The 72,089-nt window shown below is 29.5% G+C and overlaps 8 protein-coding genes and 1 long non-coding RNA gene across 10 annotated transcripts; 3 read left to right on the plus strand and 6 right to left on the minus strand.

Moving 5' to 3' along the window:
- Nucleotides 1-2,249: 2,249 nt before the first annotated feature.
- LOC109802426 (heat shock 70 kDa protein 4) lies at nt 2,250-4,930 on the minus strand. The gene is given in 3 exon segments (XM_020363796.3): nt 2,250-3,438; nt 3,440-4,110; nt 4,202-4,930. Coding segments are annotated over 3 exon segments (1,878 nt in total). The 5' UTR covers nt 4,419-4,930; the 3' UTR covers nt 2,250-2,448.
- Nucleotides 4,931-9,528: 4,598 nt separating this feature from the next.
- On the plus strand, nt 9,529-11,969 carry LOC109802437 (uncharacterized). The gene is made up of 3 exons (XR_002240098.3): nt 9,529-9,725; nt 10,134-10,398; nt 11,638-11,969. It is a non-coding gene; the product is annotated as an uncharacterized LOC109802437 (long non-coding RNA).
- Nucleotides 11,970-14,584: 2,615 nt separating this feature from the next.
- LOC109802430 (actin-11) lies at nt 14,585-18,139 on the plus strand. Its single transcript, XM_020363806.3, has 5 exons — nt 14,585-14,742; nt 16,173-16,242; nt 16,388-16,781; nt 17,076-17,689; nt 17,790-18,139. The coding sequence occupies exons 2-5, from the start codon at nt 16,183-16,185 to the stop codon at nt 17,853-17,855; spliced, it is 1,134 nt and encodes a 377-aa protein (XP_020219395.1). The 5' UTR covers nt 14,585-14,742; nt 16,173-16,182; the 3' UTR covers nt 17,856-18,139.
- Nucleotides 18,140-19,589: 1,450 nt separating this feature from the next.
- LOC109802427 (heat shock 70 kDa protein 4) lies at nt 19,590-21,952 on the minus strand. Its single transcript, XM_020363799.3, has 2 exons — nt 21,576-21,952; nt 19,590-21,479 (listed from the first exon to the last, which is right to left on the minus strand). Exons 1-2 carry the CDS (start codon nt 21,790-21,792, stop codon nt 19,888-19,890), a joined length of 1,809 nt encoding a protein of 602 aa, XP_020219388.1. The 5' UTR covers nt 21,793-21,952; the 3' UTR covers nt 19,590-19,887.
- Nucleotides 21,953-24,661: 2,709 nt separating this feature from the next.
- LOC109802433 (epsin-3) lies at nt 24,662-27,496 on the minus strand. Its single transcript, XM_020363809.3, has 4 exons — nt 26,309-27,496; nt 25,714-25,836; nt 25,342-25,503; nt 24,662-25,249 (listed from the first exon to the last, which is right to left on the minus strand). Exons 1-4 carry the CDS (start codon nt 26,413-26,415, stop codon nt 24,823-24,825), a joined length of 819 nt encoding a protein of 272 aa, XP_020219398.1. The 5' UTR covers nt 26,416-27,496; the 3' UTR covers nt 24,662-24,822.
- A 685-nt stretch (nt 27,497-28,181) lies between these two features.
- Nucleotides 28,182-33,443, minus strand: LOC109802432 (Nucleotide-diphospho-sugar transferases superfamily protein). 2 transcript variants are annotated; one of them, XM_020363808.3, is made up of 11 exons: nt 33,298-33,443; nt 32,765-32,904; nt 32,616-32,664; nt 31,626-31,732; nt 30,389-30,434; nt 29,920-30,054; nt 29,709-29,798; nt 29,467-29,598; nt 29,294-29,377; nt 28,985-29,049; nt 28,182-28,702 (listed from the first exon to the last, which is right to left on the minus strand). In XM_020363808.3, exons 2-11 carry the CDS (start codon nt 32,863-32,865, stop codon nt 28,510-28,512), a joined length of 1,002 nt encoding a protein of 333 aa, XP_020219397.1. In that variant the 5' UTR covers nt 32,866-32,904; nt 33,298-33,443; the 3' UTR covers nt 28,182-28,509. The 2 variants fall into 2 exon arrangements, with proteins under 2 accessions (XP_020219397.1, XP_020219396.1); XM_020363807.3 differs by lacking the exon at nt 33,298-33,443 and adding an exon at nt 33,078-33,232.
- Nucleotides 33,444-36,296: 2,853 nt separating this feature from the next.
- Nucleotides 36,297-37,871, minus strand: LOC109802434 (uncharacterized). The gene has a single exon (XM_020363811.3). It carries the CDS (start codon nt 37,701-37,703, stop codon nt 37,023-37,025), a length of 681 nt encoding a protein of 226 aa, XP_020219400.1. The 5' UTR covers nt 37,704-37,871; the 3' UTR covers nt 36,297-37,022.
- Nucleotides 37,872-46,093: 8,222 nt separating this feature from the next.
- Nucleotides 46,094-48,983, minus strand: LOC109802429 (glucan endo-1,3-beta-glucosidase). The gene is made up of 4 exons (XM_020363805.3): nt 48,469-48,983; nt 47,724-48,302; nt 46,517-46,826; nt 46,094-46,309 (listed from the first exon to the last, which is right to left on the minus strand). The coding sequence occupies exons 1-4, from the start codon at nt 48,910-48,912 to the stop codon at nt 46,287-46,289; spliced, it is 1,356 nt and encodes a 451-aa protein (XP_020219394.1). The 5' UTR covers nt 48,913-48,983; the 3' UTR covers nt 46,094-46,286.
- A 17,771-nt stretch (nt 48,984-66,754) lies between these two features.
- Nucleotides 66,755-68,233, plus strand: LOC109802439 (uncharacterized). Its single transcript, XM_083073324.1, has 3 exons — nt 66,755-67,633; nt 67,764-67,864; nt 67,966-68,233. The coding sequence occupies exons 1-2, from the start codon at nt 67,412-67,414 to the stop codon at nt 67,854-67,856; spliced, it is 315 nt and encodes a 104-aa protein (XP_082929450.1). The 5' UTR covers nt 66,755-67,411; the 3' UTR covers nt 67,857-67,864; nt 67,966-68,233.
- The last annotated feature ends 3,856 nt before the right edge of the window (nt 68,234-72,089 follow it).

Here is a 72,089-nt window from a genome sequence, read left to right on the forward strand (position 1 = left end):
TAAAACATGCTGAAATTCCATTTTATACGCCTAAGCGATGTGAATAATTATTAATCACAATTACCATAATAAAAATCTTGAAATTAATTTTTTTAAGAGTTATTATTTTAAATTCTTTCAAATAATTTTTAAATAATAAGTCAATAATTTACGTTTCTGATTCATTTTTATTTTATCATAATTTAAAAAATAAAACACATGATATGAATATTTATAATATTAAGTATACGGCATATAATGAATAATTTTAAAATAATTTTGTTTATATTAATTGTAACTTAATTGAAAAATGAAAAGTTGTCTAAAATATAAATTATAAATTATTACTTTTACTATAAAATTAATATTTTAATTATTTGCGATATTTTTTCACTGTTATGATTAGTAATTTTTTACAATATAGATTATGCATTTAAAGTATTTTGTTAGCTTTTTATAATTAGTTAGTGTCAAATTACTTTATTATTTATTTAATTTGATATAGTATTTTCTTTCTATTTATTATTTATTGAATTTGGTATAGTATTATAATTTTTTATTTTTATCAATCGTATTCCCTTGTCTTGTAATATTATTTTATTCTATTATTATTTCAGATATTACGCACAATAGTATTATTTGTTAATAATTTAGGAGCCTTTACTTATTAATTATTATTTTATAATATATTTTTATAGTTAAAATTGTGTTTTTTATTAGAAAAATTTGCATTCATCTTTAGTTGAAGTCATAAAGTGAAAGAAAAATAAAAAAAAAATAAAAGTTAATTCATATTCTATCAATTATTACATGTGTATCCTTTTTGAATTATGTATAATATTTCGTCTTTTTGTGAAAATTTTCCTTATTCTTCAAATTTAAAATTGTTGTTTTTTATTCCTATCATTTTTAAAAATCTTGTTTTAGTCCTTCAAGTCATCAATAATATATTTAAAAGTGACAAATAAGACAGTTATTTAGTATCAATTGATTTTAATATGATATTTTCACTAACAGAGATACTATTTGATAAATTTTGTAGGACAATATTTTGACATATTTTCTAACAAAATTTAAGTATAAAGACTAAAATAAATTTTTTGAAATTATAGAAATTAAAAAGACCAATTTTAAATTTTAGAAACTAAAAATAAATTTATCTTAAATTTGAGAGACTAAAAACATTTTTTTTTTGTTCGTCTCTGGAGTATCCACCGCCGATAACAGTGATTAATCTCCTCGCTACGTTGGAGGCACCTCAAAAGGTGAGATAACTGGCCCCAAGATTTAACGTGGTTGCATACACAAGGCTAAAAACATATTTAAGTCTATTTTTTAAAATTACAACATATATAATATTTAGGATATAATTTGAAAGTTAAAGTATAGTGAAATATCAAGTCTGATTCAATTGTTAACACTTAAAAATGAGAAGTGTGTCATTTAAAAAGATCTTAGAGAAGGTCGGTACAATTTTCTTTTTTATTATACATTCAAATATAATTAATATTTTATTAATAATTTAGGAGTACTAAAAAATTAAATATAAAAGATAATGTATATTTAAGTAAGATTATTGCAAATATAGCGTTATTTTTTATTTTATCAATGTTTGTTTATTATATTTATAATGTAAAATTAAATAGAAATTAATTGTATAGGTAAAGAATTGGAAAATTAATTTTTTATTACTCTAATATATTTTAATTAAATAAAAAGATGACATGGATAACGTTAGGTTGAGGGTATGTTTATTTTTGTTTCTATTTTCTATTTTTATTTTTCAATTACAATTTACAAGTTGCCATCTTTTTAATTTGTTTTATGCTTTTAAATATTTGTACAAAACTTTTGTTTTCACTAGTTATTTCATTTACAAATCTTTAGAAACCAAAAAAAAAAACACAAGATAACAAATTTAAAATTTAAAATAAAAATATTTTTATCACAAAAAAACATATAATTTCAAAATATGAATATTTTTTCATGGACAAAACTTATATGCGATTAGTTGGTTTTTTCTTAAAAAAAATTAAAGTTATATTTATATGATAAAGGTTTTCATAAAATAAAAAATAAAAACAAAACCCACATAAATTGTTAAGAAAAAGCTCTAATATTAATTGGAAATCCACATAAAAAACAACTCTAAATTTATATTTGCACATCTATGATCTATCTCTGTAGTCCTGCAAAGCGGAACACTATAAAAATCAACAGACAAAAATGGAAGGTACTCAAGCTGGCAGCACATGTATACTTAAAAACGGGCAAGCAGTAAGCATTCAACGATTCGAAGGATACATCACATGTAAATCGAGATCTCTTCTCAGTAACATTTTACACAAAATACCCATTACAATGTTACCAAAACTTAAGCTATTTTTAAGATAAAACAGATATCATAATAGTTTGAACTTAAAACACATAAAATGGCAAGTCAGCAACACTATCACAATTGAAAAACAACTACCCAACAATGCCCATTTCCGTAAGGCGTTCAAAGATGTTCATAAGCTCTTTTAGAGAATACTCAAAATCAACTATTTCATCTTGCTGGATATTACCATCAACATCAAGCAAATCTCTAGCCCTAGAAATTGTGGAACTGATGTCCTCCTTTTCTTGGGAGCAAAGCTTTGACATGATATCTTCATTCTTTAATGCGTTCCCAATCTTGTAAATATAATAATCCAAATCATTCATTGTTTTGGCCTTCCTCAGGAACTTTTCATCTTCAGCCTTGTAATATTCTGCTTCTTGAATCATTCTATTAATTTCTACCGTTGACAGTCTTTCTCTGTCATTGGTTATGATAATCTCATTCTTGCTACCAGTTGTTTTATCCTCAGCAGCAGAAACAGAAAGGATGCTATTTTCATCTAATGCAAAAGTCACATAAAAAGCATGGCCACGAGGAACCCGAGGAAGTCCAGAAAGAAAAAAAGAACCCAACAAATTATTATCACTGGCTCTTGTTCTCTCACCCTCATAAACTTCAATCGAGGCGGAGGGTTGGTTATCTTCATTTGTACTGTATTCTTCTGTCCTCTTTACAGGAATAGTAGTATTCCTAGGAATCACAACACTTATGATATCTTCAACTACATCCGTACCAAGTGAGAGTGGTGTAACATCCAACAGAACTAAGTTTGGAACATTCTTAATGCCTTCACTAAACAAAGCAGCCTGCACAGCTGCACCATAAGCAACAGCCTCGTCAGGGTTGATACTCTTGCAAAGATCCTTCCCTTTGAAGTAGTCTTGCAATAGTTGTTGCACTTTGGGAATCCTAGAAGAACCACCAACAAGCACAACATCATCTACACTGCTTTTGTCCATCTTAGCATCACTAAGACATCTTTCTACTGTATTCATACACTTTTCAAACAGCTTCATATTGATTTCCTCAAACTTTGCACGAGTGATGGAAGAACACAAGTCAATGCCTTGAAATATATATAGCATCCACCTCAATGTTGGTAGTAACAGCATACGAGAGTGTCCTTTTTGCCCTCTCACATGCAGTTCTCAACCTCCTTAGGGCTCTTGGGTTGCCACTAATGTCCACTTTGTTTTTCCTTTTCATCTCCTCTACAAAGTGATTCACCATTCTGTTATCAATGTCCTCTCCCCCGAGGTGAGTTTTTCCAGCAGTGGCCTTAACTTGGAACACCTTATCCTTAATTGTGAGTAGAGACACGTCAAAAGTACCACCGCCAAAGTCAAATATGAAAATGTTTCGGTCTCCAACACAATTAGTTCTCTTGTCAAGGCCATATGCAATAGCTGCAGCTGTAGGTTCATTGATTATTCGCACAACATTGAGACCGGCAATGGCACCAGCATCTATGGTGGCTTTACGCTGAGAGTTATTGAAATATGCAGGCACAGTAACAACAGCATTCTTAACCGGTGACTCCAAATAGTTCTCAGCAATCTCCCTCATCTTTGTGAGGATCATCGATGATACTTCCTCAGCCGAAAGGTATTTCTCTTGATTCTTGTAGTTAATGACGATCATGGGTTTGTCATTAGTACCAGCAATGACCTTGAATGACCACAACAATATATCTTTTTGAACAACATGATCGCTATATTTCCTACCATTACCAATTAACCTCTTGGCATCTGCATAAGTTACAAAAGTTCTATTTGCTGTTAAAAGTTTATAGAGAAGTCGTAAAAAAAGAAGGCAGTAATTAAAGAGTATAAAATAGACCGAAGATGGTGTTCTCTGGATTGGTGGCAGCCTGATTTTTAGCAGAATCACCAATCAATCTTTCATGAGTCGTGAAAGCAACACAAGAAGGAGTGGTGTTGTTGCCTTGATCATTGTGGATGATCTCCACTCGACAGTGCTGTTCCTTCCATACTGCAACACACGAGTAAGTTGTGCCAAGGTCGATTCCAATGACAAATCCATGATCTTTGGCCATTATCTTTCAAGTGAATGAAGAGTGAGATACAGAATCTGAAATCAGGCTTTGGAAGACTTTTAAGTGTTTTGAATATTGCAGGTTAATTTTATATTCTTGAAATATGAAAATTCCCTGAAAGTATTATATTATATACTCTACATGTGTCAATCACTGCATCTTGATGAAATCGCAACTTAATTAATAATTATTCCCACTAACACAGTCTCTTCGTGCATCCACCAGGAAATTGAAAAGCTAAAAAGACTCGCGAACATTCAATTGATAGTGTATTAGTGTGATAGTAGCATAAGTTATCATTCATTAATTTCCCTTCTTTATGGTCATCGTTATCTTTTTTGGAAAACTGAAAGACTTGCGAAATGAATTAAGATAAGAAAGGTTGTAGTCAGGACCCGGATAAATAGTGATTCCTGAGTACTAGAATAGGATTTCAGGTAAAGAAATTTGTTATGATACACATGTAAATTCTTAAATTGTGGATCACATTTTTTTAAACTATATATGAAAATTAGACGAGGCTAACAGTTAAAGTAGTTTAGATTTACTTTATAAGAGATGAACTAATTGTTTTTTCTATCAGAAGACAGAAGTCACGAATCACCCACCTCCCATGAACTGAGTCTTGCTAATTCGATACGATGAATAATAAGCAAAATTATATTTATATATCTATATTTATCTATATTTATATTTATATCCATAATTATATACTTTTATATATTATTAAAGGTAGAATAATTTTTTCAAAAAGACTTCACTCAAAACAATATAATTTGGACTCATTTTTTTCAAGAGGAGGGTTCAAACGACACCGGTGTAACTTTAACTAAGTGTTACACCGCTCAATAACTTTATATTAAATGTGAATTTTGTAAATCCAACCGTTAGATTGAAAGTTCATATCTCTTAGATCATATATATCAAATTTTATATTAATTTAAGATGATTTGATACTTCATTCTCATAAAACAAAATTGACGTAATATGTACATTTCAAAATATACTAAAATATGAACACTTTGATTACCTTCAAGTTGTTGTTCAATTTTAACAAAATTTGACATATATGATCTAAGAGATATGAACTTTCCATCTAACGGTTGGATTTACAAAATTCACATTTAATATAAAGTTATTGAGTGGTGTAACACTTAGTAAAAGTTACACCGGTGTCGTTTGAACCCTCCTCTTTTTTCAAAATTTTTTTGTCTTTTAAAATTCAAACCCTTCCGTTCATTAAAAAAATCAAATCTTTTTTATTAATTAAAAATAAATTTATTAATATTTAATAAATTTAATTACATCAATTAAAATCATAAATAATCATGACTATTTGCAATAGAATGGTCTTCTATTATGGACATTCAAATTCATTTCTATTAATTAATAATATAAAGGGAAGAAGTTATCTGATAACTTCCTTCCCTCCAAAATTCTTAACTTCTTTTTCTTTCTTCCAATAAAATCAAATATAAATGTAATTATATACATATTTTTTATATAAAAATAAAATAAACTAATACAAAAAAAATCAATTTACTAAAAAAGATATAAAATCAATAATAATAACTACAATATTTTGCACATATTATACCAAATACAATTTTCGATATTAAGTTTATATAATTAAGCCATCTTTTAAAATGATATAAAACATAAATATATATATATATATATATATATATATATATATATATATTACTAGATAAATATTAATTTATTATTGATAAAAAAAAATCTACAATATATAAGGGGAAATAACTTCTTCCCTCCTAAATATAGAAAAAAATGGATAAATTATAGATTTATAAAACAAAATATCAAATTTACTATTTTTAATATGAAAATTATTATAAATTTATATCACAAATTAGTGTATTTACTATATTTAATATCATTTTCTTTTAACATTTGATGAGTAGAATATGTGAACAAACTTCAAAAAAAATTTTATACATGAAGAAGATATCGATAAATTTGAAATAATTAATAACTAAAAAAAAAACTTTTGAATGTGGCATAAGAATAAGAAATGTTATTTTTTTTTTGTATGTGATGATGAGATAATTAATTAAAATTATTTAAATGTGTATTTATTTAGTCCACAATATAGTTATTTTTATAAGTGTATATATCATTTGGTTCAACTTTAATCTATTGGAATGATTTTACCAAAACTCCAATTAATTTGGTTTAGGAAATATTTGATTTATTAAATATATTTTTAATGATTATCAATGAAATTAGTTGTTAATAAAGTTTTGAATAAGTTTTAAATCGTAATGTTTCATATTGTGATCCTTAATAATCTTTTTCATGTGATTAATTTATAAGAAGTTTTCAATAAAATTTTCTCAAGGAATATAAATGCTAAATTAAAAGAAGAAAGTAATATGATAATATCACACTATCAAAATTTTTTTTTTTAAGTAAACACACTAGCAAGTATATACTCACTTTAAGAGAAAAATATTGAAAGGTTTAGTTAACAAATTAAATAAGCAAAGTATAAATAAATTAAAATAAGTATTGAGTTAATTGCATTAATTTTATTTAAAAAATTTACAATAGTTGTATTATTTAATAAAAAAATAATGAGATTAATTTATGTTTATGAAATTAATAAAATTAACTTTTAAATTATAATATAATTTTTTTGGGTAGAAAATCCATAATATTACTTTAACTATAATTCTTTAGACATATATAATATAAATATTTCAACAAGACATTTATCATGATAAAAAAAGGTAGATATTATATTATACGAATTATCTAAATACTTTATGCATCACACGTGTATCTATCTAGTTATTATAATTATAATATGCAAAAATTGGCTAACATCTATTTCCACCTTTTAACATTTCATTAAATAACAATTTTTATTGACACTAAAAATTGTGAAATCACATGATACAAACATTTTAAAGAAATCGGAAAATCAAAGATTTCAAATATGCAAATTCTTTACTTTTCTACCTTTTTCTCCTTTTCATTAAATGTTAATTTTTTTTTCTTTTATGACATGTATTTATTTTTTGTAAGTGAAAAAGTATAAAATCGCAAAATGTATATAGAAGTGTGAGACTTCTTTTGTCTCGTCCTAATAGCCCCTTTAATTGTTATTTTCATTTGCAATTAGAAATAGTGAAATTGCATAACACAAATAATTCATGTAAATATATTACTGACTTCTCTCTAATTTTCTTCTCCTTTTCATTTTGTACCTTTTGATATTCCATTTAATATCAATTTTCATTAACAAATTGCAAAATTACTGTAAAATATGACTTAGAAGGGAAAGGATCTCTGTGAACCTAAATGTTTCTTCTTCTTCTTCTCAAATTCTTAAGGAAAGATTCATGCTTGGAGACTTTATAGTTGGTGGTGATTCAAAGCAATTAGGAGCCGAGAATCCTATAGAATAGGTACGGAGCTCGGATTGTTGAAGCTCGAAGCTCATTTCCTTCTTCGTTCTCTTCTCTTATTCTACCTTAGAGTTGCTCAGAGTTTTCCTTGGTTTCACTTCGTTACAAGGTAAGGAAAGCTGGAAATCTTGGGTTTTATTGAAATGTTGGGTTGTTAAATGAATTGATAACTTAACATTAATAGAACTTTTGAAAAATTGTAGTTGTGGGAATGAATTTGAAGTTGGTTGCATGTTGAAACTGAGATATTGACGTTCTTGATGATGTCTTTGAGTTTTGGTGCATGCATGTTGCAATTGTTGTGATTTTATGGGTTGCATGAACGAATCTAGTAGAGATAATGAGTGGTAGATAGTGTTTAAGAGGAATATTGGTGGAGTAAAGGTGAGGAATGAAGGTGAAAACTATGAAAATGCATAAAATTTCTACATTCAGTGCTACAACCATAGTTGAGCGTTGTAGTCTTAGGAGGAAACTAAGTTGGTAGAGATCTAGAGCTTAAGTGTTGAGTTGAGTGTTGCAGTCCTAGGAAGAAATTGAGCTGGTAGAAATCCAACGTTGAGGCACTGAGTTGAGCACTACAACGTTGAGGGTAGAGGATCGAATTTGGTATTGAAATCTCACAAAAGTTGTAGCTTTGAATTTTAACTTTCTAATGGCTTTGAAATCACCTAAAAAAAAGTCTAAAATGTCAGTTATGACCTTCTTAGTAAATAAAGGTCAAACTATCGACATTTATGTAAATTGTTGTAATTTTTACAATTTTTAACATGGTAGATGACGAAATAAGAACTTGAGTTTTTCAAGAAAGTTGTAGAAAATACTATTGTCTTTCATGTGAGATAAGAATGATCATGATAGGAGTAATATAACTTCATATGTATTGTTTTATATGAAGATTGTCATTGGACAATAAGTGATTTGGTTAAGTTGTATAAATTGTTGAAAGATAATTAAGTTGTAAGTCATTATAGTTGCTTAAATTGATTTATGATGTTATTTTCTCAAGATGTGAATGTTGTAAAGATGTATGTTGTTTACATTGTTTAAATTGACATGATGTGAAGTTGAAAGTTGAGTCAAGTAGTATGTTGTGAAGTTGTATAACTATGTTAGGATTCTATATGAACAATGTTGATGTATTGTTAAGATGCATATTGATTATAATGTTGTAAATAAGTTGTGATGATGGTAATATGAGTTGAAAAATTGTGTGTTGATTGAGTTGTTATATTGAAAATTATAATGAGTTCTTTGTACCATTATCATCAAAGATGCAAGTATCACACTCTTTCTTCATAGTATTAAAAAATATTCCCTTTTCATTTAATAAATCAAAATATATTACAAAATGTTTATATTAATATATATATATATATATATATATATATATATATATATATTAATCGTTAAAAAACTAGTTATAAAATTTATTTTAAACATTTTATTCAATTGTACTATATATTTTATTATATATATAATGATTTATGTCTTAATTTATATATTTAAATACTATTCAAAAATATTTATTTTTAACAAAACATATTTTTTAAAATAAAAAATTGAAAAAAAACATATTTTACAGAATTTAACGAAGAGAATGGAGACGTACGTAAACTGTAAATTATGCAGATGCTTAACCTAACAATGCTTATTTTAAAATTTAGATGAAGTAATTAAGCAAGAATGAGAGAAGCGTTTATATGTGGGAGAGTAATGATGAGCACTTTTGGCACAGAATAAAATATATAATGAATGATGCGTGGCGTGATAAGAAGTGTCGGGTAAATCCAACGGTGAGCAGATTTGATTACAGTAGCCACTGCCCACTAGACTAAACAGAGAGGAGTCTCGGGGCGTCTTGGAAGAAACGGTAAGTACACTTCCCTCCTATGCTCATGGGAAGCATCTTTAGAGGATCACGCAACTCTCATCATGAACAAAATATAATTGCCAATCACATAAACATATATTACTTTCTAAATCGCATAAATTAGATACTTGTGCTGTGTTGTGCACCATCTGTTTGCTGAAATTCCCACCTTGGTTACTAGCACCATCACATGCCATTCCACCTTCAGAAACAGTGCTCATAACATGTTTGTTATAATGTCTGAACCACGACATGCTTGCGTTGATTCCTGGCGCACTTGTTATTGGCCATCCCCGCTCTCTATTTGCCTTTTGGCGTTTATTCACTTAACATGGAATTGTGTGTGCATTTAATTTGGTTTTTGTGAGCCAATTTCCTGACTGTTTGATTTTGTGTTGATATTTTCAGAATTGCTTAAAGGTTGGTGTTGCCATTGGCCAATTTATCTGCACATTTTGTGTCTCTGGATATTCGAAGGTCTTGGTGGTCCAAGTTTTGATTTAAGTCATTTTGGGTGACACGCACTCGGAAATATTTTGTGAGAATGAATAGAAAATTTGGAGGTGGGAAGAAGCCAACAGGGACTCCTTCACTGGCTTGGTCCTGTGTGGTTGTTGTCTTCTCTCTTCTTGCTGGAGCCTCCGTTGTTCACAACATCTATAAGCCTAATCTTGTAAGCTTTTCTCTCTAACTTCTTTTTTCATGGCCATTATTTCTATGTGGTACCTTTTTCTTATTCAGTGTTATATTTAAAATGGTAATAGGCACAAGGTATATGTTTTTTATTTATTTATTTGTTGAGGTTGGACTTTATAATGCTTCGTATTTGTTAACACATAGGGAGCTAATGTGCTTGATTGAAACCTATGCCATTTAAAATGTCTTTTCTTCTTTTCAATTTGTCAAAATAAACGCACAGTTGAGAACATTGCTAATTGTTGTGTTTTTGAGGAGCAATGATACATCCTCCGGAATTTTTTTAACTATAAAATATAAATTTAATTAAAAAGAAAAAAGCTTTTTAATCAAAATATACATTATGAGGATTTAGCATTTTTCTTTTTTGAGATATAACCCATCTCTCTACTTGAAATTGCACTGATCAATGCAGTGTACTGTTAATAAAACTGTCAAAAGATCAGCGTTGTCTGGCCTGACCCGGCCCAGCCCGTTGGGCCAAGCTTGAGAAACGGGTTGGCTGGCATGGCCTGACTTTTACACGGGTTGAGTTTTATCTGACTTGGCCTGGCTTGTCGGACTGCGGGCAAATTAAACTATTTTATTTACTTTTAATAACTTTACATATAACTTCAAAGGAAAATTTTTAAAATATCGAACCAAATTTTTACTAGTACAACCGTCGAGCTTTGGACCTAAAAATAAAGAGCCTAACCTAATGAGTCAATCTATTGAGCTGGGCCAAATTTAGCAGCTCTAACTGTGACTCTGTGAGTGTGCAACCAGTAACTTAAGTTCAACGTGTATGATTTCTTATAAATGTTTGATCCATTTGACCAACTAGACAAATTGTCTCACGATTTAGTTCATGCTGCTATAAATTTCAAGCCACTCTTTGCAAACATTGCAATGAAGATACTATAGTTGTAGTAGTGTACAGTAATAACAGGTTCAAATTCCTTATCGTTTCCTCTATTTGCACTGTGAATTTAATATTTCCCTAGATTGCATCATAGACAGTGAATTGCATAACAGCTGTAGAAATAATAAAGTTTATTATATAAAATACAAACTGTTGAAACAAAAGTCATGGATGTGTAACCGTTATCCTCCCTTGATTTTCTAATCATTTGTTATCGCTTACACTATGCTATCTAAAGTGTCTGGAGTACAATCTAGAGGATCGATATATATTTGCTGTAATTTTGCTTACTCGTTTATTTCTACTATGTAGACATTGCCTCCAGTTGATGAAGTTGATAGGACCAAGCAGAAACATGACAAGCAAGAATGATCATCTCCTGTTGAATTCCTTTTTAGTATCGACAAGATGACCAAGTTTTGGGGGCATAAATCACTGCAAGTAAGTCTAATATACAAACTACAACGGATTAATTTTGGATGATAATAAATATTTTGGAATTTCATTTGTATGGTATGTTTTAAATTGTTGGTGGATGTATGGTTGCAAAATTTTTGAAGGACCACTAGTGATGTTTTAAATTTTTGAGAGACTAATTTGGGGATCAAAATATTTGGAAAATTGATACAGTGATGTTTGTTTTATAGTAATGTTTTAATTTGGTAACTTTGGTCTTTGAAGGACCAATTTAAGAATTTATTCCATTTATTAAATATAAATTGGCTTTTCTGTTTAAGGTTATAAAAACTAATGTTGCACCAATAAACCGATTAGATAATGTTCTATTTTATAACCATCCACAATAAGATCTAACTAATGTGCAAAATGAACCTTAGGCGTTTATCAATTTTATTCTATAACCTGATAGCATTCTTATTTTATCTACAGCACAAAACAAGTTCTAATTCAATGTATGAAAACAAAAAATATAGACATTAAAGAACAGCTCGAATCAGCCAGTTGTATTTATCCTCCATGTCTTATAAGATCTTATTATGTCCTGAATAACAATAAAAAAAATGATTTGACTAAGTTCGGTACGTGTATATATATCCTCAGAGCAAAACATGTGAATTAACTCATATAAACACTATTTGTACCAATTTAATTAGTGCATTTTTTTTGTGGCGCGTAATTAAGGTTTGATGCCTTTTTGATTATATGCCTATATATGGCACTTCAATTTCTTAACCTTCTATAAATCGTCCAATAAATCCTTTTGTCTATGCATAATTAAAGTCTGAACCCCAACTTGTTATATAAAGGCAACTGAGTTCATGTTTGAGTCACCGTTTGTAAGATGATCCAACTACTAATACTGTTCATTAGCCATTTATTTTCTCTTTTTATTTTATTATATTTTAAACAGAATGCTCTGCTGGCAATTAGTGCTTGTATAAGATCTTTCTTTCTTTCAAATATTTGCTGGCAGTCTTACATTACAAGGACTTGACAGAGCATATTCAGTTAGGATTGAAGATGTTTAGTGCTGGACAACTATTTGTAGTTGGTTGATTGCATAATCGGGCCCCAAGAAACATTAGGCCTTATTTTATTGTAAAGTGGATCCTAAATTGAAAGTTAATATTCGAAAAAGGTTGAATATCCTAATGAAATGGTATCCCTAGAAGCTTTCATAGTTGCCACTCCATAATTAGAGGAAAGGGGTGTTTTATCTTTTTGTTGTCCATTCCCTTTTATACGTGGAGAGAAAGAATAGGCTATTTTCAGATTAATATAATCGGTTAAATATGTATAAATTCTGCTTTACCTGCATCAATTTCTCTTCCTCGATCCACTACAGGTTTTTTCAAGTATGGCATACACAAATTGATATTGCTATTATTTTTGTCAAATGATACTTCCCCCAATGTTATTTTTTACTAATTTAATTTGACTTTAACCGCGCAATTAATTTTGAATGAAGAAAAAAAAACTATGATGCTGATTGAGAGGAAAAAAAAAACTAAAATAGTAAGAAATATTAAACAGCACGCCCAAGTTAAACAAGATAAACAAAGGAAAAACAAGACGAACTATCATATTGTTGGTAATATTTCAAATCACTAACCAAAATTGTACAAATTTTATTCGAAGAAAAAGAGTCACCGTGTTACATTTAATGTACAAAAATACCTTTAGTAAAATCAATAATCATTCAATAATAAAAAAACTGTTTTATGTACAAAAATACCATAGTATCATCGGGAGTTGTTTATAAGGATCTTAACTTCAAGAACTGTTTTTCTTTTCTTCTTTCTTTTAAGTAATTTCATTATTAGAGTAATAACGTAACAATTTTATATAAGAACTGTTATATTATCAATTCATTCTTAACCGTTCTTAAAATTACGAGACAATTATAAAATTCATTTTAAGTTCTAAAGAATTGTACCATTCGAAAGAAAATTCCGTATTATAAGATCTACAAAAAAATAAGTTAAACAACTTCACCATAGTTACACTATTGAAGATGCTATATGCAAACCAATATTTTATGAATATCATTTTAACTTTTGTTTTTCTCATTTAGATTCTCAAAAGTGCCGATGCACTTTTGTCCGATTGTTTACACAAAGCAACGATCATTGCTCGCGAGAAAAGAAAAAAAAAAGAGCTTAATTGAAATACCACTCAACTGCAATCACATTATCAACAAACATTATTTCTGCCGAGAAAGAGATTGTTTTATCTAAAAGGAAGGCCACTTCATTACAATCTTCGTTGTTTTTTTTTTTTACAATTCATAATCAATATAAAATATTTTTTGCACTCTGTGTTAACAGGCTACAAAATGATCCATGAATAAAAAAATGGCGAAATGAATAAAAAAACGTTGCAAAATAATCTCTCAAACAATTATTATCATAAGCAAACTTTAAAAATGTAAGGTATGCGTGGCAGTAGTTAAACAAAAAATTATGTAAGAATTCCAAATAAAACGAGCTTCACTGTTAATATTGCGTATTTAGTTAAAATAAATAAATACTAGTCAAGAAAGGATAGTTCTAATAACGACAAATTTTATTTTTTGAATAACACATTATAAAGAGAACCATCTTAAATAAGAATTAGTCACTTGCCTGGCTAAGATTTAAAAAGTAGGTACAAACTAAAATTAACATTTTACCCGGTAAATCGCATGAGATAAAAAAGGAGAGGACAGGAATGATGGAAGAAAAACAAATTGGAAAAGAGAGAAGGAGAAAAAAAAAAAAAAATGGTGAAATCGTAGTTTGATTTAAAACCAGAAATCAACGGTCCACATTGCATCTCGTGCTTGTTATATAGAATTCCAATTTTCCATTTAGACTTGGTCCCTCACACCCTCATTTCCTCCCTCATCACTAGCTTCGTGCATTTTTTTTTATCTCTCGCTCATTGCCTTCCATCACCCTCGCCATTTCCCTTCCCAAGGTCCGTTTCTATCCCTCGATCCGTTACTCTCTCTTGTGGATCTGTTTCCCTTTTCAATTTTCACCTTTCAATTTTTGTTTCTTTTCTCTATTAGAATGGGGGCGTTCTTCGTTTTCTTATAATTGGTTCTTGGGTAGCTGGATTTCAATCGGGTCGTTCTTGGATTTCGATTTGCTCCATTGGGTGTGAGAAAAATTTGTTTTTTGTTTCTTTTTTAAACTTTTTAGTTGGTGGGTTGGATTGTTGTTAGGTTTTTGGTTCTGTTGATGTTTCATTATGTTTCTTGCAGTTTTTTTTAATCTGGGTCGTTTTTAATTGGTCGATCTGGGTGTTGTTTATGGGAAGGGGATTTCTTTTGAAGAAAAGAACAATTTTGGTTGGTTTAATGTTTACGTCATGCGCCTTTGTTTTGTGTTTTTGAGATTTGTGGCGGATGAAGATGGATCTGTCGTTGTTGAGCACGGTTCTTGTGAAAAGTTGTTTTAGGATGGGTTGGTAACGAATCTGAATTGTTGTTTGACGTTGGGAGGACAAAATGTTTTGTAGGAGTATACCTTTTGCCTTGATGCAATTAATTAGCGATGTTTAAATGTTGGTTAAGTGTGGTGAACCTCCCTCTCTCTCAAAATTGAAAGAAGAGATACCGAAAAGGAAATGTAATAATGCTTTGCTTGTGGACCCTTTCTTTGGATATTTACAACGTTTTGAGTGTTCCCTACCCTTCTAACAAGTAACAACCAACTATTATGGCTCACGGTGCTTGTCTAATCAACTTATTCTGTTGTCAACGTCTTTGCTTGTCTGAGGAATGTAGGATTTATGTGTGAATGTAAGATGTAGAAGTGGGTATGTGTATAGTATGTACTGTTATTTGGTTGTTACCATGTTGGAATACAATTATGCGTATCTTGCAATTCCAGATACAAGCTTCTTTTCTACGTTAAATATCTGTCTGTGATAGTTATTATGCCACGTTCCTTATTGTATATTGATCTGTTAAATTATATCATTATACCATTAATTGGTTTGCTACCTGATGCTTGTACAGAATATTCCCACCCCAGGATTACAAAAATTAAAACAAAATGAAGAACAAGGGAATGCATGAGACTTGAGCTTATATGTTTCTCCATTTTGTTTTGCATGTTTGTAATTGGTTAGCTTGCAGTTTGTCTGTCCTTGGACATCATTTCTGTTATAAGCTATAAGAAAGTAATTGTTTTGGCTAAATTATGATTAAACTATGATATCCTATCAATTTCTTGGTTTTGCAATATTTCTTTGTCACTTATTCATAGTATGCTATGGAAGTGGAGAAAAACAAGATTAGAGTAGGGATTTGCTCATTCAAGATTTCCCTTCCAATGTTTTGTTGGCTGTATTTACAGTAATAGTTCACTTCTACTGAGTATTCATCATGTTTCGTACAGTTAGTAGAAGATGGCAGACGCCGAGGATATTCAACCTCTTGTTTGTGACAATGGAACAGGAATGGTTAAGGTACATGGTTGGTCTTATTTTTGGGTATTAAATTTGTTTAATAATATAACTTACTGTCATGCTTTTGTTGGTTTTATGGGAATATCATTTTACATTTATGTTACTTCCGTGAATATGAGAAATTAATTGCAATCACTCTTTGTAGGCCGGATTTGCTGGAGATGATGCCCCACGTGCTGTGTTTCCCAGCATTGTTGGTCGTCCTCGTCACACAGGTGTGATGGTTGGCATGGGCCAAAAAGATGCATATGTTGGTGATGAGGCACAATCAAAGAGGGGTATTTTGACTCTCAAGTACCCTATTGAACATGGAATTGTGAGCAATTGGGATGATATGGAAAAGATTTGGCATCATACCTTCTATAATGAGCTTCGTGTTGCCCCAGAAGAGCATCCAGTTCTGTTAACAGAGGCTCCTCTTAACCCTAAGGCTAACCGTGAGAAAATGACCCAAATCATGTTTGAGACTTTTAACACCCCGGCCATGTATGTCGCCATCCAGGCCGTGCTTTCCCTGTATGCAAGTGGTCGTACAACTGGTAAGCTATTGTTGAATTGTTTGATTTCGTTCAGGTTGTATAGTTTGAACTTATCTGGGCCTTTGAAATTGAGATTAACAAATGTCAACATCCATGAGCATCTAGAAAGTGTGTATGTTCAATATTCCATTTGCAGATGCATTAGGGTAAACTGAAAATGATTCATTTGATAATGATTTCACTTGACATATCACTAAATGGGGAAATAACAAATTCTGTGAACTGGGATGCATTTGGAAATTGTGTTATATATCATGTGATTGCCTTTAAAATTTTATTGCCTTCTCTTTGCAGGTATTGTGTTGGATTCTGGTGATGGTGTCAGCCACACTGTCCCCATCTACGAGGGTTATGCTCTCCCACATGCCATCCTTCGTCTTGATCTTGCCGGTCGTGACCTCACTGATTTCTTGATGAAAATTTTGACTGAACGTGGGTATTCTTTCACCACCTCAGCCGAGCGGGAAATTGTAAGGGATGTGAAAGAAAAGCTGGCATACATTGCCCTTGACTATGAGCAAGAGCTGGAGACAGCCAGGACCAGCTCGTCTGTGGAGAAGAGCTACGAGTTGCCTGATGGGCAGGTCATCACTATCGGCGACGAGCGTTTCAGATGTCCCGAGGTTCTGTTCCAACCATCGATGATAGGAATGGAAGCTGCAGGCATTCACGAGACAACATACAACTCCATAATGAAGTGCGATGTTGATATCAGGAAGGATCTTTATGGTAACATTGTCCTTTCAGGAGGAACAACCATGTTCCCTGGCATTGCTGATAGAATGAGCAAGGAAATTTCTGCATTGGCACCAAGCAGCATGAAGATAAAGGTTGTTGCACCACCCGAGAGAAAGTACAGTGTCTGGATTGGTGGTTCTATCTTGGCATCTCTCAGCACCTTCCAGCAGGTTTGTTCTCTTCCTTCATTCTTCTGTTTCTTGGAATGTTAACTTATTGTGAGATGCATTGTTGTATGCTAACGACATAAACTGTTGTGTTTGAGGGCAGATGTGGATCGCAAAGGCAGAATATGATGAGTCCGGGCCATCAATTGTGCACAGAAAGTGCTTCTGAAGTGTTTTGAGAAATAGGTTTATGAAGGGAAAGACTACCATCATTATGATTTGTCTGAAGCAAAGCAATGTCAGATTGCAGATTATAAAGCAATGTCAGATTGCAGATTATAACCCTTTCGTTCTAGCTTTTGTTATCCGTTCTTGTTTTTCTCTTGTTGGAGTGATCATTTATTTGCAGGAAGTGAGGAGAGTTGTTTTTTCAAAATGGTCCAGTTCTTTTCATTGTACTCTGATAAGTTTTTGACTGGTTCATTCTGCCTATGAATTAGCTGGATTATCAAACTACGCGTGTACCCTTGGTAATTGGTATGCTTAATTTGATAGTTACTATAATCTTTCTTCCATTTAACTATCTTCAAACTAAAGACAATCGCACACTACTCGTACAACACAAGGAAACTAAGGTTTTTAGTCCCCTTAAAGCCAACTCCCAAAGTCACTCCATCCTTGGTAAGAGTGGGGAGGATGAAACCCACCATATCCTATTACCCTTAATTAACATTAAGCAATTTTAAAATTCTTGAAGTATATTTTCAGTATAAGTAGCATTATGATGTCCTTGAATTATCATCTGCACAAGAGATTTAATGAATCAAGTATCAATTTCATGATGTATTGTATTGGATGTACACTTGAAACAAAAGCTACTGGATGCTCTCTCAAACTAGTAATCATTCAACAATTTCTCCCTTTAAATATGAGAAGCAGACCCAAATTGTCCCAGTTGAGCGAATGGTTACAGCTTAATAAAGGGTTAAACATGGCCGCGTAGTTTAAAAGAAGTTTATGATGGGCATACATGGCTTCTTCGTTATAGCATCAACAATCTAACTGAGGACATGGATATCAACCAACTAGCAAATAGCAAGCCTAATTGCAAATAAGGGGAAATAATAAAACCTCCCAAACAGGCCCCTAATACACTGAAATCAGAATGGAACAAGCTGTATATGATATTAACGACGTGGAAAGCTGCATATGGAAATTGATTTCACATTTAACAAACTGAAATTTAAACCCAACACTTTGCATACAATAATACAGCTAAAATATTCGTACAGCTACCGCATATAATTGTACTTCATGTGAGAAATCAATTAGATGACGCTAGAATATTAGTGCAACCACTGCATAACGGGCCATTCATTGCAAAGCTAATATAACAATAACCAATTATTGGTTGTCACCCTCTAAGTCATGAAGTTGCGATCTAAAAGGCAAAATTTAGAAACAATTCAATAGAGACTTATGGGGATCTTTTCAATTCAAATTAGAGTTATATCTTAATAGTCTATATTGATACAATGATACTTAATACAAGTCTTTTATTACGTGAATTATAGAGATACGTAAAACACCAATTTTTTTTTTGAAAAATAACAAAAGCTTAAAGACTTATATATAAATTTTGTCTGAAATTCAACCATACTTAAAAACAACTCAAGTCACTAACATGTTAATTTCCACTTTACAGTATATTTAGAAAAGTGTATCTAAGAGTATGTCTTAACACTCCTCTGGACTCAAATACAAATCATATAATAAGAGAGGTATGGTCATTTATTTATAAGCTTGATCTTCCCTAAATATTTTTAAATTCATCTAGCAATTACATCTAGATATCTCTTCATTTAGCAGATGACTTAATTTTACAATTTACTCACTTTTTAGGAATGGTACACAGTGCATTAGGAATATATTATAATACTAAGAAATCTGTGGCTCACAAATCACTTGTTTCATATGTAGAGAGGTAGGACATATTTATAAGCTCAATCTTACTTCTTTCCGTAGTTTAAGATTCTTCTAGCAATTACATCTAGATATTTTTTAACTTGGGAGATAACCTAGTTTTACAAATTACTTATTTTTTAAGGCATTCTACATAAAACAGTATGCTTGAATTCGGAATGTATCTTCTGGTACAAGGTCCAAATATGTATGTCAATTCCTTCTTTAAATTGGCATTAGAACAGAACTACAAAGCAGTGAATTAAAGATGTGACATAAAACGCCAACCTCCTAAACAACTAACCAATCTTGTCAATGGGCTTGACCTTTTCAAAGATGCTCTTAAGCTCTTTCATACAATCCTCTAACACAACTATATCATCCTCTTGGTTATTACCCTCAAGCAAATTTGTGGCCCTAGTAATTGCAGAACTGATATGGCCCTTCAAAGCATTATTGATCAAGTAAACATAATCTTCCAAAGCGTTCATTATGTTGGCCTTCTTATCTTCAGCCTCGTATTTCTCTGCTTCATGAATAATTCTCTTGATTTCTTTTGCTGATAGTCTTCCTTGATCATTGGTTATGGTAATCTGGTTCTTATTGCCAGTGGTTCTTTCCTCAGCAGAAACAGATAAGATACCATTTGCATCTATAGCAAAGCACACATCAAAAGGATGGTAACGAGGAGCTGGAAGGCCACAAAGATTAAAGGAACCAAGAAAATTGTTATCACTGACTCTTGTTCTCTCACCCTCATAAACTCTAATCGTGACATATGATGCATGATTTACTGGTGTGCAGTATACCCGTGTCTTCTTTACAGGAATGCTAGTGTTCCTAGGAATCACCACACTCATGATTTTATCTACATTTGCGGATATACCAAGGGACAGTGGTGTAACATCCAATAGCACAAAATCTGGAACATTCTTAATGCCTTCACTCAACAAAGCAGCATGTACAGCTGCACCACAAGCAACAGCTTCATCAGGGTTGATGCTCTTGCACAAATCCTTCCCATTGAAAAAGTTCTGCAATAGCTGCTGAACTTTGGGAATCCTAGAAGAGCCACCAACAAGAACAACATTATCTACACTGCTCTTGTCCATATTAGCATCACTAAGACACTTTTCTACTATCTTCATACACTCTTCAAAGAGCTCCGTATTCAGTGTGTCAAATCTTGCTCGAGTGATTGAAGAAGAGAAGTCAATGCCCTGAACCAAAGCATCTACCTCAATGGTGGTAGTCACTCCATACGAGAGTGTCCTTTTCGCCCTTTCACACGCAGTTCTCAATCTCCTTAGGGCTCTTAGGTTTCTACTAATGTCCACTTTGTTCTTCCTTTTGATCTCCTCTACAAAGTAATTCACCATTCTGTTGTCAAAGTCCTCTCCCCCAAGATGAGTGTTTCCAGCAGTGGCCTTAACTTGGAACACCTTACCCTTAATTGTGAGGAGAGACACATCCAAAGTACCACCACCGAGGTCAAAGATGAAAACGTTTCGCTCTGCAACACAATAAGTTATCTTGTCCATGCCAAATGCAACAGCTGCAGCGGTAGGTTCATTGATTATCCGCATAACATTGAGGCCAGCGATGGTTCCAGCATCAATAGTTGCTTTACGCTGAGAGTCATTGAAATAAGCAGGCACAGTAACAACTGCATTCTTCACAGGTTTTTCCAAATACGCTTCTGCAATCTCCCGCATCTTCACAAGGACCATGGATGATACTTCCTCGGCACAAAGCTGTTTCTCCTCACCCTTGTAATTAACTACGATCATAGGTTTATCATCAGTACCAGCAACTACCTTGAATGGCCACAACATTTTATCTTTTTGAACAATGTCATCACTATATTTCCTACCAATCAACCTCTTAGCATCTGCAAAAATCATAAAAACACTAGTCCTTCATTAATTTGTCCTACTAGAAGTCATAAAAAGAAAGACATTAGTAGTTCAGAGAGTAGAAAGTATACCAAAAATAGTGTTATTTGGGTTGTTGACAACCTGATTCTTAGCAGCATCACCAATCAACCTCTGATTGTCTGTGAAAGCGACAACAGAAGGTGTGGTTCTGTTACCTTGTTCGTTGTTCATTATTTCTACTCTATTATGTTGCTGCTGCCACACTGCAACACACGAGTAGGTTGTGCCAAGGTCGATTCCTATGGCAATTCCCTCATCTTTTGCCATTCACTTTCAAGTTAATGAAGTCTACGATTCACAGAAATTGAATTCAGGCTTTGAAAGACTTCAACAACTTGATTGAAAATAACTTGACGCACTAAACTACTCCATCAAATTAAATTAGTACTCATGCCTAGTCATCGGAAATCACAATTTAATTATTCCCATTATAACAGTGTCTCTTCCTTCATCTCGAAGAATGCTAAAAGATTTAAAGCCTTCAAGTGATAGTGTGATACGGAGTATAAGTTACTTTACAGGGAGTATAAAGTAATCTTAGGGGGTATTGGATTAGGATTTTAAAGGACTTTTTTAGTTAAAAAAAATCCTGTGGATTTTAAAAGACTTTGCAGGATTTTCATGACTTTTAAGATTTTGCAGGATTTTATAAGACTTAAAATCAGGATTTTAATGGATTCTGCAAGACTTTTAAATCAAGATTTTAATGGATTTTGTGGGATTTTGTAGAATTTTCGTGGATTTTTTATATTTGATAAGATTTCAAAAAAAATTTCATACATTCAAATTTAAAAAGAGACAAAGACAAAAATAATAAAAAAATAATAATATCTAGATAAATAATAATAATAATAATAATTCTCCATAATATTCTATCCTCTTAAATAACATTCACCCACATATTCATAGTTATACTAGTCCTTCAAACATTAGTGTCTTTTTGCTCTTGCTCCTGGGTTTGAATAATAGGCTCAAAAATATGATCTTCATTAACTGGTAACATTGAAGATGAAGGTTCATCCACCGCTTCAATTAGAAATTCATCGGAACGACATTCTTTACGTAGAAAGTTATGTAGTGCTGCACATACTAACACAAGTTCTACTTGTGTCTTAAATAAAAATGAAGGTGCTGACTTAAAAATTGTGAACCTTGATTTAAAAATACCAAATATTCTCTCGATCACATTCATTAAAGACGCATGACGAAGATTGAACAATTCTTTCTCATTTTCAGGGTCATTACCCTAACCTGCAAAATCTTGTAGATAATATCTTACACCTCGAAATGGAGCTAAAAATTGGCGTTGATTAGGAAATCCACAATCCACCAAAAAATATTTACCTAATTACATATGCAATATATATAATATTATTATAATAATAATTATCATTATAATAATTATTATTATTTAAATAATAAGAATTTAGATATAGAGAATATATATATATATATATATATATATATATATATATATTATTTTAGTTATATATTTTTAACGATATTTATAAATGTAAATTATTCTAACAAATATTTTAACAATATTTCTTTTTTTTTTAAAATAAGCTAATGAAGGCATAAATCCTAAACCTTAAAAAATTAGATACTACAATGTCTTATGTTAATTTTCTTTTTTTAAAATATAAAAAAGTCCTAATTTCACAATATAAAAAAATCATAGTAAAAAAAATAAAATAATTGTTGAGTTATAAAAGGAGGAGGGATAAGAGTAACAAACTTAAGAGAAGGAGAGAGATCGCAGTTTTTATGCTGAGAGGGTTCTTTTCCCAACTAAGATCCATTTTCATCTCATTCTATTCACAGAAACCCTAACAAAATCATCTTATATATATATATATATTGTAGAAATTATGATATCAATTTCACATTTCACTTTTTTTCTTTTCTTAACGTTTGTTATAAAAAAAATTACCACTCAAAGTTGAAATTTCAAGCATTTTTTGTGTTATATACAGGAACAAATTCAACTACATAGAATAAAATAAAGCATGTCAATTAAAGAGAACGAACAGAAAAATAGAGCAAGTCAATGACACTATCATTTACATATCAGTGTTTCACAAAATAGGAAAATAGGATGAGAACAGTATTACAATATTATATATGAGCAATGAACAATAATGCAGTATTATTAGCAGAGAAAAAATGGAGAAGACAAAAGCATAGGAAAAAAAAAGATGAAAAACTCACTTGAAAATTCTTGAAAAGTCACTTCAAACAATCCTTCAAAATCCGATGGGTTTGGATGAGATTGTTTTATGAATTTAGTATTTATAGATAACACTAGAAAGTCCTTCAAAATCCCTCTCACATAACAATCTTTTAAAATCCTTATATTTTTGAATACCAATGGATTATTTTTAAGTTGTAAAAAATCTCAAATGAATACCAATAGATTTTAATGGACTCTTTAAAAAATCTTGAAAATCCAGATTGAATACCACGAGATTGTTTTTAAGTGACATAAAATCCTGATTGAATACCAATGTACTTTTTTACTCAAAAAAAATCTTTTAAAATCTTACGAAATCCTAAACCAATACACCCCCTTAATTACACCGACTTGGGAAAATGATGACCCAATTACTAATCAAATGAGGAAATGGATTTAGAATAGAATCGTCAATCGTCATCCACAGTTTGTTACTGTATTGTTAAATGCGAAATAAGGTCAATACATAATACTAGTATTAGCCATAAAACTTAAGTGGGATTAATTTAGAAAGGATGGTGATTGTCATTTTATGAAATTAATAAGGATATATTGAGGAGAAAATTAAAATAATCATAAAAGATTTGATATTCAAATAAAAATGAATAAAGTCATCATGTCTTGTAGAAAAAGAAAAAAAAAATAGTAAGTTATACTTTAGTCTATTTTAGTCTATGAAAGAGATGTTTAAACAACAATTATATTTTATGTGTTAGTGATAAACTAGTCTTTTGAAGTGCTGAAATTTATTTAAAAAATTGATTTTTTCGAATAAATATTCTTTCATATATACAAATCAAACTCATGTATATATGCTTAAGAAACAATATTATGTATCAAGTATGTTACCCTTTGTTAGGGTAGTAAAATGTGAATTATAGGTTTTGTTAGCATATTACAATGTTACACAATGGATCACAAATCATATTATAACATAACTGGTATTATTTGTACATATTTATACACCCTTGCTTTGATTCTACGTTGTCCATAAGCCCCCTCATCCCAAAACCTACACGCAGTTCAATCAAGTGCTATATTATGTAAATTATTGTTACTTCTAATTACACAGTAAGCAGGGATGCTGTTGTCAGTTTCTCTTGATCAATAAACGGGTGATTTTCTTCTGTGTCTTCTTCCGAATTTGAATAATATTTATGCTTTAGGAGCTTTGAATTGTCCACGTCTTCAAGAATTTGTTGCTCTCTTTCATTTCCATTCGCAGTACTGAGTTTCTTTCCCAAGCTTGTGAAATCATATTCTTCACATTGGCGATGATCATAGTAAGAATTACATCTCCCATAAATCTTAGAAGGTAAGTCACTTAACCTTTCATCTATTGCTGAGCTTCGTTGGTGAAAACTTCCAAAACCTTTGATTGCATGAGAAAGATTACGTGCTTTTGCCCTTTCTTCTCTGAGAAAATCCTTGTTTCTTAAGAGCTTTAATATTCTCTCTGATAATTTTCTAACACTCAAACCCCAGTTGAACCTGTAAAATCAAATGATGTAACAATGGTCATCACTTGATTCATGCAACAAAGTTTTGGTGACAAAAAATATGAGAGTTGAAAAATCACCAACCCTTTCTCATCAATGTGCTGAAATTGTCCAGTCTCTTCAATAACATCTATATCACATTGAAACTCCTCGGATACTCTTTTAGGTCCATGAGTTAGAAGATGTTCCAGTAAAATAAGAGCCTTGTATGAGGCTCTCCAATACCCTTTATCAAATTTCGACAACCTGTTTTCTCCACAAAAGTAGAACACAATTATTTCACTTCATGAAAAGAGTTTTTGGGATCAGAACATTATAACCAAATTAGGACAGAAGATGGGTCTAGTGGTAGAGATTCAGATAATATCTATCAGGTACTAGGTTTGAACTTTATTATGTCATTTTGATTCCTATTGATAAAAAAAAATCAGGACATAAAAAAAAAAAAACCGAAACCTGTGATGCAAAATCTCCACGATTCTCTCATATTCATCCACTTCAAAGGCAGCTCGTGATATTATACTCGTGGTACGTGTGTCTGGTGGCCATGGATTCTCATTTGTGGCTTCTTCTGTCATTCTTAAGCACCAGTCACACAAAGAAAAAAGCATTGTCAAACATGTAAAAAAATCTAAGTATTTGATTATACCAAAAACGAATAAAATGATTACACAAAATAGATTATAAATTATTAAATGTATGACATTTCTACCAAATAGTTTCACATGTTTTAACCAATGATATTGTGGTAATAAAAGGTTTCTTAAGAATTAACTACAGCAAAGTGAGTTATATCATTCCTTGTCAAAAGAATTTCATACTATTCTTGTTATCCTGTGAGAAGGATTTTATACTATTTTTATTTTTTTTTTAAAATAAACCATATAACTTAAAACATGCGTGATTTAGTTCCATGACAAAAGAACTTCATAGTTTTACAGCTATCCTCTTGGGGGAAGGATTTCTTTTTTATTTTCAAATAATCAATAACATAAAGCATGATTGAATTGATATATGAGAGGTTAAAAAGAAAAAAAGAAACAAGACTTACAATTGAACTGGTGTAACATCTGTGAGCACAAGCCTTGCAGTTTTAATCTTCTCCTTCAAGAACCGAAATGCTTGCCCTTTGATTTCATGGATGAGAGGAGAGCTCATATTTGCAGTCTTCTTTGGAAGAATTGAGGATAGTGGTAAGGAAGACTTTGAAGACTAGTTTTATTATATAATCTATAATTTCCGTAACTGTGTACGTAACATATGCAACTGCTCCATTACCAAAAGCACTAATATTTTTCATAAAGTGGAGTTGCATATGTAATGAGAGGTAGAATAACTGAATAAGCCTAACTTGTGAGTAGGAAAGGATCAGAATAATGTAAGCATGATAATTCAAAGGCAAGTTTTGCTGAAGCGTCTTTGTCTTTAAGTTCATGTCGTTTAGAAGAGTGCCTTAAAATACTCATTGATGGATGGACAAAGAATTTTTTGACCCGGTGAACTTATAAAATACTGTTGATCAAGTCCTCAATCTATGGTTGACAAGCATAGTTGAAAATCTGCTTGATCTATACATAAAACTAGTGTGTACGGTTGAGTGTAGAAACTTCTGATTATGTGGAATTTCTAAAATTATTGCTGTTTACTTTCTTTTTTGAGATTTTTTTTTTGTTTTTCATAAAATGTCCCAACATTCTATTATTAGGTGAAATTTATTTCAGTGTCATCATGTGCCTGTTTGAATGAAAGAAACTCAGATCCTTTAAATACTTGGTCTTGAATTAGATCTAGATTCATGTTTACCCAAGACTTATTGAGAATTTTTAATTATCACGAAAGAAATAAGATTAATAAGTTAAAGGTCATACGATCATTTTAAAAAAAGTTATATTTATCTATTTTATTTTAATTATTTAAATATAATTGAATGTTCTATATTTATTTATTTTATTCCTCACAAGAGTTATTTGATAAACTTATATGTAAAAAAAATACTATTAGAAAGAATATATACTCTAAGTCTCTAACACCTAACCGTATCTCACAAGATAAATCTCTCACTAGGTAGAAAAAGTATTCCAGAAATTTTTTTTTTACCTCATTTAACAAATTTTCGATAAATTTCATCCCATAATTAAAAATTGTACTTCCCCTTGTAGGGTATATTACTTTAACTCTTACTACTATACTGATTCTGATTCTAGTAGTTTATATAATAAAACTTTAAATTAAATAATAAAAATTACTACTATATTTATTATATCTTTCACTTCTCTCCTGGTATCTCTCACTAGGTATATATGATTTTTTCTCTCTATTGTATATTTATTTTTACGCAAATTTTATAGATATTATTGTCAAGTGATAAGTGTAAGAGGAGTCAGAATTGGGCGAAAAGAATGGGTGAAATGTAAGTTTAAGTAATACGGGATTACACAACAAAGTCAAGCTATCAAACAATGTTGTGGATGTTTATGGAAAAAGCTAAGTACACCCTACTACTTTTGGGGGCATATGGATGGAACTAAGAGAGATAAATGGAAAGCAATAAATGTGATAAATAATATAATGAAAAACAGAGACGTAAGAAAAATATGAAGTAACAGCAAGAACAAATATATATAATTATGACTCCATGTTTATTTCCACGTTTGATTGGCAAAGGATGTGAAAGCTATATTTTGTTAGATTGGCAATGCCAATGGATGTGGAAACTGCAACTTGTAGCATCAGGTTAAACGCATGTATAGTGCCCCTACAACGTGAAACAACACAGCAGTCATCGTATTATACAGTGCGCAACCCAAAAAATGAACAAGGGTTTCAGCTTCTCGTTTTATGGGAACAATACACAGCTTGCAAACACAATCTACAGCAGCCATCAACAAAATGCCAATATTTGATAACGTCTTGCAAATGGGACGAGAGGAATAAAAATTATCTATAGAAAATTTTGATCAAGAAAAATACAAAGCAAAGTGATTGATTAGAAACTATTCCCAGCCAAGAGTAACAACATAATTTGTTGAATATATTTTTACCTATAAATAGCAATACTAAAAAAAAGACAAAAGCCTCCATGATCCCAAACTGAATGGCGTAATCCGGAAGGTTATGGTTAGTCCTACAAACTTTAAATATTGCATTATTGTCCCTTAAGCCTGGCATGAGAGTATATGTTCTCGTATAAGAGGTGAATCTTTTGATAGGGAAAATGCCCCTCTTCTTCCCAGCTAAGTTGATCATCAAAGCTCAGGTAGAATTAGAAACTCTCCACATACCAGTCCTGTACCCCACGGACATGAGCACAAGCTCCCAAAGCATGTTAGGTATACTCAGAAGATTCACCTTAGATCCAGGAATCTCAGACCAATTCACAGAAATTTCTGAAACGGGGATCCTAAACCATTTGCACAGAAAGACTAATTCAACATCAAAGCACCACCTGCAGAGAATGGCAAAGGCTATTACAGAATTTTTTTCACCATATATATGTGGGCCATAAAATATCTTTAGTCTCGTAGTTTATTAATACAAGTATAACTATATATTTTGACCCCTTTCCTACAAGTTTTTGGAATCCGTTCCTGAAAATTATATCAAAGATGTAAAGATTGTACAAAAAATTTATTAATAAAAATTAAGAACTTTTTTTCAATTATTTCTGAATAATGAAGTAATTCGCTTCCAAAATTTAAGAAATTATTGCATTCTATAAGAGCATAACCTTTTTAATCGCACATTTGAAAAAAGCTTCCTGGCTGCAGCCCTAGTAAACATCTTGAAACCACACTGTAAAAGTACAAGGTCAATATCAGACAGAAATAAAACCAACATAAAAAATACATGCTCAAGCACAAGCATTGCAGAAGCAGAGAAGTACTGAAAAGTGAAAAGACAATCATGCTAATGTTAACAGGCTTTCATGACACAACTACCACATCTAGTGAACTTAAGTCACTATGTACACATAAGCTGTATACCGGTCATGAGAGTAACAATCAAAATGCTGAAAATAAATGAACTAGGAGATTGCCTGTGTATCACGAATTCCCGGCCCAGCAGCCATGAGAACCACAAGATGGAAGCCCTTCATCAAAAAATTGCGGTACCACTTCCTCTGAAAGCATTAATCCATGTTATTCAACCAAGATGATCTACACATAAATGGCAACAATAAAACAAAGCATGAAGAAGATCACACTTAACTGTAGCTAAAGCTTTCTCCTCTAGATGAGCTCTTGAACCAAATACAGCAACAGGAATATCAGATATTCTAAATCTGGGATCACTATCACCAGAATCTCCTTGGTGATATTCCCTTTTGGCAACAGCTTGAATCTAACAGCAGAACATAGGCAATGCATGTCACATTTAGCACCAGAAATTTAAACTAAGATAAGATTTAATCATAAGATCTACAAAAACTGCCACCAAAGCATTCTATTAACCTGATTTTCAAGCTTTTCTAGGTCAGTGACCTTAGTAGCTCCATCAGCATCAAGCATAAGAAGTAGTTCACCACGTGAATGCAACATTCCCTGTAATACAATGCTTTCAAGGAAAGAAGAAAGCCTTAATTAATTATCAACAAGCATAGTATGATACAGGGGCATTCAACATGAGTAGATTTGAACACATTATAGTTTAAATTAGACTCACTTTTCTGATTGCTTCTCCTTTGCCATGATTTCTTCCTAGAAGGATGACCCTTACCTTGTCTACTGTGTATTTCCTTACAAATTCAAAAGCTACTTTTTTTGTCTCATCAGCACTTCCATCATCAATAATTAAAACCTGCACAAGTTCCATTGATAAGAGAATGAAGAAGTGTAGCCACAGAAAGTTACAAATGCATATGGAAGAAAGTTGAGCAAAGAGATTCAGATATGCTATGTTAGACCAAACTGACTTCACATTAGTAAAGCTCATGAGTGAAATAATGCCTTTTCTATATATGTCTACCAAAAACTGTCAGAGTAAAATAGAATTTTTCTTTACAATTCTAAATCAATATTAATATTCTCATGACGATAAGCTAGAATCTAAAACAGAGTCCCAAGAGAATGGAAGTAAAATTGGGTTATATAGATAAAAATCACATGCATCAAATAAAAGGAACTAGAAGTACCTCATATGAAAATGAAGGATCCTTTGAAGAGCGTTGTTGAAGATAACTACAAATTAAGGCATAAATTAAATTATGCTCATAATACCAACCTTAAACAATAAACGCTACACTAATTTACAAGAGCAACGGTTAAGTAACTAGTTTTACTACCACTACTCTTCTACACATATGAAGTCCTACTATTCAAAATTTCAAATAAATGGTACCATGAACAAAGTGTGTACAAAATAAGGGTTTTTTGACTTTTTCTTTAGATTTTAAAATCTATTTTATAAAACTTTAAAAACTAATTCTTAAAGGAAGAAAATCAGAACAACTAAAAAATGTTCTAGATTTTTATTTTAAAAACTAAAGAAGAGTTATTACTTTTAAAAACAGTTTTCAAAATCTACTTAATCAAACAAGTTTTCTTTTAATAGAAAACAGTTTAAGTTTACAAGAACAGGAAACAAACAGGCCCTAAATGCTTCTAATACATAGAAGTTTGGATTCTTAATGTGATTTTTTCTTCTCTCTTTGGGAAAGTTGAGGTTAAATATGTTAATATATCAAATGGCATCTGTCATGTATACAAAGACCTAACAAAACTAATCAATACACACACATACAGAGAGTTGGTTGGTGATTCTGACAATGGGCAAAATGAGAAGTGGATCAACCCATGAACCAGGTGCTGGACCCAAGTCCTAGGACACCCACTGTATGGAAAGTATATTTCAGAAGAAAGAAGCCAAGGGCTGTTAGGAGTTAGTTGGGCGATGGCAGTTAGTCACTGCAAGTGAGGGGGTGATTTAGCAGGAGGATAGACTGTGCATGGAGATTGGAGGCATGTTTTCGGTGAGTGTCAGTTAGGCAGTGCATGGATCCTTCCCTGAGGAGTGATGGAACCTGGTCCTCCATCAAGGAGCCAGAGAATCCAGAGTGTGGCAATGTGCTCATCATTGATCATTCTGTAAAAGAACTTTTAGTTTTCTATGATTGAATAATACAGTAATACCAGCATAGTTTTCCAGGTGCTTTGATCATCCTCTAGTGCTCTAACAGATGCAAACACAGAATATAAAATTCTGAAGAAAGTAGTCAAGTACACTCATTGCAATTGATGATAGACACAACAAAAACTACATAACAGAAAAAACCAAAGTAGGCTGATTCAGTTGTAACCGAACCCAAATCCTTTTATTAATATAAACATTGAAAGCCTAACTACATAATAAAAGAGTGCACTTTCACTTACTTCATTGTTTCCTCAAGAGCTCCCGGAAGCCTGTGCTCCTCATTGAATGCAGGAATAATCAAAGAAATATACTTTGTGGCTGGATCAACAATATGTGGGCAAGGAACCTAAATATGCAAGAGTATCAACCAAAACAAATTAATTTAATAATAAGGAGCAACCTTCATAAGCTACATGTTAACTTGAAACCTCTTAAAACAAATTAAAAACGTGTGTGCATGAGACAAATATAAGTAACTGAAATTGAATTTCTATTTAGTTTATTCAAGAACTCATCAATATACACAATGAAGGTCAAATAAAAGAATATCAGAGCATTATATGCTGAAAATTCGGCACAAGGTATCCAATGATGTATATCAAATCCACTTGTGATGACAAATGCTTCCTCTTGAAATTGGCATGAAGATGCATATCAAGTTAATAAGTACAAATTAATCATTGCCTCTAAGTTTCAAACATGGTCACCCATTCCATCATATATCATTCTCATGAAGCATAACTTTTTACTGTTTTATGAGACTTTTTCTTTTATATCTTAGGATTCTGAGTCCATCTACTATGAACTTGTACAAATAGGAAAACACTACAAAATGGCCAAACTTATATTTCCATTAAATTTCTCTCACTTCATGGTCTTATCATTAGTTTCTACAATATATGTTTAATTCTGTGGTTATCTTACAGAAAGAAACATACGCTAAAAATTGTTTCCTCCATATCTGCTATCTTCAAGTTGTAAAATTTTCCTAAACCCTTGCAGCAACAAAGTCACAATTTTGCATCACCAAATTCACTTGCCAATCCTTTGGAAGAAAAAGAAAATAAAAAAAGGTTGAAAAGTGGACTCCAAAAGTCAGTCAATCCAGACTTATTTCACTAAATTAGACTTCTTAAAGAATGCCCCAAACTGAGTAATTAAATAAAGAGTGCTCACAAAATCTTGCATGTCTACAGAAGCTCCAACACAATGCAAAGGGAAAATTTTACCTGTTTCAATGAGCTAGGATCCTCGAAAATAGCCGGAACTTCAATATGCCTTTTGAAATTCAAAAATGGAAATATCAAACTAATAACCCCACTCCATATAAATATAACATTTCAAAGCATATATCAGATGAGTAAAAATAAGGACATACTCATGGTTGTTTCTTCTCTTATATGCTTCAAAGAAGACTACAAAAGCAAGCCCTAAGACCGCAATCGCAGTGAAGGTGACAAAAAGACACACAAACTCCATTCTTATTCAGATGCCGCAGCTATTGCCAGTTCCTTGCCCCTGTCATGAAGGACATAGAATTTGCATACATTGTTCACATCAAACAACACATAGAAGAAATTGAATCGTGCAATTCAAAATACACACAAAATTCAAAACAAGTGATTTTTTTTTTTTGGACAAATTCAAAACATTGATTTCATCATCATCGAGGACTACAGAAAATTCCTCACCATTGATTGATTTTGCATAAGGAAAGGCATTATGACTGGAAGCAAAAACTAAATTTGAAGAAGCAGCGGTGGTCATAACAGAGTCAAAGCATATCGATTATTAATTTTCGAAATATATTTATTAAAAGTATAGTAAAGGAAGAAATGGAGAATACTGAATCGAAGATTCAAAGAAAAAGAACATAAGGATGAGATGCGAAAGATGGTTTCGAAGAATTACCAGATTGACCTGAATGAAGAGAGAGACAGAGACAGAGAAGAGAACGCTCAACGTCGTCGATCGAGACTTCAACCCGACCAAACGCACCGTAACTCAGTTCTCGTTTACCCGATTTGTTTTATTTTTTGCTTTATATTCGGGCCTGAGATACAAAGCCGCAAATGAGAACAAGGCCCAAACCAATAAGCCTAACTTGGGCTGTAATATTAATGGGCTTTTATGACAAGTCCAACTTAGCCACCAATAAGCTTTAATGGGTCTATTTAGTTTATAGAATGGATTGGATTTTGATTAAAGTTATTGTTCCACTAAAAAAGTTAGACTATTTTTCTAAATAAATAATATAAAAAAATTATTTCAGCGAAATTAAACCTCGTTTCATTGTACTTGTCCCACGTAAGTACCACCCACTCACATCCATAGAGAAGCCAACATGGTCGTATATTCGGTGGCCGACAAAGACTAGACTTAAATGATCAACTTTTGAAAAGTGAATAAATAAGTTTATCTGCATTCTGTTTAAATTTATATAAAGACAATGCAATAATATGATTTGGAGTTCGTTTAGGTGTAATCAGCCCAATTTAATACCTTATGTAGATATAATTATTGAAATATAATTCCTAAACTCACATTTTCTTATTTCTACATTAAATGATTATTTTATTTTTAAATTTAATTATAATTCATATTTTAACATGTGTAAGTGCAATCTACATAAATATAAATAAATACAAAGTTTAAATATATAACACCTTTATTGAATATGATTTTTATTATATTTTTGTGAATTATTTAATAGAATTTTAAGGAAAGAATTTTGATTTGAATAATTAAAAACCATGATTATTAAATGTGAAGAATTAAATTAAAAATAATAAAGTTGCATGTAAACTAAGTTATGCAATTGGGTGTACAACTGTGTTATGTACTCATAGATAATTTTGTTGTCTAAAGTGGTCTTATTTGATTTGAATAATATTATATCCAGTAAAAGAATATCAATGATCTAGAAAAAAAAGCTAAAATACAAGAATTAAAAATATAAATAAGCCTTTTTACCAGCACTCTGGCCACAATTGTGTCAATAGTTCTTTTTTTCCTGCTATGTATTTGAATACTTATTATTATTGAAAAATGCTAACAAATTAATAATAACAAACTTTCTTAAACATTTTTTTTATCTACATATATGATTAATATATTATGATACAAGAATTAATTTCAACTTATAAAATTTAATTTTGGTCAATTAAACATTATTTTAACATTAATAAAAATTCATCTTAAAAATATTATATCGAACTTTTGAGTCTTAAAACAAATCTTACAATTACTAGATTAAAAGATTTAGTTCCAACACATTATTTTTAATTAACATGTTATTTTTTATCGATTAAAATTTATTAAAAATATAAATTAAGAAAAAATCATCAAATAAATTGTGAAGACGCATATAATTTTTGTAATTTATAATAAAAATGAATCAATAAAAAAGTGTGTTAAAAAGAATGTAATAAACAAGTGTATTCTCCGTATTTATCCGTTAGCACAAACTAAGTGGTCATACTACACTCATGCATGATACACCATGTCTAGCGTGGAACACATATCATGAGTTCCAAAGCTGAAAATGTTTCCATTTCCACGAAGCACCTACAACAAAACAAAGGGGAAAAAACCATCTCCTCTCTTATCAAATTGGACCTTCCAACATGTGACACTCGATAATGCGTACTAGCTACTGCTGGCACCACCTACAGGCCTACACATTTATTGACTCAATAGTCAATACTGCTTCAATCTCAAAGGATTCATGACCCCCCAACCCCATTAAAAATTTTATGAACACACATAACATGAATCATTAAAGGTAAAGGATTTGTGCTTGCATCTGCAATCTTCAACCATGACAGACACAAATGTCCATTATTCTTGTGAAGATTAAAGTAAGGTGGCCTGGACATGGGTCCTTCCATGCCATGATTAAAGCCACAGGTGGGCACAGGAGAAAAATAAATGTGCTCTCTTTCCTTTTTTTTCCCCCTTCACTTTTCTAAACTTTACGGAGAGGGAAAGGTTGCCCTATTGTTCCTTCTCCAAGGATCCTATCTTCACTATTCTACTCAACTAGACATTAATATTTTACCATATTCACATCTCTTATTTTTTAAAAAGAAAATTATTCTTTACCTAATATTTTAAATTATTAAAATTTATTTAAAGAGTTAATCTCAATTAATTAATGTTTTTTATTCATATGGATCAAGAATTGAACTCTTATACTTAAAAAAAATGTTATTTACCAACCGTATAAATAAAGTAAATATATTCAAATCCACTTATTGACGAAGGATAATTTAATCCCCATAATTCATAGACCTAGCCACATTTATTCTTCCAATATTTTTCCAAAAGTATATATTATATGCAGGGTTCTGTTAAAAATTTCAGGATTATTTGGCATTTTTCTACTTACGGAATATTTTTGTAATATTAAGGCGGTTCATGGATCACGGGTTAGATGATGGCACAATTTACCAGAACAGTTTGCAGGGGGAAAACATGAATTGAGCAGATTTTGTCTCTAGATTATTCAGAGGTTGCAAACTCTTGGTTCCATTAATTACATTGATACCTTGCATGCATTATTAAAATTTAGTACAGATCGCTGTAAACATTTTAATAAGTACATGTACCATCATACAAGGTTAATAACTTTTTTCCAGGAAATATTGGGTTTGAATGTACTCTATATTTAGATAGAAAACAATGTTGAAAATTTCTTACCTTAATTTTCAACTACTAAACTTCTAACGTGATGAAAGCGAGTTCTTCTCAGATTACAATATGCAGAGATAAATTTACAGTATCACATTCATTTCCAAAGTTCTAGTAGAGAATAATTTAAGGACATATTTCCTCTATGAACAATTCAAGTGGAAAATATGTCTGCCCGGAGTAGCATAAGATTATATCTAGTAATAAGAACAAAAGAGTAAGCATAATCTGCGACCCCTTGACAAATTTCTATTAGCAGTTGTCAACAAAAAGGACAAATGCAACCTGGACTCAGTCATCCGCTGTATAACCTTCAATTTAGTACCCCATTATTCATGCTACATTACACTTTCCTTTTCCCCAAATTCAAAAAGAAAATACAGATCAAACAAGATCATTAACAAATAAACCAATAATAAGCCTCCCAAAATTCCGAAGACTAGGAAACCAAGTTAACAAATTAAGCCAAAATATTTCTCTAGACCCCAAAATGATGACGATGTCAATGTGAAGAGGTAACACTTGGACACACATATGTATAAACTCTCATGATGATTGATTCACACTTCACAGCTTAACGTGCGTCTGAATTGGTGGCGAGCTAAACTGACCATGATTTTTGAAAGCAACAAATATTTACTTTTTGATGAAGTCACCATGGTTTTGTACCAGTAACACCGGATCAAACACACTTTTAAAGTATCTGTTTGAATAAATTTTCCGGAGACACTCTTAAAAGAGAAAAATAAAAAAAAGAAAATAAATTTCTCCATGAATTAAAACTAGTTTAAGTACAAGTTAAAAATAAAATTGTGGAGAAGTGATAAGAAAAAGTTTCTATAAATTAACTTATACTTAAACTAATTTTAATTTATGGAGAAATTTATTTCATAATTTTTCTCTTAAGAGTCTTTCAGAGAAATTTATGGAGACATGATTTTAGTTTAGTGAGCCATGGCTACCTGGGGCTGTGACTGTGAGTAACTGATGCTTCTTTGGTGTGGCATGGAAAGCATGGCAGTGTGATCCAAGAAATCCTTAAGCTCCACCACAGACTGCAGAATAGTCCTCAGATCCTCAGCACATGAAAAGCCAAAGCTTCCAACTTGCCTAACAGCATAGACATAGAAAGTAATGCAGCCTTTTCTGAACTTGAACCTTGCCATCTCACAGCCACTGAGGCCCCTTATGAGCCTCTTGTTGACATCACCAAGTGCAATCTCTGGCGGCCAAATTCTATCCACTGCAGCCTTCATGGCCTCAGTCTCAAACACAAAGAGGACCACCTTGGACTTCTTGGTGCCAAGACCAAGGGTGAGGGTGTGCCAAGCATGGTGTGCCAAGATGGTGAAGTTTGTGGGCAGGAATGCCGTGGTGGAAGGGAAAGGAAGCTTGTCCTTTGGTTTGGTATTGTTGGTTGGTGGAAAAGATAGAACCTTGAGAAGCTCCAAGGGCCTTGCCCTTCTGATTGTGAAGGACTTCACTATGAACTGACCTCCGAATCTGATACCCTTTACGTCTGAACTTGGCTTGAAGGAGAAATCGGAGTTGTTCTTGGTGGTTTGGTCATTGGGGTGTTGGTGCTTTGGCTTCTTGTTCTTGTTTCTCTTCTCTTTCTCAACCATGATGGCTAGTGGGTGAGGAATTCAAGGGGTTTCGTTTGGTGGACACTAACGAGTTGGTTGTCTATCTTGATTGGTATCATAGCAAGACCAATGTTCAATGCTTTCAATGGGATGTACTATGTAGGAACCAGTAGTGTGGTGCTCAGATTTTTCTTGCTGGGGTTTTTACTTTTTTTTTTTATATAATAGAATAAATTGGTTGCAGTCAAAAAGGTGGAAAAACACAACATAAATTTCAACCATTTTAGAAGAAACAGGGCATTAACTAACTATTCTGATTCTATTCTGTTGTACATACTTTTTTTAAACACATCCTCTGTTAATTTAATAGAAGTCCCATAATTTTACCAGTTTCACTTATTTAATACAGTAAGTCTTACTCATAAAACGTTCAATAAATTTTAAGTAGCAGTGAACAGAGTATTAATAAAAGTGTGTTAGAAAATGTAATCTTAGTATTTTAACAAAGAAATATATTTTTTATTTACTTTTTTAAAGAAAATCAATTGAGTACTGATAGATGTTACAATAAGAACATCTGTCAATACTATTTTTCTCTAAAGCGTAATTTACTATTAAATTAAAGAGTGGAGAAGTTTTAATTTATGTTTTAACTGGATTTGACTGAGATAATCAGTGACGCAACTTGACCCCTATTTTTTAGGAGGAAAACACTGGATACAAGTTTTTCTGTTGAGTTTTATTAATTAATGATTTAAAAATTTGTTCTATATTGAATTCATGTGTAAGATTTTAGGTGGAAATTGTTCGGTTTTTAAAGCTTGAAAACAGGCCAATACTGAGGCAAGCCAAGCAGAGAATCTCTGCCACTCGTGCGTGCCCTACCAAGTATTGCCCCTAGAGAGTTGAGTTAATGAAGATATATTAAAATTTATATATTGTACTATAATTTTGTTAAAGTCTTTCCTCCTTATTGCACCATAACTAATTAAAAATGTTTTATAAACTTAAGCTAATCCTAGTAATCTATTGCATTGATGTGAGTAAAGTTTAAGATAAAAAAAAATGTGTTGTCTTCGTTATTGTCACTTGTGATCTTCGCATCAAACAAAGAGTTATCATTGCACCCAAAAAAAAAAAAAAAATTGGTACACGCAAAATACAAAAACAAATAACTATCGGTTGTTCTTATCATCTAACCTAACCAATCCATCCACCAGTTAAAGATAATTCGCCACTAGTGTATGTCACGATAAATAAATTAAATAGATATTTTATTCCTAAACTTAAACACTTAATTTTTAATGTGCTAATTCTTGCTTAAAAACATTTATCATTTTTTTCCTCAAAATACCTTCCCATCACAAGTAGAGGAGGATTAATATATTAAACTACATTCATGCATCATCCTTAGTTTTCAATAATATTGTTTCACTATATAATTGAGTGGAAATGCATATTGGAATTGTTGGTGTACTTTTCTTGTTAAAAAAACATAAAATGGATAACTTTTGTTCATCTGCCAATGCGTGAATATATGCAATAAAATATGTGGACGATGTGTTGCATAGCAGAAGGGGAAGCACCGACACATGTAACATGTAAGAAATCTTGGGTGTCCAAATGAACTAGATTAATTTAGAAGAAGATCATGTGCAGCCATGGGATTGTACTCATTAATCATAATTACACTGCTAATGAGTTCACTAATTAATAGAGATTGGGACCGCATAATGATGGTCACATAGAGAGAAAGAGAGAGGAGGTTACGCTGCCCTCAACAACCATGATAGCACCCATTGGTTTAAAGGTCTTCGATTTTCATAGAATTTCTAAAGATGAGGGCATCCATATTATATCAAGGAGAACCATCGGTATAATACAATTTTTTTAACGGTATTAGTAAGAAGAATTTATAGTAAAAAAATAGTGATTCATCTAAGCCGAAAACTTTAAAGATATACAAATATTTCTCTCATAATATAGTATATTTTATATTTAAGGTTGATATTTGAATCCTGAATAATTTATTTAAGGAATAAAAGTTGTTATCACTAGTATCAATTAATATCAGTACAATATCCAAATTCAACATGTTTAATTCAATTGAGCATCAACTTCATAACTTAAAACTAAATAAGTTTGAAGCCTTTTACGTTTAATTTTAACCAATTTAACCTAATTCATTAGATTAAGCCAAATTATACTATTCTTTTTGTGAACGTAAAATAAGGAGTACGACCTTACTAATCGAACAAAGACTAGAAAATGTTAATATAATTTTATTGTCTACCAAGAGGGGGAAAAATCATGTCACATATAAGACATTGTAGGTAATAATTTATTAATTTTTAAAGTTGAGTAAGAGGTGAAAACATGTAATTTCGAAAGAAAAAAAAAAAACAAAAAGCTTAATATATGTTTAATTTAAATGTCACCATTTGAACATAAATGCATCATGCGACAGTATGCAGTTTGGGATCTGATATATAACTGTGACATTAATACCACAAAGCATTCTTCTGATTTACGCATGCATGATAAAAGATAGTGGTTGATATATATGCATTTGATACTTTTTTTGAGAGAGGAATGAGGAGGTAGGCTTACCTCATTTGACAACTTGAAAGTTCTCTTACTAAAGTGTTTCCTTCTAAAGGCGTCATTGCCTTCAACAATAATTAAAACAGAGAGAACATGAAGAGAGACAACTTGCAACAACAACTTTATCTTTGGTCCTAGCTAGCTAATAATAATTAATCATGTTTCAAGCCCATAAGATACCTAAGCTTTTATGTTATTCATCTTTCTTTAGAAGGGTTTGCAATAATTTATTGCCAGCAGTATTAACTAATAAGGATATATATAAATTGAATTCTCTCTATGTATCTATTAAATTTGAAATTAATTAGTAATTCTATCAAAAAGGAACATGTAAAAAAAAAAAAGAAGAAGAAGAAGAAGAAACTTCCTCTTTTTTATTTTTATTTTTATGTTTTTGCTATAAATTATATGTAGATCATTCATAAATTTTGTTGAAAGGTCTATCAATTTCAAACACCAGAATTGATAGGTACTTTGACATAAGGTTTCAACAAAAAGTTAGCTCTTATTAATCAACAGGCTAATGCGTAAAGATCATGTCTACATCTTCCTAATTGGCACGAAAACTACTAATTATGATAAATAATCTAACATGCATAATTTTCTGTACATCTAACACAATCAAACAACTGATGTTGACCTATATTTTAAATGCCACAACATACAGGTAAGGAACAATCATGGATATATGCTTGAGTGTTTGGCATTCAAAGGACAGTTTCCTTTTCAAATTACAAGGAAGAAGTTCTGTTCAAAAAAATATATATAAAGAAAGTTGAAAGATTTTTTTGGTGAACAAAGGAAAGTTGAAAGATTAATTTCCCAAAAGAATACACTAAATAGATTGTGATCGAGAATATAGTGTTGGGTTGGATATCATTGTTAATTATGTGTTTATAATCAACATTGAAATGCTCCGATTAAATTAAATTGTTAAATGAAGATCTAAAATCGAGTGGAATTATTTGTGAATGATTTGAATTTAATTTGTTAAATTTTGATCAAAGTTATTTGTTTTACAAAAACTTGAACTTAGGTTATAATAAGAGTTTAATATATAATAATTATATTTTTTTATAAAGAATATTATAAAATTGATAAGATTGATATTAAAAGCTTTTAAATATATAACTTAAATTTGTGTCAGTAATGAAAAAGAGACATGCTTGGTAAATTAAGCCTTTTATCTATAATAAAATAGTATGGATGGATGGATGGTATGGAGACAATCATATAGTTTTACAGCTCAATTTTCTCTCTATATATCATTATTGTGCGTTTCCAATCATATTTAGACCAAACAAATTAGGTAATGACAACTTTAATCAAGCTAAATAGCTTATATTTTCTCTAAAAAAAGTATATTTAAATAAAAAACATATTTAGTAAACTGTAATTATATCTATGAAATTGTCATAATCCAATTTTCATGTTAAAAATATTGTTTTATTTTCTCATTTATCCATGAAATTGTTTATTAGGTACTAAATTATTATTAAGATTTCTTAAATTTCATGTTAATGGCTTCACTCAAATTATGACTTGACCCAACACAACATTTTAGAGCTCTATTTTAGGAGGACGGTGTTGTCTTGTGATATTATAGTTAATTATGAGACTTCCAGATTAGGAGAAGAAATATAAAAGATTGATTTATACTATAAAATCATAAGACACCGTAGTTGTTTATCTATTTTAGAACCGTAGAATCTTTTGGTTACTAAGTTACAATGAACAAAGTATGTAAATTCTCTTTATTTCTTCTCTTTCTATTCATTAATTTTTTTTTTCTCTTTCATAATAATTGGCATTAGAGCTTTAAGCTACGTCTTCATATAAATTTGATATTGAGAAATTTAATAAATTGAATTATTTCACTCAATAAAAACTAAAATTGAGAGTGATTGTAATTCATCAAACATGTGTGACGGCGTTATATAGGGAAGATAAATTACTTGAGTATAAAGAAAACAAAGAAGAAAGATTTTAAATAAGATACACAATGCAATTCTATTACATGAAGTTGTCGAGATGAAACAGATATTGCAGATTTATGGGAAGAAAATGAGGAGCAAATTCTAGAAAGAAAAAAAAAATCTAACCAATTAGTTGCAGAAGAAACAACATTTGATGATGGAGATCATGCAAGTAAAGAGCGATGGTCAATAATTTTTTTAAACACAGTGCAAATGTAGGTCTGATTGTTATAATGTGACACCCTTTATCCTAAAAATATTTATTAATTTATATATAATATATATACTTGTATGAAAATTGATGTATGTGTTCATACTAGGGAAATTTTGGCTCATGTTACGATGGAGATCTTGATTGTAAAGAGACGATCATTAACTTGTTATATATTTACTTCTTTTATGGATTTTCTAATAACCGGAAGGCAACACTTCAATCTACAACTTCAATTACTTAGGGATAAGCTCACCTATTCATTCGAACACTCTAAAGAGATTTTGTCAATAAGTCTTCTTCCCTTCTTCTTCTTCTCTAAACATTGACCTAAGTACATTAATGACTCCAACTTTCAATTAGTTTCTCTTCTCATGTTTTAATTAATGAAAAAAAAATTCTTTATGCGGAAATTAATACGATATAATTATTTATTTTTACAATTCTTAATATTTAAATAAAAACATAAATAACTCCACGCAAGTTGATCTAGGCACTAAAGTTATAAAATATTATATATCATACAGCGTAATAAAAGTGAGTTTTAAGTTGAGCATATTTAGTTATGATGCCTGGGTTGAAGAGATGGTACGTAATGAACAGATAAGAGTAGACTAAAACTGTTAAACATAAAGCAGGATATTGAATTTTATGTGGATGGCTTTCGTCTGTACTCTGTAACCTAAAACTTTAAAATTTATTAGTCCTCCGTTTAATTAGTTCGAGGTTGAACAAAAATTGTTCAGTTTTTCAAACATGTTCAACGGTTGAGATCGTTTATGTGCACTTTGTCTTTTTAGCAAGTTGAGTTGAATGGCTTGAGAAAATCTCCATATGAGTTTACCTTTTATCAATAAAAATTTAAATATTCGTGCATTTACAAATACTGATGCAAATTCTAGTGATAAAACTAAACATAAAATGCATCAATAGTTACATGTAGTTCATTTTAATTTCCAAAGAATAGGTCGAGTAAAGTCAAGCAAACACAAATCTTTATTCCTATAATTTTATTTTGTTGACAAGATGGATGTTTCTATTAAGCTTTTAAAAGCATCCGACTTCACAGTGAAGGCTATTAAAAGAAAATAAAAATTGGGTTGATTCCAAATGTTCCCTTTTCCAATTTTTGGAGTAAATTCAATATATTCAGACTTCTTTATAGAGTCTGTCTGTTGTTCAGGAAGCGAAAGAATCAATAAAAGTGCTTTACCAAACAGGCAACAAAAATTACTACTACGAAGGATCGATCATAGGAAATAGACAGCATTGTTAAAGATGTTTCGTGGTTGGCTTTGGAATGTTGATGAGAAACATGTTATGTGAATAGTACCGGCATAAATAGGAAAAGAAAATATCAACGGCTATTTAATAAGGACATATAACTTCTTCTTTTTTTTCCTTCATGAGATCGGTTCTTATAAAGGGAAAGTAATATCTCTATAAGACAATATGCTAAGTATATTAGCAGTTTCTTGATTAAAAATAAATTTTAAAAAAATAGAGAAAGCAAAAGATCATCTTCGTTTGTAATCCACATATAATGCTTTCAAAATTAACATTAGTGATTCTTTTTCTTTTCAAATTGTAGCATCCAAGGTAACAATCGGAGCACTTGTTGTCTCGATCGGAGGAAGACTTCAGCATGAGAATTTCTATAGTTGAGATGACAAATTACATTCTTAAATGTTTTAGATTATGACAACGGCTTGATTTCTCTAAAGGTAGTCTAGAACATAAATAAAATAAATAGAACTAATCAATTTTGGAATTCAAAATCTAAGTCAAGCTATTTAAATTAAGAAGTACTTTTCCTGTTCCAAATCTTAAATATCCTTTTTTGTAACGTTGATAGACAAAAGTAATGAGAATAAAATTTAGTACTTCATTATTATAAAAAAAAACATTTATTAAACATAAACAAATTTTAATTATTTTTATCTCATTTAATGATATTTTTTTAAATGTTTTTTTTAATGTATGATCTTTCGGTCGTATTACTTTTTTTTTAATGTGGATAATTAATTTTTTAATATGTGTAAAATTATTTATTTTATTTATAATAGAGAAGAGGGAGTAACTATTATAAACTGAAATTTATGAGTCATAATGTCTTGGGCATATAGATTTTAGAACTCTATCCTTTAGTTGAATTGCATGAGAAATATGGGCGTATCTATTAAAATAAGGCTGGCGTGTAGCCCATGGGCCTATAAAGTAGTTTTGAATGACTATCTTGTTTACTATCATCCTCAATTAATTTAGTCCATATGTAATTGTGTATTCCATGACCCAACAAGATGAAAATACTATAAAAAAAATTTGTACAAATTTATCTGAAGGATAACTAATTTGACTAGTTGAAATATAATTTCAATGTTACGAGTAAGAGTCCGTAAGAATTTTTTTTAAAGGAAGATCAGGCCTAGTGTCTATGACAGGAGAAAGGCTGTAAAACAAAAACAAAAAGAACAAAGGAAAAAGCATAAAAGAAATTTGTGGTACAGAATCGCGGATAAAATGTTACCATAAGCCTAAATAGTTACAGAAGACTTGTGAAAACTTTTTTCTTCTCTTATGTTACACTCATTCAGCAAATCTTTTATGCTCACTTATGGTATACTGGACTTGAGATTCTCTATTTATGCATCTATCTCTTTTCAGTTAATAATTGTTGGCAATAGCAAATGCAGAAATATTTTATGATTTCCGGCTGCATTATTTAATGCTAGTTTGATTTGATTTATGTTGTGGTTGTTTGATTCCATTGTGTACTCTAGTCTCCCTTGGACAATAAGTGTGTGTCTAAATTTTCGTTGGTGATTCACCTTTTTAATAATTTTTCACATCAGAACGCATCCAGAACAATAAATAGTTACTTCTCTTATCCACGCTTGAGATTTGTGGATGAGACTCCAAATACGTACTAAGCCTTCACGTATGTCTTCTCGGGCCCATTTAATTTTGAGCGAAACCAAGGTGTGATTTACTGATTTTGGAGTAAATCATGGATCAACGGCGCATTTCTATATACAATGAACAATCTTGTAACCTTTAAAGGTTCTATTTTAGTGCAATCAAATTTGAATTCAAAACTTGATGTATAGAATAGCCAAATTCCCAATAATTACATTCAGAAATCTTTCTAAATGTACTTCGTTAACAAAATGCCTTGATTTTAAGTAAAGATTTTGTGAATTTAAAAATTAGGAACCACAAATGATGATCCTATTTATCCGTCATCATAAAAATTGTAGAATAACTTCAGTTTTTAAAGGTTTCAAAACTTAAATACAAAATTCAAACCAAAGCAAGCCTACATAATCGGGCACACAACTGCTAATTTAATTGCGCACAGCTTGCAAAAGCAAGGTACTTGATAATTTTGGAAATTAGGGATCAACGGTACATTTCTTTATATAGTTATATTAAATATATAACAGTACATTTAATAAAGACTATTAATCCTAAGTCCCTTGGCTTATCAGTATTATGAACGCATTTGTTAATAAATGCCTTAAATTTAGATCCAGATCAATGCGAGTTTGAAAATTGGGAACCACCAGCGCGATTAAGCTACGAACGATTTTAATATTAAAGCGATGTTCCTACGATTTAGTCGTTGATGGACCATAATATTTAGCCAAAGCATGAAATGTCATGCCAAGTTAACATTCTTTTTCCAGAACACGCAATTTACAAACTAAATAATTTGGGTACATGAATGCATAATCGCAAATGAACTGACACAGCCACACTGACAACATATGACAATGGGCATTCTCTATCTTCCTCTCCCGCCTCTGATTATACGACCGTAAATAAACATCCTCAGATTCTGCAATTATCATGGCCTGCAAATAACAACAAAACACAAACATTGTAAGCCATTCAGAACTAGAGTGCATAATACAAGATTCTATTAAATGTTACTAATACCGAAATAAAACTCTATTTCCGATTAGAGAACACCACTGTCTATGGTAGTAGTCCTATATCTGAGTTTTGTCATTAAAGAAATCACAATTTAAAAAAAAAATAAAAATGAGGATGAGACTGACTTGGATTAGTAGTGGTGATAAGACCGGTGTTGGAGAAGTCACAGTTGTAATCATGGCGACCATTGGCTTGGTAATAGGCATTCATGGCATAAGTTGCAAGGGCCTTAACGTTGTTGGCTGCATAACAATTTCCACCTGGTTGAATTGGCTTACAATCAACTCCTTGGCTGCACACATAGTTTATGTTTGCTTGTAAAGCTTGGTCACTGGCTTCTGCCTTTGGCACACACCATTTTTGCCCTCCCACTGCAGGTCCTGCGGGTGCTGCAGGCGTTGCAGGTCTAGTAGGAGTTATAGGCCTTGCTGGTCTCTGCATCATAAATGATAACAAATTAGACCATGCAAAATTATTGAGTAAATAATACATGCACAAATTATAGACCTTTACTCTATCACCAAGTATAATTGTCTTTTTTTTTTTTTCCAATAAAAATCAACATTAACATAATTTTACGGATTTAATAATCATAAACTACCTGTGTAACAAGTTTTACACTTTCACCAATCAGAATTCATTGTTAAGATAGATGTTATCAAAGTCAATAAAAACATCATAGATGATGATTTATAATATCGGAGTAAAACTGTTTTGCTTGCATATCTAATTGCAGTACGTGTTTAGTTTCACGTTTATACGACTTAAATCACGAAAAAAAAAAAAAAGTGAAAATAACAAGTTATAATTTCTTACTTCTAGCGTCAAATTTGTCAAACCGTGGTGAATAAGTGACGCGAATTACGTATACTCAATCATTTTGCATTCTCCTTTTTACAATTAGAAGCATTTTGTAGACCATGATTCAAGTCGACACTATTATGTTCGAATCATTAAAGAGAAAGTTATTCTAAACAACCTGATAAAAAAAAAAGATAGAACTTCTTATTACTACATCTGCTGCTTTTTCTGAATTGAAATGGTTTATTGAAAAGCAAAGAAAAGTGTGACCTTGTGACCGTTTGTTAGCAATAATTATTATATAATATATATAATGAGGAGGCCATGTGGCGAATCGCTTTATAAAGCAAGTGCGGCGTCTAACATGCACCTATGTGGCTAAAAGCTAAATGGATGCAACTTTATCTCTGGCGTTAGATGAGGGTGAGAAAAGGTTCATAATCAACGGCTTTAAAGGCGGGTGGATCCATGCTGATGCTGTAGATTGTAGATCACGAAATAATAATATATTGGGCCAAGAAGAAATTAAACCTGTCCAGTGCGGAAGACTCCGGAGTCGTAAACGGGAGTGAAATCGGGCTGGAACAGGCCCCAGTTGCGCTCGGCTATTGGGCCGGGCTTCTGGTTCTCGTTGAAAAGCGCGAAAAGGTAAGTCTCGAAGGTTCGGTTGGGCATCAACGGCGTTCCCTTGCCCGAAGCCAAGTGCTTGATGAGCTCGGCGTTGTAGGAGCGGGCGTTGTCGATGCTGCAGGCGTCCCAACCGTCGCAAACGGAGGGCCAGCCGGTTTCCCCGACGACGATGTCGACGTCACCGTAGCCGAGGGCCTTCATGGCGGAGAGCACGGCGTCCATCAAGGCATCGAACTGGTTGGTGTAGTGGAGCTTGGTGTTCCTGTCGGTCAAACCGCGGTTGGGCCTGAACAACAGAAAGTTCACGTTTTTCCCGTTGTACCCGAAATACGGGTACGGGTTCACCATAAAAGGGGTCCTAGTCTCCTTCAGATACTTGAGCATTGGGCCCAGCACGTGCTTTGCAAACCCCGGCCTGAATGCTCCCGCACTCGGTGGAATCGATGACCGCATTATCGCCAAAGAGTGTGCAGTCGTCACCTAATCACAAAAATAAATACCAAAAATTACTTCATCTATTTGCTAAATACTAACTTTACTTTAATTATAAAAAAAATTGTCAGTGTAAGAAAATGAGTGTTAATTACGTCACGTGTTAATGAAAAAAAAAAGAAGCTTAACATGAAGCTAAGACAGAAGCGGGTACCTTAATGTCGGTGATGCCTTCAGCGATGAGGGCGGAGTGGAGGGTCCTCATGGCGGGAACGAGGCCGCGAATCATGGCGGTGTCGCCCCAGTGGAGGACCTCACTTCCGACGAGGATGTAGTTGATTTTGGTCTGAGGATGAAACGGTTTGATGTTTGCGACCACCCATTGCCTGGCGGACTCGATCTTCGAGAGGGCGGCGATGTCGCCGTTGGGGGCCGTGACCGTGACGGAGATGTTGCTGTTGGCGAAGGCCTGAAGGATCTGCGGGCTGACGTCGTAGATCTTGACGCGGTCGATGGTGGTCTGCGTCTTGAGGAAGTTGGCCACCGCAGCCGGCGCCGGGAGGTTGTCGCCGAGCGTGCCGTAGTTGACGCCGATGGCGTGCGCGGCGGCCAGGAGGTGGAGCGCCAGGAGCGCGGAGAGGAAGGAGGTGGTGGCCATAGCGTGCGGTGTTCTAGAAATCAGAAGTTGAGGAGAAGGGCGTGGTGAGTTTGTATATATATAGAGGTGAGATTGAGAGATGGACTCTTTATTTTTAGAGCATGGGTCAAAATAGCAACGGATGTTTTTTGTTTCTAATCTTTATCTATTTTGTAATGACGACGGCTTAGCGTGTCAATTGTTTAGGCTAATTGTAGAATGTGGACCAACTGAAAATTATCTGCGGATGTTATTTTAATATATATATTTCTTTTTCAAATAAGATTTTGTCAATTTTTAAAACACTATACTAATAGTGTATGGTGTCAAAAAAAAAACTATAGCATATATCGTCATATACAATGATTTGGGCTTTGAAAGCGAAACAATTGTTTCTTTGATAGCTTTTATTTATATAAAAAATATAATTAAAATAAATGCTTTAAATTAAGAGTTATAATTTTTTTTTTGTCTTTATAATTTTACTAATTTTATTTTTTAATCTTTATAATTTAAAATACATATTTTTTTATTTCTCATATTTACAATTTTTAATCATTTTTATATTTTAAAAGTACAGAGGGAAACGATTAGTGAAGAAAAAGCGTTCGTGATTGGTGCAAGTTAAAATGACAAGGCTTGTAGAAAAGTAAAAAACGGAAACCACAGTCACGTGGATTGAAATGTCGCTTAGCACAAGAAGGCTTGGTTGAAGGGCCACGGAATTGGGTTAATTATGAAAGTAACGAACAAATTACAAACGCGAAGGAGAGGGGCACGCCATGCTCATGCTGTGGGTGCTTTGGTGGGTTTTGAATTTGGGAATCGGATTCAAAATTAAACATAAAGTTATAAAATAAATGGTGGGACCAACCACGGTGTCATGAGTCAAAAAAGTCACTTGAGATTTTCCTCATTTTATTTATTTATTCAATTTAAGGTCCCAAAGTGTGGACCAGACGCATCTTTGGTGTACTATGCGCATGGGGCAACATATAAGAGATAAAACTGTTGTACTCTTGCGACCCTTCTAGCTGTCTCCATGTCTCAGAAAACGTACGCGTTTTCACGTGTCATTTGTAGTTACTTGGAGTTTTACCTTACCTTGAAAATTTGGTGTTTGTGGGTACAACGCGGTTTCTACGAGTTTCGCTGAAGCTCACTGGGTTCTAGCCATCTAGCTTTGGGCTCTATTATTGCTTAGCCCACTGGACAAGCCCATATTTCCAAAAATAAACAACCTTTAACTCTAAAACCACTCAAAAAATAGTTGCAAAAGTTATCTAATATTATGTCTATGGATAACAACGGGAGAGGACGGGTATGCATTTCATGATACTCGTTCGTAACTCAAATTCATCTCCATATCCGTATTTATACCTGTCGAATATATTATTTTCGTCTCTATCTCTATCCCCGTCAAGTATTGAGTATATCAGTACCCATCAAAAATTATTATAGTTAGATTATTTTTCTATCTCATATTTTAATTAAGAGACTTCTTAATAATTAAATAACTATAAATGTTCTACATTATAATAAATAATCATACATAATAAAATATTAAAATTCTTTAACACAATTAAATCGAGAGTGAGTATTAAACTGGAGATGGGGACAGGGACAGGGACGGGTAAGTATATACCCGTACCCAGTTTAATATATCAGGTTTTACCCATACTTGTACCCGTATCTGATCAAATTGAATATTTTTCGTCAAAGTCGAGACAAGTTTGGATTTAGGTATTACTCACGAGTACGAGTTTATTTGTCATTCCTAATTATGTCAAGTCACTTTTTCTTTTTGATGTTAGAATTTATGTTGATTTTATGTTTTCAACGACAACAATAAAAGAAATAATTTTTTCTTAAATATTGACAAAATATAATTATTTTTACCTTATTTAACAATACTCTCTAACATGTCTTTCCTTTAATGCATAATCTTTCGGTTCCATTATCTTTTTTTCACATTTATAGTAAGGATAATTTGAAAAAAAAATGTTATAGTAAGTAAAATTTAATGCAGTTAATTAATTTTTTTAATATGTGTGAAATCATTTTTTATAATAAACAATAATATAATTTAATTGTTCTAATTTCATTTTATAGTTAATATAATTTTCTAAATTACCTTTTCTTGAAACATGATATTAAGAATAAAAAAAAAATATTATTAAAAATATAATCTCAATTAAATAAAGACACATTTTAAAGATAATAATATTTGATAGAGTAAATTTAATTAAAATTTAATTATACTTAAAATTGACAAAGTATATAAATAATGCAGTATTCTTCTTACAAGCTATTTTTGTAAGGGTTCATAATGAATGATGATATTGATCGAGTCTAATTTAAGAATTAATCATTTATTATTATGTCAACCACAATTATTATTTTTCCACGTATTCATAGATGTCCAAATATATGTGTATGCGTATAAACAAATTACTTGTATAGGTGAATTATTAAATATAAAATAAAATAATATTATAATTTTCATAAGAATTGAATATATATTTTTCTTCGGAAGGCATAATGTTTTTAAAACTGTTATTTTCATAATTTTTGTATATAACAAAAGTTATACTCTCAATCTCTTTTAAGGTTTTTCAAGATTAAACAAATATTTTTATGGACTAATAAAAATATAAAAAGTATATTAACTAAAAAAATAAATAATTTAGATAAAACGTGTTCAAACTAGGTTTAATATAAAAAATGGTGTAATAACTTGTGCCATACATATTTAAGATTACAGTCTACACCCTTTTTTTGTATTATTATAATTTCAATGTATTTACTAATATTTTTTTATTTTCCATAAATTCATGTTAGTATATATTTAAAAACATATAAAATAATTATGAATTTTGATATAATATTGTATCATTTTAATTTTTATAAACGTGTACTTTAAATATATATATATATATATATATGTATTTATTTATTTATAAATATAGTCGCAATTGTATATTACTTAGATATATAAATGCATAACACTAAGCACATAAATTATCTTAGAAAATTGTTCTAATTTAATCATAATCTTATATGTTAGAATCCTTAGTATGCATTTATATTAATTAATTAAAAGTTAAATTTTTATCACCTATATTAATGTTATTTGGTTCAAGCATGATTATCTTTCGTAAAAATACTTGCGATCTTAAAAAAAATATAAATGTATATTTTAAAAATATTATTTTAATAAACTACTATTGTAATAATCTACTATTGGTCAGTCAATCTTAATTGTAATAATTTAAATCCCTTTAAAAAATTTAAATTATACAAAGAAGTATTTTTCTAACAAACAAGTATAGAAATTATTCCCATATTTTTCATTTAGTGGTAATTAAAGTTTCTAAATTCGTATTCAATGAAAAAAAATATTATAATTATCCTCTTTATGTTTTCTAGTTTATATATCTTCTTAATTATTTCAAGATACCCCATAATGTCTGAAATTATTTTTAATTTCTATTTAATAAAAATATATTTTTTCTTCTTTTTTCTATTTTGTACTTCACCGTCATAATTGTTTCAAACGTATCTTAATATTTAACATTTTTATTTACAAAAACAAGTATTTTTTTCAAAGCTGAAAGCCTGAAACACGTAAACATATAAAACTTTCTCATTTTATTACATTGTTAAAATTTATAGTCAATTAAACTTTATTACGATTTTCTATTTTTACTGGATCTGTATCACATATTATTAATTAATGTTTTAGATGTCTTTAATATTTAAAAAAATTCAACTATAGATTTTTTTCTAAAAAAAGCAAAACAACACTATTCAAATTAGCTAACCCGCTAGAGAACAAAAATTACAAATGTCTTAAAATGTCATGTGGCATGGATTGAGTAATAATTGTTTATCAAATATGTGCAGTCAAAGTTCAAACAGCTAGTATTAAACTATAATAAAGAAAAGAATTACATAAAACGAAAATTTTAGGCATAGGGTAATTATATAAAGCACTTGCCATAGCCATATTGTTCCACACATCTCAATATCAAGTCGTGACTTATTGAATAAGTTCAAGATGTTACTGTGCTAGCTCAAATATATGTTGGTTTCAGCTGACGATAATGCAAAATCATTCAAGTCCTAACAAAGTGTTTGATCGAGGTTAGCAAAAATCTGTTAATGCCATTTCCTATACATACATGCAATTTGGTATGTATTTCAACTATATTTTTTTATATGATTTTTCATATGGTAGCAAATTCTGATTTGTGATACGTAGAATTTGAGTTCAAATATATACAATATTCTGTCAATAGCATTAGTCCAAAGTGACACGAAGTTTTTTTCTGGTAGATTTTTCTAATGTCGAGTTTTTATAATATCAAGCTATGGGAACCTTTTGTAAAAGAAAACTATTAAATAAAATATTTAACGTTGAACAGGCTATATTCACTACATAACTTCCTTCAAGAAGTGAGAATATCTATTTTTTTTTTCCTTAAATCAAAGCCTGTGTTTCTGACAAAAAAATATCATGCTTTCTATTAAATTTTAACATTTGTTTATAATGTTCATAAGTATTCATCAAACCTGAAACAATTAAAGACATTGATTATGATAATTAAGTACAACCTAATTCCAGAATATATATTAACCATTAGCTTAATGTGAAATGATAAAATCTTTGTGACGAGTGAAAGAACGAAAGGATTTTGAAGAATGAAGATTTTACATATATATATATATATATATATATATACATACAGTGCCGGAACTTGAAAAAAAAATTTAGGGTGTCAGATTATTTTTAAAAGTGCCAGATTATTTTCATATATATATAATTATAAATTAATTTTTTATTAGTTAAAAAAATAATAGAACTTCTCTTTTTTAACTTAATTTTTTTAGTTTTATTATAATTAATGATATAATAATATTAAATATAATATTAATATATATATATATATAAAAAGAAATTTATAAAAGTTTGGGGAGCCGTCCCTGTCCCTGTAAAGATCCGCCACTATACATATATATATTATTTCTGCAATCTTGAATATGGTTTTGGTTCTTTCAAATTACGATTTTTTTTTAATAAAAGTTATTATCTGATTCAGATAGAAAAAAAAATTCCTTTAACACAAGTCCTTATTTATTTATTTTCTTACATATTTATAATTTATATAGTTTTAAAAAGTAAGAGGTTAAATAAGAATTTTATTCTAAAAATTCTAAAATTTCCATGATCATGCTCAAACATTAATATATATTATTATTCATTGTTTTTCTCCAGCGTCACCTCCACCAACCTTAGCCATTCCAGAACCACCAATGGTGTAGAAGGGGATCCCTGTCCCTAAGACAAAAAGACAAGAACAGGTGAGTCTGAAGAAAGCAGAGTGACTCTCAGTAGAAGAGGAAAGAAAAACAAAAGCCAAAGAAGTTGAATTGACAGAAAAAGAAGAAACCATTCTTCAATCTATCTCAGAGGCTACTGCCAAGGAGGCTGAGGATAAAGAACAAATGTCGTACTCTTTGGTTGCTGAAAATGTCCCAGTTATGAATGTTAAATGAGAATGGATAGTTAACCCTATTGTGGATAAGACTAATCAAGAAACAAGTGGACGATACTTTGATTTCGAGTTCCTTTTGTGACTTTTCTGAGGATGAGTTTAAGGTTGATCCTATTTACCCAATGAACTAAATAAAATATGGACAAGTTCAGGCTAGGCTAAAAGCTATCGACAAACTCTAGTTATTTTGATGCCGTTCGTGCTTTTGATAATGACCAAGAATATTCAAATTTTGATGGAGAAAGGCTCCCAATTTTGTTGCTATAACTATGGAAGTTGGCATCAATCATCTTTACCATGTCCGGGCAAAAATGCGATCTTTTGGATATTAAGGATTTGGAGCGATCGAGGCTGCTGAGTCTTTTGGATAACACGAAAGATTTTTCTTTCTAGAATGAAACGAGACATAAGGGTTTATAATTGAACCTTAAAAGCATGTAACGGTCTATTTTCTTGCTCCATGTTACTGATAATCACATCACATGATTAGTTAGTTAACAAGATATAACACCCTAAGCACAAAAACAAATTTGTCAAGTGCTTCTTGTAAGATCAATAATGACAACTTTAGCTCAAGATATAAGTATTTAAATTTCATCTAAACAATTAAGATGATATGATCCTATTTGTTTTTGAAATTAATCTCATTTAAAATAGAAAAATGTTAGTCATCTTTGAATAAATTTTTCAATAGATGTTTGTAAGAAAAAATAAAAGGTAAAATTTCTAATGCTTTTGTTTCTATAAGATTTCATTTTATTTTAGTTTCTAATGATATTATTTCTATACTTATACTACACAAAATGTTATATACAATGATATACAAAAAATGTCACTATAAATATAAAATATATAGGTATAGATCTACTTGATATATAATTATAGATAATTTTACTATTAATTTTAAATAAAATTTAATATATATTATGTGTCACTATAATTTATATAAATACTTATATAACAAGTCAACACACAATATAAATAGTTCACTTTTTAATATCAAGTGATCAATGTTAATCATAGTATAAGTGTTAAATGTGATGTTTTAATAACATTGACACTCACTTTCTATGTTAGATGTGATCACACATAATATAGAAAGTATATATTCTATGTCTAGTGTGGTCACACTCATCATAGAATGTGGCACATTCTATAACGGCCGGTAAGGTCACATTAATCATAGAAAGTACATTTTTTTTAATATTTTGTTCATTTTTAAAATTTTTCCAAACTTGTACAAAATAAAAATACAATCCATGCAATTCATTATAGCATATTGTTGTTCACTTTAATACGAATTTATGTAAAATATAATTTCTCTCCTTTAAATTCAAACAATGTACAAACTAATTAAATTAGTTGGCAATCAAAGAGAGTTGACAATAAATAAAGTTAAAGTTAACAATAACTATCATAAATTAATAACAATGAATAACTAGTATAAAAATGTGTCAATATTATCAAACAACAATGAATCTAAAGTAAATTAACCAATATAGAAGAAAAAAAAACTAAAACAATGTACAAAAATATAAAATCAATCCTTAAATTCACTCAAGACAAGTGAATGTCCATCTTTTACGAATATCTTTCAACTCTTCATCAATAAATGGAGTTTCAATAAATTAAAATATAAACCTCCTTTACTTTAATTAGCTTCTTCAAGATAAAGTCAGAATAAAATGGAGAGAACAACGAAACTCTCTAGGTCAACTTCTCTAAAAAAATTTAAGTTTTATAAGACTTGAGATTTTGCTTTGCAACACAAACTCAACTCCAAGGAAGGATATAGATGCTCTTATAGAAGGATCTAGTGAAGAAAAGACTTTCTTGATTCCAAAACTTCTCTTTCTAACTTTTCTCTGAAGCTCCTGAACATGAAACTTATGAAATTTATATTTTTAGTATTCCTTATATACATGTCTCATTTCTCAATCAAATTTGATAACATCTCACACTAACCAAGCTCTAAAAAATTTCTTGATTGATCTGTAGAGTCCTTAACAAATAAGTAAAATACAAAAATATTATAACACACATCATCTAATCATATAAGTATATAAGTATATACATACAAAAATTATTATGTTACACTATTGCTAGCTACTTCTATAATAATTATTTTAAAAGTTATATTTCTAGTAATTTTGAAATGTAAAAAGATTATGTCAATACATCAAAATTCAACTCATGTTTTAAACTTGTTTAATCTTTAAAACTTTTCAACTGAAGAGATATTATTTTCCTAAAGAAATCTACTAAATTTGAAATTAATCACTTGAATTTTAAATTTTGTAATGAATAAAAAAGCTATTATAATTTTCTTTCTTCTTTCTGTTAGTCTATATATCACCTTAATATCTAATAAAAATAAGTAATCAAAGAAATATTTTTCTAATGAAGAAGTATATAGAAATTCTTTCCATTTTCGCATTTAGTGGTTGGATTTTTGAATTTGCATTTAATAAAAAATATATTTTTCTTCTTTTACCTGATTAATTTTTCAAATATTTTTTTAATTGTAAAAATAATAGTTTCCAAGAATAACTAGGTGTATTTTTTTTTTTACATATAATTGTTAGCTTTCTAAATTCATATTTAATAAAAGACTTATTTATATTTTTAGTCCTCCAAATTTTGGATATATATTTTTTGCTTCTCTAAATGTAAAACTTGTGTTTTTAATCTCTAAAATATCAAAAATTATTATTCTAGTCTCTTAAATTTGGGATAAATTTCTTTTGATTCTTCAAATTTAAAATTTATTTTTTTAGTACATGAAATTTCAAAAAATAAATATTTTAGTCTCTTATGAACACTAATAGCATAATTAACAGTAATAGATTAAGTTAGCTATATAATATCAATCTATTTAACATGATATTTTCACTAGTAATGACACAAGTAAAAGATTTTTAGTAATATGTTGGTTTTATTTGAAAATTTTATTAATTAACAATATTTGAGAAGAGAGACTACTATTATATATTTTTTTTATATTTTGGGAACTAAAAATACAACTTTTAAATTTGATGAACTAAAAATATTATATACAGTTAAGAACTAAAACAATATATTTTATAATAAAAAAATTAAAAGTTAAATTTAAATTTTAAATTTGAGAGAAAAAAAAAATATAAACTTAAAATTTTATGGACTCACTGATGGCATTTTATTTATGAGTAGGAAAATAAATTCACCATAATATAAAGATATGGAGATTCATTAAGATAGACATATTGATAAAAGATTGGGATAATATACACAAACTCCTAAATTTAAAACTATTGTAATTTTGCTTAATAAAATTAAATAAATAAAAACATGATTTACAATGCATAATAAAATTGTCAGAATTTTGTAACAATTACTTTAAATATATTATATGGATTGACTTATAGTTGGTGAGAAGTTTAAAAATATTTACGGTGATACAGTGCAACAAAATTAAACTCATGTTTTAAATCCTTTAAACTTTAAAAATATCTTTTACCTAAAGATTGAAATTGAATTTGTAATTAATTTGTTAGAGTTTTAAATTTGTAATTAATTAATAAAAGATATTATAATTTTCTTTGTTCTTGCTAGTTTGTGTCTCACCTTATTATTTATTTTTTAAAAATCGTAATATTTTAAAATTTTCAACTATATATAGAGGTATTTCTCTAACTAATATGTATACTTGGTATATATCATTACAAGAAAATTATTATATAGTGACACATTTTACAGTGACACAATACATGTCACTAAAAAAATATTTTTACTCACTCACTAAATACAATTTATGTTGGTATATTGTTAAAAATTATTGATATAGGGTATAGTGATATACAAAATATATTGTTAAATCATATTCAAAATTAATACTTAAATTGTGTGTAGCTATATGTCAAATAAATATATACTTACATGTATATATAGAGGTATTTCTCTAACTAATATGTATACTTGGTATATATCATTACAAGCAAATTATTATATAGTGACACATTTTACAGTGATACAATACATGTCACTAAAAAATACTTTTACCCACTCACTAAATACAATTTATGTTGGTATATTGTTAAAAATTATTAATATAAGATATAGTGATACACAAAATATATTGTTAAATCACATTCAAAATTAATACTTAAATTATGTGTAGCTATATGTCAAATAAATATGTCAAATAAATATATACTTACATGTATTATACTTATAACGACACTAAATATTACATTTTTTGTAGTAATATGTACACAGAAATTCTTCCCATTTTACCTTTAATGTTTTTTTTTATAGTTTGTACTTAATAATAAAAAAGTATTATAATTTTCTTTATTCTTTTTTTCTTTTACTCTATATCTCACCTTTTAATTAATATACAATATAGATTTTCTTTTATCTAAGATTAAATAGGTGTAGAAATTAGTCTCAATTTTTTTGTCTATATGATCAAATAGAGTAAGACTAATATAGACAACAAAGTTTTCTCTTCATGTATTTAATGTATCTTCATAGTCAAACTTAAGATTATTAATTAAGCTAAAATAATTTCATATCAATTGATTTATATGCTCATAAGTACAATATTTTACATATAATATTATCATTTTTATATCTAGTAAATATATTTTTAAATTCATATATAATAAAAATTCATTATATTTTTTTTATCTATTAATAAATGTTTTAGATATATTTCTATTTACAAAGTTTCAACTATATAGAAAAAAGAAATTCCAAAAAAGTGACATATAAGCTCTTCTAATTATTGTTAAATTTTCCAACGGTTATATAAATATTAATCAAAATTCAAATAAATTCACGGGGGGGAGAAACTGCAGATGTCTTAAGAAACTGCTGTGTGTGTGTCCTGAGTTTGAATATTTATCAATTACCAAACACACTGCCAAAGAGATAAGAAGTAGCTTTAAACTAAAATAATTAATTAAAATGAAACCCTTAAACACAGGGAGATTATATAAAGCATTTGCCATAGGCACATAATCTCACACACCTCATTACCAAAATTCGTGACATACTCAGAATGTTACGGCGTCATGGTGCTTATAGCTACAAACACATGTTGGTGTCGGACTCTGAAACTGAGTCCGATAATAGGCTTACTGAAATTGCTGTTGCTGGTGGATCAAGGAGAAGGAACCCTAGAGGGAAGAGAAACAACGGAAAGGGGAAGAAATCGCTTTCAGCTGACGAAGCTGACGAAGTTGCTAGACCATTCAAGTCCAAACACACTAGTACTCTTGATCGAGGTTAATAAAATCTATCCATTTTTTATGCAGTTTCATAATCAATTTAACTTAACAGGCTTTTCTTACAACTTTTCATATCATAAATTTTTTGATTAATTTGTGATAAGTAGAATTTGAGTTCATTTATATAAGATCTATCTAAAGATTTGAGTCATAGCTAGTTTTTCCAGTTTTTATCCAAATTATACCAAGCTATACAACTCCTTAATTTGTTGAAATAAATAAAACATTTAACCTCGAATAGGATCTTCACTGAATAGGACATATCTTCCTTGAAAAAGAAATAATGCTTTATGATCATGTGTTAAGGTCTTAAATTTAAATGAGTAATTACATTAATGTGTTGTTAATTTAAATTTGTTTATATATAAGTTTTGAAGTACTTTCCAAAGTTTATTTGTTGAAAAATTCTCTTTATTTTTAGTAAAAAAAATTAAAAATACTTCTAATTTATATTCAATCATGTTTTTATTAGTTGGTAAAAAATTTGTATTGCATTTATACTATAGGATGACAATGATTGAGGGGAAAAATTACATCATTTTAATTTTACTCAATCATATCTAAAAATAATTATAATGATTTAGTCTTTAACTATTAGTTTTTTTAACTTAATTTATTCAAATGAAATTTCAATAATTTAATCTTTTCATTTCAACATAATGATTTAGTCTTTAACTATTAGTTTTTTCGACCATAGAGATTGAGTCCTTTCAAAATTGTTGGTAGAGATAACTGAAGTGAATTTTGTATTTTCTCTCGAGTCTTGAATATTTAATTATCTATTATATAATTCAGAATATATACAAATGTGGTCAATATTGATACTATACTGGTAATCGACAGGAGTAAGAATCAATATAGGACTAGGGCAATAAATCTAAGAATTCTCATTTTATTATCTCAGTTTTTTTATTTGATATACATCCTGAAATCTTCTTGACTTCCTCTTGACACTCACAATATAATTTAATTAGAAGAAAAAATATGACTTACTCTTTGGTATATATGAACCCTACCCAATTTGATATTTTATTCAGTGTGAAACTGTAATTGAACTGATTTTGGTAAAAAAATCAAAAATCAATGATGGAGATTAAAACCTATAAACATAGCTACATATAGTATCCCAAAACATTTAATGTGAAAGAAAAGAAGTGTTGTGCTTTTAATGCAGATGCTTTAGTGGAGCTTGCAAAGAAATACCAAGAGCACATGAAGAAAATTCCTCTTCCAACAGGTCATCTAGACGCAATAGTGTTTGTGAATTGGAAAGGTTTGGCCCAAAACTTGAAGCGATTGTATAGACAACCGTTACATTATCTTACTTACATGCTTTGTAAGGAATGGGATAAGTCAAGATTTGGAAGTGAAGATGAAGGGAAGCCATTGAATACCATTTTGAGTTGGCGTGACGCTGAAGACGCTATATGGAAAGTTGAAACAGTTCATAGGACTTGCACTTCACCAATTCATCTTGCAATGCTTTGGCTTGGTGACCCAGAATATCATGTTATTGTCAATGAAGTTATTCCATCCCGTTCAAGTTGATGAAACAATGCCCCTTTCATAAAATCTATGTCGTTCAAATTAGCAGTTACTGCTAGTAATTTATGTATCTCTTCAACTTTACTTCTTTAATGGTAATTTGCTTTGACATTTTGGATGTAACCGTGGTTTAAATTAAGGTGCAAAGTAAAGGATTTCCATTTCATCACAATTACAATTGTGTCCACAGCATTCTTCTGCAATTTCTCACAATGTTAAGTCACCACAATTTTTTTATGACTCAGACCGCTGAAAGTATTACCAATCCATGAATAATTCTCTTCTTATCTACAATATAATTTTTTTTAATTTTTTGTCACATGGATTCTGATTATAATATGATTTGAAAAGTTGATTAGTATAACAAAATGTGTTTTCTGTCACATGTTTTTACGATATTTTATCAAATTGTAAGATAAAGTTTATATTATTAAAGATTTTTAATAATATTTTACTTATTACTAGTAAAAAAAATACTTTTAAGATCGGTCATTTTTTAGTTTTAAGATCGATTCTTTGACCGATCTTAAAAGAGATGATCTTAAAAGTAGAATTTTTTAAGATCAGTCGTCAGCCAATCTTAAAAGTTTGACTTTTAAGATCGGTCTTAAAAAGTTCAACTTTTAAGATCAGTCACGCCAATAGTCGATCTTAAAAGTTGGGCTTTTAAGATCGGTCATGTTAATAGCTGTCTTAAAAGCTATTACCATGACCGATCTTAAAAGTTGTGATTTTTTTTTTAAATGATTGGTTCTCTAATTTTATAACTTTTGTTGTTTAAATATAAGTTTTTAAGTTTTAACTAATGATATGGATAAAATAAGATAAGTATTGTTATTGTATATATACACTTATTTTTTTAGAAAACTTTTAAGATCGGTCATTAGAGAGCCGATTTAAAAGTAATGCAGTATCATTTTTGTAAATAAGTTTATAACTTTTAAGATCGGTCACATTTTAGCCGATCTTAAAAGTAATTTTAAGATCGGCTAAAATATGACTGATCTTAAAAGTTGTAATCTTATTTACAAAAATGTCACTACGCTACTTTTAAAATCGGTTAAAATGTGACTGATCTTAAAAGTTATAATCTTATTTACAAAAGTGTCGCCGCATCACTTTTAAGATCAATTATTAGATAATCGATCTTAAAACTATTTTTTGTACTAGTGTATTAATGACAAGATTTTTAAAAATATTATTAAAGTGATATTTTATAAAACTTTAATAATGTCACTAAGTTTGTAAAATTTATAAAGAGATAGTTAAATTGTACTACCACACTTATATTTATGACTGTTGTCTATAAAAATTCTTTAAGATGGGAGATCTCCAAAGTTTTTTTTTTTTTTTTGATCTTTTAATAATAGAAGATATTCAAAGTTAATCAATACTAAATTTTGATTACATATTAAAGTTTATCTATTTTAAATTTCATTCTATTGTTATATATATTTTTTATGTGTCATTTTTTACTTATGTGAGACTTTAATTTTAAAAAATAAATAAATATTAAAAAATTTATTTTTTAGACATCATTCTTTTATTCGATATAAAAATAATTTTGAAGACAATTATAAAAAATAATATTGGGATAAAAAAATGTTACTTTATCTACAATATCATTTTAATAAATGTAAGTAGATAAATGTTGCTAAAGATATTAAATGTAGTACCATGACACATCTATCAATTATATAATTAATGTTTTTATGAACCTTGTCATTTGTATTTATTTATTTATTCTCATAAATTTTTAAAAAAAAATTCTTTCTTATTCATAACATTGACGATATATTTATTATTCCCCTCCCAATCTTTTTCTTCTCGCTAAAAATATATATACTTCAAAAAAAAAAATTGAATTTCTTAGGACTATATTTTACTTCAACAATCAATATTGATAATTAAATTAGTTTATTTATATAACACTAGTGAATTCATATTTAAATTTTAATAACACATATATATATATATATATATATATATATATATATATATAATTTAATATTAATTTGATGTTAAAGTTAATAAATTACACTTTTAATAACCTTTTTTTATAACATAGATTTTCACCTATATTATATTTACAAGCATGTATATCAATATTATATGGAATCTAGATTGTTCTATATATCTCATCAAATAATTTATATATATTTTGAACATCATATTATATATTAAAATATCATATTATATATTAAAATAAAATAATATGATAAATTATTAACTAATTTTTAAAATATACAAAATTTTGTATATTTATTGGCGTAATTAATAAAAAGAGATGTAAGTGACTAAAAATTGATTTGTGAATCCAATTATATTTTAGTGAGTTGGATTAGGTGTTTAGGTTACACATTTTTTGTGATCCAATTACAATTAGGTTAATTAACAGGTTAATGACATTTAACCTTATCAACTCATCCAAATAATAATAAGATTTAATTATGTTTTTTATCACTCATTTTATGATATCTCAAATTTTTTATTTAACTTTTAAAATTGTATATTTTGTACAAATTTATAACAATAGTAAGTAAATTTCATTTTCCAAGAGTCTTCAATATCTAGCGTAACTTGTTTTCATTATTAATTAAGCAAAAATAAAATTAAATTCAAATGTAAAATGTATTAAAAATATGAAATAAATTTAATCATGATATGTAAAAAAAGACAATTGACAATTAACTAAACTATGTTAGGTTTAGATTGTAATTTCAAAATTTTCAATATAACTCAAAATTAATAAATTATGATTTTGTTATCTTTTTTACTAAATTACTTTAATCGTAATTTCTAAAAGAGCTTAAGTTATTATAAGCCTTATTTCTTAGTTACTTAAATAGAGAATATCAATATAAAAATTCCTTTTTACCTTCTAAGATTAATAAATTGATGGTGTAAAAAAATTAATAAATTGATAAAAATAATTGTAAGATATAATTTAATTTAATTTCATGAAAATTGTAATTAATAAATATGTGTGCATTTTAGTGTAAGTTTCGCTAAAAAAGTTATACTGATTACAGTTAATTGAAACCTTGTTGCAAACTAATAGTGAAAGAATAGACTGTGAAAGTGAGAAAAAAAAAAGTATTAATTATAATTAGTTTATACTAATTATGTTTCGTATTGGTAAAAAAATTAATCTTATCATGTCACAGTTTTTTTTTTAAATAATAATATTTTATACTTATTTCAAAGAGTACAATTTTAGAAACTTTTTTGTAATTGAATTTTTTTAGACATTTTAAATTATTTCCTTCTAATTCATTTATGAATTCATAATTAGCAATTGAGTTAACATTTGATTAGCTTCCGTTAAATTTAGTTTTCATCTAAGTTATAGTTCACTTAATCTTGCCAATTCAAATGTTACTTTTAATTTATCCTGACGTAGTCAGAAATGGTATGATTTGTGATTGTACTAAAAAAAATTAATGATATATATATATATATATATATATATATATATATATATATTTTTTATAATGACATAATATTTATTATTAAAAATTATTTTTATTTATAATATAAATATAATATATATTAATATATTATTAAAAATATAAATATGTAATTATATATCAAATAAATTTATATTTATATGTACCTTTTGTATGTCATTATATATAATATTTTCTTGTAATGTAAGTTTAATTGAAATTTGAATTTCAATTTTGGAATCCAAAATGTATTAAATTTGGCTAATAAAGAAAAGGAGTTATTGAAGGAGTTACAAAAACTTGTTGACTACTGGTCCCTCCCATTTTAATTTTTAATAAATAAAGAGGAAATTTATTTATTTTTTATTTTTAGTTTTCACTCAATTTAAACAATATAAAAATACACTCATTTTTTAATCATTTTTATCTTTCTATTTTTCTTATTTCGCTTAATTAATTATTTTATTTTTATAATTTCATAAAATTTATCTTAATTTTACTTTTTACTCATAAAAAACCATTCATTTTAATCTTTGTAAAAAAAATTAATTCTTTTTTAGCCTTTGTCGTTTTTTTAAGGAATGAGTTAAAACTGTTAATGATTATTAATATACTACAACAAAATTTAGTATTATCGATAATTATTTAATAGCAATAAATTAATTGTCTTTATTTTATTATTTAATAAAAATATTAATGACTATTATATAATAGTCACTAAAAATATATTTATATCATATCAAAATTTACTATTAGCAACAATTATTTGTTAGAAAAAATTTAAATCTCACATCGACTAGAAATAAAATAATTAAATAGTATATAAGTGAATGGTAACTCTCACCTTACAAGTATGTTTTATAAGGTTTAGTTAAACCTATAACTTACTATTGTAAGTTGGTATTTAAGAGATAAGATAATTAAAAAAATTAAAGAATATATACTTAGAAGATAACTTTCAACTTCTAAGTCTCACATCAATTAGAAATAAGGTAACTAAAGAGTAATTGTACTCATCTTACAAGTCCTTAAATCTTTTTGTAAACTTTTAGCGGCAATTTTAAATATCAGTAACAAATAACACAAAAAGTTATACATGTTTCACGATCATTATGAGGGTCTTTACCAACATATAGAATAATTATCGGTAAATATTTTAGCGACACTGCATACAATGACTAATGTGTGAAATACCGGTAAAATATTTTTTAGCAATTTTTATTGTTACTAAAAGTCATATTAAATGTTACTAAAAGTCTATTTTATTGTAGTGATATGCCACTAATGTGTCGTCCATAGGGGATCAACCATGTGTTGAGTTTTGAGTTCTAATCTTTATATTTGTACTAGTTTTGTTTTTTAGTTTATAAGTTTAGAAATTACTAATTAGTTATTATACCAATAATTTTTTTAAAATTAAAAAAACTATATCAAATATTTTTTCTTTTATATATATATATATTGAAAAAAATACATTATGTTTTTCATTTGAAAAACTTGAATACACTCAATTTCTAATCATTTTTCTTGCTTTCTATTTCTTTTCATTCATTTTCTTTTCACTCTAATTTTCTCCATCCCAAACATGAAATAAATAGAACTCCAAACCCATGCCACTAAAATTTTATATATCATTATTATTTTTATTTTTATTCGTTAAATATATTAATAAGTAACGGAAGAGAACTCACATGGTGCATGTATATGTTGGCTGTCATATATATATCTTATATCTGTCAAGGCTATATGGAAACCAGGTAGCCGCTAGTTTAACTGCCTTTTCATTCAATTTCAGTTTCTCAGTTGAAAATTGGTCTGATACAGTCACACATTACTATATTTAATTTCTTTACTAATATTTATTTATTTTTGTTAAAATATTATAATAAATTTAGTTAATAGGTTATTAAATAATATTTTTTCTAAAAAAATTATTATCATAGATAAAATAATGTTTTTTTTATCTTAATATTATTATTTTTAATTGTTTCCAAAATTAAAATCTCACTTTAAATAAGATTAAAATTTCATATTAAGTAAATGAATGACACATAAAAAATATATATAATCATAAAATAATACTTAAGTTAAATGAATTTTAATATTTTATATAAATTTTGTGATAATTAATTAAAGATGTCTTCAACTTTAAAAGATTCATAAAAACCTAGAAGTGATAAAATATAAATGATATAGTAATTAAAACAAATTATTATTTAATAAAGTTAACTAAAACTTAATAATATTATTAAAATATTACAAAAATACTAACATTTGAAAAATATTGTCTAATTATGTAAAAATATTATTAAAAAATTTTAACAACATAAATTATATACAATATTTGATACATAATTAAATATTTTTTAAATATTATATAAAAAAACTCTTTTACACAGTTAGATAATATTTTTTTAAATATTATCAAAAACTCTTTTTTATTATAATAAGAGTATCAGAAGTGAGATCAAGTGAGATAAATCTTTATTTTAGGGGACTAAAAAAATATCTCTAGTAAGACAAAATAAAAAGTAACGGGAGAGAACTCACATCTATATATGCACATAGTCACACATTGCATATGCTCGCTGTCACGTAAGGACATATCTCATATCTCAAGGCTGAATCTGAAAACCAGGGAGTAGCTAGTGTAACTGCCTTTTCATTCAATTTTCAAGTTCTGCGTATTCTCTAAGCAATGGAGCACGGTGAAAGCAGCAATGGAAAGAAGCTGAACGCAGAAGAAATTGCTGCCATGACAAAAATGACAGTGGAGAAAATAAAGTGTCTTTACAGTAATAGACGCCTTGGCCATAACACTACAGTTACTTTTCATGACATGACTTCAGTTGGCTATGGTTGGCTCCTACCTGGCTGGGTAGCTGAAGAACGTCGGGTAGAGAGTGGCCGGATCTATCGTGTAAGTTAATTTTATATAATTGAGTTAAGTTTATTCTCACAATTTTTTCTTTTATCACTTTGCATGTTTTTCTGTATCTTTTACCACACTCAAAATGAGATGATAGTTTTACTGTATTTTATGCATGCAGTACTACTATGACCCAGATGGAGAATATTATCCCACGCAAAAAAAGGTGCTAGACGCTTTTAAGGAGCGTGGAGTAATTGTTGTGGACACTTAGATCAATAGGTAAATTGTTTGATTTTATGATTTGTGCATATACTGTATGTAGATCATGCTTTAAACATTATGTACTTGTGTTAATAAAATTCTTTTTCTGGTTTCAACAGGTCTTTGTGTTGTGATCTTATACATTGTTGAGAGAACTTCTAAACTTGGGGATCTATGGGTCGAATGAAGTTCATCTTTTTATGTTGTATTGTTGTTTTTCATCTACTAATAAAGTTATAAGTATTTTATTTGTAATATTATGTTTGGGTCTAGACTTTTGCTGAATTTAAACTCTTGAATTTCTGAATCAATTTTGTGTACCTGAATTTTTCTTTTCTTCTTTTTTATGTACAAAGCAAGCTGAATTTCTTAATTATATTTTTTCATAATTTTCTATCAAAAATCTTTTAATTATATTTAAACTCACCAATAATGAATATAATATTTTTTAAAAGATACGGTAAAATCAATATAAATAAAAAATATTAGTACAAAAATCACATTACAAAGAATTAAATATAACACTAATATAGCAAAAGAAAGAAATAATTAAGGGCACTTCTTTTAATGTCAACAAACTTCTTGATACAAAATGCAAAATACCTTTTCAATGACAAAAATAATCATTTTAATGGTATTTGATAACAAATTCTTCTTTAACAAATACTTCTTTTACGAAAATTTCTTCGATATTTGTCTATGAACAATTAGTCACATAAACGCACAAATAATTTTTTTATGTTATTATACAACAATAAAATAATCATTTTAATGATATTTTTTAATGAACACTTTTTTTAATCCTTTTAATGTTATTCAATAACACTTACCTACTGTTATATGACATCGAAACACTTCCTCTAATGATATTCATCAATGAACATTTTTTTAACAATATTATCATTGTAATAATAATTTTTTTAAGTTATATTTTTTATCAACTATCTTCTTTATATATATATATAATTATTTTTTATAAATATTAATTAAAGTTTTATTATTATTATTTGAATTTTTTGATATTATTATAATATTGTTTTATTAAGACATAACTATTTTTTATTACAAATAATTGGAGTTTTAAAATTATTTTAATTTTACTTTGAAAATACTTATTTTAATTTTAATTTTTAAACATTGTAGAATAAACTAAATTGATGCATTTTGATTAAAAAAATTATTTTTATATCTTACTTGTCATGGATGTGACACTAACATATTGCTAATGTGAGGTTGATCATGTGTTAAATTTTGACATTTTAGTCCTTATATTTTAACTATTTTTTTTTGTCTCTATATATTAATCTTGACCTTTTAGTTTCTACATTTAAAAATTACTCATTCTATATCTTATACTATTTTTTCATAGTTTAATCCCTGTGAATACTTCATTTTCACAAATTTACAATAAAAGTAGAAGAAAAAATTTTCAAACAAAAACATACTGTATATCTCTATTTAAATCTCACAAAAAGACAATATGAGAAAAAGAAAAATAATATTAGGTCCACAGAAACAAACTCTTAGTTCATTCGTATGATCTCACCTTGTTTACCAGTACAATTACTTTACAGAGTTAATCTTAAGAGTTAATCATCTATACACTGTCAATGTAAAGTTTTTTTACACTATAGCAACTAATTATATATTTTAATTGTGTCATGTCACTGTAAATACATTTACTTTTAACAGTGACGTGACACAATTAAAAGATATAATTAGTTGTTAATATAAAAAAAATTTACACTGGCAGTGTATAGGTGATTAACTCTAATCTTAATTCCGATACATAAGATTTATATATCATAATTATTTTTTTTTCTTCTGCAAATAAGTTAATAAGTAACGGCAGACAACTCACATGGTGTATGCATATATGCTGGCTGTCATATATCTCATATCATAATGCTGCAACTCAAAACCAGGGAGCAGCTAGTGTAACTCCCTTTTCATTCAATTTCAGTTTCTAGGTTGAAATCTGATTTGGCCAGCTATCTTGAAAATTTTGCAGATAAGATTAATCCCTTGTCTATTGAGTTAAAAAATATTTAGGACAAAATAAAAGTATCGGAAGAGAACTCACATCTATATATACGGTGCATGCATATGCTGGCTTTCATATAAAGACAGTATATATATCTCATATCTCAAGGTTGCAGTTGTGGAAACCAAGGAACAGCTAGTGTAACTGCCTTCTCATTCAATTTTTATTTGCTTTGGTCTGCGTATTCTCTAAGCAATGACTAGCAATGGAAGATATCGAAGAAAGATGAACGCAGAAGAAATTGCTGAGATGACAAAAGTGACGGTGAAAAAAATAGAGTATCTACATGCAAATAGACGTCTGGGCCCTAACACTGTAGTTTCTTATCACGATATGAGCTCACCTGGCTATGGCTGGCTGCTTCCTGGCTGGGTGGCCGAGGAACGCTGTGCAGAGAGCGGCAGGATTTATAGAGTAAGTGAATTTTATAAGGTTGAATTAATTTTTTTTTTTGTCTTCTTAGTTTTGTTTACCTTCTAACACTTAAAATGAGATGAAAATTCTGCTATATTTTCTGCATGCAGTATTACTATGATCCTGAAGGGGAGTATTATCGAACACAAAAACAGGTTCTTGAAACTTTTGAGATGCTTGGAGTCGTTGTGTTGGACACTAATTAGATCGATAGGTAATTAACAATGGTTTGCTTTTATGATGTGTATGTATATTGATCAAGCTTTAAACTTTATGTGCTTCTGTTAATATTTTATTTTATTTTTTTCTGGCTTCAACAGATCTTTGTGTTGTGATGATCTTATTCTAGCAGTGAGTACTCGGGAACTGACCGTAAAAGTGGAATTAAGTTCTATCTTTTTATGTTGTTGTTCTTCATGTACTATAATTTGATGTTCGGGTTTAGGTTTTGGCTCAATTTAAATTCTTGAATTTCTAAATCACCTTGCGTATCTAAATTTTCTTTCCCCCTTTTATGTACAAACCAAGCTGTTTTGTATTAATTGTTCTTAATTATTTTTTAAATAATTAAATGATGTAACTTTTCACTCTTAGTTACATATAAATTTGCATAGCAATGAATATTTTATACATACATACTATTTTACAAGATCTATCTATTAAGGTAAAAAAAGGTTGAATTTTTTTTCTTTCTAATTAGTACAAAAATCTCATTACAATAAATTATAAACATCACACTTATCTAATAAAATATATATATATATATATATATATATATATATATATATATATATATATTTGATTTAATGAAAAAACAATTTTTTTGACGGCTTTTGTATTTGTGTCAATTATTGAAAAGAACCTTAAAAAGTTTAAACTTAATGAGTTTAACTTAACCTTAAAAAATTAATTTGTAATAAGATGAATATTATTCTCCATTTATATACAATATTATGACATTATCATTAGTTAATGTGAAATCTTCAACGGAATAAAAACAGGGATAAAAAAAGTTGAATATATACTTAATAATATATAAGGTTCCTCTAAATTAAAATTGTGGAAATTATTTGTACCACTAAAGTTAACCTAGGTGCAATTCTTACGGTGACCATTTTGTAATCTATTATATCTTAAAAATGTTAAAATAGTCTTTTTATTCCTATGGCTAATCCAAAAAGTTTCTCTACTCCTTCTCATGCACTTTATGCAGACAACATTTTGGTATTTTGTTGGGGCATTTGCTTCTAATATGAGAAACTTAATGAGTTTATATATATATGGGGAAGCTTCTGGGCAACATATTAGCTTGGAGAAATGTAGATCTATTATGGTGCTCTTTCTCTCATTGGCATACTATGAGTACTAACATGGGTTGGGTCTTAGAAAATGACTATTTTGTTAATTTATGGATTGATGTTTAGTGCATGGATACCTCGATTGTTGATGCTTTACAAATTTTTGATAGTCTTTAATCATCTTTGAAGGCTTCTGTGAGTTGTTTCATTTGTAACTCGGCCTAGATCATCCCCAATAATCTTACAGAAACTCTCTTTCTTTTCAAAGGAAGTGCTTGTTCCTAGTAGCCTTAGTCTTAATCAACTTTTGTGGTGTCCAACAAGCTCTAGTGTACCCTTTCTTTGAAAAAGGCCTACATTTATGTTTGTCCTATTGATTCCATAGTTGCATGGGCTAAGTGCTTATGATGCTCCAATGCTATCCCTCCTTCATGCTCATGTTTAGTTTGGAGACTTTTGTAGAATTGACTTCTTTCTAATGATCAAC

The sequence above is a fragment of the Cajanus cajan genome, chromosome 4 (assembly GCF_000230855.2).
Source record: "Cajanus cajan strain Asha chromosome 4, NIPB_CcT2T_4, whole genome shotgun sequence".
Classification (NCBI taxonomy): Eukaryota; Viridiplantae; Streptophyta; class Magnoliopsida; order Fabales; family Fabaceae; genus Cajanus; species Cajanus cajan.

Excerpts from the sequence above, each read along its gene's own strand:
- LOC109802430 (XM_020363806.3), top strand. The coding sequence starts at position 16,183 with ATGGCAGACGCCGAGGATATTCAACCTCTTGTTTGTGACAATGGAACA. Across the intron at positions 16,243-16,387 it reads ATGGAACAGGAATGGTTAAG|GCCGGATTTGCTGGAGATGA; the intron begins GTACATGGTTGG and ends CACTCTTTGTAG. Across the intron at positions 16,782-17,075 it reads TGCAAGTGGTCGTACAACTG|GTATTGTGTTGGATTCTGGT; the intron begins GTAAGCTATTGT and ends TTCTCTTTGCAG.
- LOC109802427 (XM_020363799.3), bottom strand. The coding sequence starts at position 21,792 with ATGGCAAAAGATGAGGGAATTGCCATAGGAATCGACCTTGGCACAACC. Across the intron at positions 21,480-21,575 it reads CCCAAATAACACTATTTTTG|ATGCTAAGAGGTTGATTGGT; the intron begins GTATACTTTCTA and ends TGATTTTTGCAG.
- LOC109802433 (XM_020363809.3), bottom strand. The coding sequence starts at position 26,415 with ATGAGCTCTCCTCTCATCCATGAAATCAAAGGGCAAGCATTTCGGTTC. Across the intron at positions 25,504-25,713 it reads GTGGAGATTTTGCATCACAG|GTTGTCGAAATTTGATAAAG; the intron begins GTTTCGGTTTTT and ends TGGAGAAAACAG. Across the intron at positions 25,250-25,341 it reads CAGCACATTGATGAGAAAGG|GTTCAACTGGGGTTTGAGTG; the intron begins GTTGGTGATTTT and ends TTGATTTTACAG.
- LOC109802432 (XM_020363808.3), bottom strand. The coding sequence starts at position 32,865 with ATGGAGTTTGTGTGTCTTTTTGTCACCTTCACTGCGATTGCGGTCTTA. Across the intron at positions 31,733-32,615 it reads ATCCTAGCTCATTGAAACAG|GTTCCTTGCCCACATATTGT; the intron begins GTAAAATTTTCC and ends TTGCATATTTAG. Across the intron at positions 29,050-29,293 it reads CGGGAATTCGTGATACACAG|TGTGGTTTCAAGATGTTTAC; the intron begins GCAATCTCCTAG and ends GTACTTTTACAG.
- LOC109802434 (XM_020363811.3), bottom strand. The coding sequence starts at position 37,703 with ATGGTTGAGAAAGAGAAGAGAAACAAGAACAAGAAGCCAAAGCACCAA.
- LOC109802429 (XM_020363805.3), bottom strand. The coding sequence starts at position 48,912 with ATGGCCACCACCTCCTTCCTCTCCGCGCTCCTGGCGCTCCACCTCCTG. Across the intron at positions 46,827-47,723 it reads GAGTCTTCCGCACTGGACAG|AGACCAGCAAGGCCTATAAC; the intron begins GTTTAATTTCTT and ends TTTATGATGCAG. Across the intron at positions 46,310-46,516 it reads TATCACCACTACTAATCCAA|GCCATGATAATTGCAGAATC; the intron begins GTCAGTCTCATC and ends TGTTATTTGCAG.
- LOC109802439 (XM_083073324.1), top strand. The coding sequence starts at position 67,412 with ATGGAGCACGGTGAAAGCAGCAATGGAAAGAAGCTGAACGCAGAAGAA. Across the intron at positions 67,634-67,763 it reads AGAGTGGCCGGATCTATCGT|TACTACTATGACCCAGATGG; the intron begins GTAAGTTAATTT and ends TTATGCATGCAG.